Source organism: Eptesicus fuscus, chromosome 18 (assembly GCF_027574615.1).
Source record: "Eptesicus fuscus isolate TK198812 chromosome 18, DD_ASM_mEF_20220401, whole genome shotgun sequence".
In the NCBI taxonomy this organism is placed as follows: domain Eukaryota; kingdom Metazoa; phylum Chordata; class Mammalia; order Chiroptera; family Vespertilionidae; genus Eptesicus; species Eptesicus fuscus.
In genome coordinates, this window is record NC_072490.1 from 40,059,822 (window position 1) to 40,131,910 (window position 72,089).

Consider the following 72,089-nt stretch of genomic DNA (forward strand, 5'->3'; position numbering starts at 1 on the left):
TGTATGGTTTTGCAAACCAATGACACCTCAATAAATTCACAATTAAAAAAGATGTTGAAATATGTGAGTTAAAACAATAATGAATAAAATCACCAAAATTATATCAAGAGGAAAAGTGTGCAAATAAATAGGATTTTTGCTTTAAAATACTATATTTAAACTATGCTTCAGCTGTCTTTCCAGCATTTGTAATTGTCTTTACACACACACACACACACAAACACACACACACACACACACACACACACACACACACACACTATACCAAATAATTAAAAGAAGGCTTTAATTTAGGTGGGACAACTTATTCTAAATACAAAGTGATAAGGGTTCCATACATATACTCTGAGGTACAAGTGATGAAATCTCATCATTGTATTGTCATAAAACAGGCAGAATGGCTCTTTTGAGGTTAACAATGACCAGAAGATTCCTGAAGTTCATGAGTGAAAATAGCTTATTCTGCATACTTAGAACTTTATGTGTTATCTCATTTACAACTGGTAGCAAATTATCACTATTTTATAGATGGGACAGCTGAGGCTAGGAGAGGCCAGGTTACTTTTGCAAGAACACAAGCTTGATTTGTAACAGACAATACGGGATTTGAACATACATCTTTCTGGCATACTAGGTTGCCTCTGGCCACTCATTCTCCATCCACATTTACCCTCCCCTGCTTATCAGTTCTTCCTAGTTGACATAATAGAGCACAGTTTGGTTTTGCAGGTCAGTGGTAATGGTTATACACTGTTCAAACATACCACATCAGAGAGCTAACACTCAAACACCATGTCAGTTGAAATCGTTGTAGTCCCATGTATCAGAAAAATGGGCTAAAATAGGTCAAATAATGAAGGCAACTTATTGGGACACAAAATTATTATATTGATAGACTTTCAAGAAGCCTTGACTCCCAAGCCCAATGATGTCTCCAAGATATGGTTTTCTCTATCTTTCTTCTTTACCTACAATGTCCATTTCATCCCAAAGCTTGCCCTTTCAATATCCCAAGAAAGAAAATATAAACATCTATAAATACATGGTTCTTCTTTCACATTGAATAGTAAAGACAGCTGCTTCATTCCAACAATCTTTAAAAATCTCCTGAGAAGCACTTTGATTCAACAATCTTATAGCATATGCCCAATCCTGAATCAATTATTTGTCTCCAGGGGATGGAATGTGCCAACTGTTTTAGCCCACAAGCCTTGAAGTGCGGGAGAAGTCCATTTCCTGGAAACAACATGAACCCACAAGTAAAAATTAGGGGCTAATGAGGAAATAAAGAAAGGGGAATGGATTTTGCAGAAGTGTATTAGTCAGAATAGGGTAGATTTTGTTGTGATAACAAATGATCACCAAATCTTAGTAGCATGAAACAACAAATGTTTACTTCTTATGAATCTTCCATCATTGGCAGCTGGGAGGTCAACTATGTCATCATTGCTGTCACTCTCAAACCCAGGTTGACAGAACAGCCACTTAGGAAGCATTGCCCAACAGACTGGAAGAGGGAGGAGAGAACTGGAGGAAGCTTGTATGAATTTTCATAGAGTCTTCATATCACTTTTTTAAAAATATATTTTATTGATTTTTTTACAGAGAGGAAGGAAGAGGAATAGAGAGTTAGAAACACTGATGAGAGAGAAAATCGATCAGCTGCCTCCTGCACACCTCCTACTGGGATGTGCCCGCAACTAAGGTACATGCCCTTGACCAGAATTGAACCTGGGACCCTTCAGTCCGCAGGCCAATGCTCTATCCAACTGAGCCAAACCAGTTAGGGCCATATCACTTTTGATAAAAGATCAAAAGCAAGTCACACGGTCACATGTAAATCTTATTTTTTTTTAAATTTATTTATTGACATATTTGTCCTCATCCCCCCATTCCCATCCCAAACCCCTCCCCACGCATGCCCCCACCCCCCTGTTGTCCGTGACCACTGGTTAGGCTTATATGCATGCATACAAGTTCTTTGGTTGATCTCTCCCCCTTAACTCCACCCCCCCACCTTCCCTTTGAGGTTTGACAGTCTGATCGATGCTTCCCTGTCTCCGGGTCTGTTTTTGTTCATCTGTTTATGTTGTTCATTATTTCCCCTAGATGAGTGAGATCATGTGATACTAGAAATACACTTATAAGAACCGAAAATGAGACAAGCAATAATGGTTATGCTGAGAGGCAAATGAATCAGTCTGTAGTGAGTTTCCTTCTGGTCACATGTAACTTTAAAGGAGGAGAAAAACTTTTAATGTCACTGTGTTCATGGAAGGAGAGAGCTACACTTTTTTGTGAGGAGCCTTCATAAATATTTCAAAAAATTACCAACAAACAGCCATAATATCTGCCCTGAGTTAGAGAAAGAGATGTTCTGAGTTCCAACATCAGCAAATGACTTAAGAAGGATAATGTTATAAACCTGAGGACTTATAGGCCTGTCTGGATGGAGAAGAGATGAATTTCTCTCAGGTGTTCAATGAATTCTTACCTCCTTTATTAGTATTTTCATTGCATAATAATAGTTGCAACACAAAGTTTATACCAGGAGGATCAACTAGAATGAATACCAGTAGAATATATGGAGCTAGGATTAGATCATAAAATATTTTACCTTTAGTTGTATGGCTAAGCAATAAATTCAAGTACCTGACTGGCATTCCTTTAGAACTCACAAGCATTCCACTTACTCAGGAGCTAATAGGAGATATAAGATCAAAAGAAAAAAAGGATGAATTTTAAATTTAACTTGAAACCACCACTGATATTAAGATTTAAGAAGCTCATTTGGATATCAGAGTGCACTGTCATAGATCTTTTCGTCTTCTATGCTAAACAAAGGAAACCTTTTGTAGCTCTGTAATTCTGATTTAAAAATTAATCTTAAGAATATATTGAGAGAATAAATAAAAGTAAATGAGAAATAGAATGATCTAACAGAAAAGAGGAGTTCTAAGAGTTCTTTACCCTAGAAAGAAGTCTAGAGGGTAGCCTGTGATGAGATCAGTGAGAGAGGAAAAATATCAAGACTCAATCCCTTCATCCATTAGAAAATAAACAATAATGCCTATGCAAGAAAACTTTATTTTAAATATTAGTTTCTTTTAGTAAAAGGAAATTAGAATCTTAAAGACTTTGGAAAAACCCATCACTTGAGTGACATCATACAATTGAGGGAAGTGAGAAATGAAATGGTCAGAGGGTCTTCCCATATGTACATGCCACATCGAGATCTTAAGGAAGTTGATCTTCCACTCTAAGATTTCTCTTTAATGATAATGCATCCAATTAATTGTCATAGCTTCTCTTGGTCTAGGAAAAATACTTTCTCAATCTTAAGTGCTTAAAAGTGTTTATTTCTAACTTCATTTAGCAAATATGTATTACATCATGACTGGTACCATTTTAATTAGCTAGTTATTAATAATAGGAAAGGAGCAAAAGGGAGGCCAGACACTATAGGTATGGTCTTTGAGCAGCTTTACCAGGAAGCTGCAGTTTCACACTCCCCAGGGACCCGCCCCCGCCCGACCCATTCCTTGCAGAGCACTGGAGGAAGGCACTAGACAAAGGAGAAGATGGACACATGTGCAGTGCATTGATATAATGTAGGGAAGGTACTTGCCTGTAGTCAAACCTGGGAACTGAACTCTTTGACTAGAGGTGGCAGGGCCACTGCAAGCCCACAAACATTTGGGGATAGATAATCCCCAAACAAAGGAATTCTCTCTCCTGGCTCTTGGCACTCTTGTGGCTCTCGGCACTCTTGTGGCTCCCTTGCACTAGCCCATGCTCCCCCCATAGCCACATGATCCACGGCTATGTGGACCCCACACACAATGGACTGGTGGACTGCAGTGGGGAATACAAGCTAAGCTAGCCTGATGCTGTATTGGACTGTGCAAGCATGAAATGGTAACACTGGGCAATAGCTTTAATCTAGCCCAATTGAAGTCATATCTACACTTCTTCCATGGTGGGACGAAGGAAAATGGGACCTCATATTCCTGTGTGAGTCTCAGAAAATTGTTTCTCAGTACATCGCAAGTAGCCCCCTCCCACCAGCAACTGGTGGGGGCAAGGAGAACTCCTCCCCAATAACATAACCATGCAAAGTCTAGAAGCTGGGACAAAGTGGCAAACAATACAGACGGGTTCACCTCGCTAAACTCCTTCTTATGTAAGCAAGGGTCCTAGGAGTTAGACCAGGGCTTATGTCCCATCAGGTATGGCCTGGTGACAAAGTGGGCTAAGGTTAGGCTCATGGCTATGGAGTTAAGACTCATGGATATCCCCAAGTCAGCACACAATGCAAAGGGAATGTTGTGACCACAGAAAACCTTGAAGCTGAGCAAAGAAAACAATAATTTCAAAGGTCCTGGGTGGCATGATGTGCAGACAGAAGGAAGGAGACAAAAGAATAATAATAGCTAATGATTACATCAGGTTGTTTAAGGGCCTTGCTCACTTCTAACTTTAACATAGCAACTCATGTAAAAACCTCACAAGAAGGCTATGAGGGAGGCACTTTTTTTTAAACAACAGATATTTATCTTCCCCGAGTTCTGGGGGCCTGAGAAGTCATGTCTAAGGTCAAGGTGCTAGTGCATCTGATTCTAGGCGAGGGAGGGCTCTCTTGCTGACTTGTACATGGCTACCTTCTCACTGTAGTCTCACATGGCAGAGAAAGAGAGCTCTGGCCTCTCTTCTTGCTCATTTTTAATTTTTTTATTGTTGACAGTATTATAAATATCCTCCATTTTCCTCTCCTTTGCACCCCTGCACCCAGTTCTCACCCTGCCCCAGGCCTTCACCACATTATTGTCTGTGTACCTGGGCTATGCATAAATGCATATAAGTTATATTTTCTTTGGTTAGTCTCTTCCCATCCCCCCACCCTCCTTTTATAATCCCTATTTTTCAAGTGAGAAAATAGGAATATAGATGCAGAAACTAAGTGATGTACCCAGGATCATATCCATCAGCCTTGCTCCAACATCTGTGCTCTTAACCACATGATGCCACTAATAAAAGAGAAACACAGAAAACAGGTTCATTCCTCATGCCTAGAGGTTGGGCCTTATTATACACTTGGAGAGATTGCCTAATGCATTAGAACATAAGCAGGTTTTCATTTGTGGGGCATTGGTAGCAACTTGTTCACATAGGAGGTAAATCATTTATTTCTGGAAAGACATTTGATTAGTCTAGAAGTTCTGGAGATTAACAAAAGCCACAGCCACATTCAACTAGTTTTAGCAACATTAAGGAGGCAAGTTTTCTTTTAGTTGAGGCCAAGAACCATATTATCTTGATAAAGCATGAAATTGAAAAGGAATAATGATTGTAAAAGACATGACTACATTAATGAATAAATTATAAAGGACTACAGTTTAACTTTTCTTTTCAAACTTCTATTTTCTTAAGTGATTATTGATGTTCTTTGTAGGAGAATTAGAAATCTTTTTTAAAATATATTTTTATTGATTTCAGAGATGAAGGGAAAGTGAGAAAGAGATAGAAACATCAATGATGAGAGAGAATCACTGATCAGCTGCCTCCTGCACACCACCCACTGGGGATCAAGCCCGCAACCCAGGCATGTGCCCTGACTGGAAATTGAATTGTGACCTCCTGGTTCATAGGTAGATGTTCAACAACCAGCCAGACAGAATTAGGACTATTTTAATGAAGCAAAGTAAATAACAATTACACAATTTCCAAAAGAATTCGTCATGTCTTAAGAATGTGTATCAGGATATACCACATTGCTTGCTTCCTCCTACCCTCCAGGGGACGGGGGAATGATGTATTCATGCAATGGCGATTCATTGGTAGGATTCACCAATAAATCCAAGACATCTAACTGAAAATGTGTCCCTGCGCACCCTCAATTACTTTTAACACTTTTGCTCTATTTCTGGTGTTCAAGCCATGGAACCAAAACAAAACACAACAAAATAGACACACAGCTATCAAGAGAAAATTCTGGGTTTGTGGCATAGTCATTGGTGTATATTTATATAAATGCTCCCATTATCTAAGGGCACAAGGCTCTCACAGTCTCAGGCTGTATCTCAGCTAAATCTGAATTTATAAAAACAATGCATTTTTTTTAGGATGAGCATGTCCCATGCATTGTGTGTGCTTATTTTGGCATATCCAGCAAGCCTGTCCCCAAGGTCTGAGAAACAGGGCTGCATGGGGAGAATGCCACAGGACAAACACCTGTGTCTGCCTGAGGTTCTGCGGCCCTGAGTTGGTTGCCTTGCCCCACTGAACCTCAGCTTCCTTGTTTGCAAATGGAGAAGAGCTGGACCAGTTGAATTTTCATCCTCCTTTCTTCTGTACATTTCTAGATTCTAGTAGTCTCTAACAGTCTGGACTACATGAGAAAAAAGTACAATATCATTGTTTATAAATGTCCTATGAGGCAGAGAAATAAATTACAAAGTTATTATCATTTTCTCTAAGAAGAAAAGAGGAACAACAGCAAATTAGACAGACAATGAGGGCAGAAATCACTGTCTTCCAAAGAGTTTCAACCAGATGAGGTGCCCTGGGGTGTATTCCTGCTGTTCTCCTTGGAGGTTACCATTTGTTCCACCCACAAGGTTCCAAAATTAAGAACCAGCCTCTTTCCTGGGGGGAAATTATTTTAATGCATTTATAAGAAGCTCAAGTACCTATAGATGTAAAAAAAATGCTTCTAAAGATATGTTTTCATTTATGTAGGGATAGAAGGCTGAATGTGTTTTAGCACAAGAAGTTCTGAGGGTTGTTGTTGGTTTTTTTTAAAACATTTTTTCCAATTTAATTTCATAGGATAGGATACAGCTCCATGGTTGCCATTTATCTAACTTTGCAGGACTAATTTACACCCCTCACACCACTTCCCCTAAGAGTTCTGTATGAAAGATGATCCCAGTGCCTTTATTGCTCCATTGTTCTTAATTGCTCAGCCTTTCTCCATTCTGGCTTGAGGTAAATCAGAAGTGCAATAAATCACATGGGATGTATGTATAAACAGAATGCCTACAATCCTTCCTTTCCTGGGTGTTAAAATATAATTGTTCAATTTTTATATACTCTGAATACCATTTCCTTTTAGAGAGGGTTAAAAACAAAAAGCAACTTTCCATTGTAGCAAGAAAATGAGAGGAAATCTATTCAGAACAAAACCTATATGAACACAAGGATATAGGAAACACCGTGTAGGATAGGAGAGACCCTGTGAATTTTTTGGTTAGGGAAGTACATCACAAGCAAACACAGATGATGACTGGCTTACGTGGAGTCTTCCTCCAAGAACTGTATTTTCCAATGAAAAGCACCTCAGTTGAATCATGAAGGTGATTCTTTGCAACAAAAGCCCTACAACTGCTATGCCTAATCATAATGGAATAAAAATTTAGGATAGGCTTGTACATTTAGAGGACTTGAACTCCATCTAATCTTGTAGGTTGCCCTAGGTAACCTTCAACCCTGTCCATGTTTCCAAGTGAACAACAACAACAAATCCAACCAACCAAACAAACAAAAACTGATAGACACACACAACAATATGGTGGTTACCAGAGGGAAGGGTGGTGGCGGGGTAGTAAAGGGTCAGGGGTCAAATATATGGTGACAAAAGATGATTTGGATTTGGGTGGTAAACACACAATGCAATATATAGATGATGTATTATAGAAGTGTATGCTTCAAACCTTTGTAATATTACCTCCAATGTCACCCCCCAATAAATTTTAAAAAATTAATAAAACTTTTCCGGAATTAGGTAGTTTGCATGTGGTGTCACAAAGAAAGTACAGTGATATAAAATAAAACAATAAGATGTTTACCGTAAAAAGAGTAGGTAAATCAGATAAAAATAAAGGTCCATTCAAAATAACAGGAAATATTATGAAAAACTAAATAAGACACTTCACTAACTCATTAGCATGGAATTCTGTTTTGTTTTGCTTTTTGCCAAGAAAGGCTCCACTGTCAGCCACATTCCTCCATTTCAAAATTTGAAAATTACACTATGTTCCTAGGGGCCAGCAAGGCCAGTGCTCTTCTTTCCTCAGAGAAAACTGGCCTTATACAAAGACTCTGGTTTTATTAGTGAATTAAAATTATTTTATCCTTTTCATGCCACATTCACAATATCTTGGTATAAGAAAAATGAACAATGTAGATTTCCTATCAATTCCTTATAGCTGCTATAAGCCAAGGAAATAATTTAAATAAAGTCCACTGGCAAAGAAAGCATGAGTTGTGAAACACAGGAAAGCCAAATTAAGCCATGTTTCATCAGTCACCAAAATTAATCCTGAATTTCATCAACTCATGCAGACTGTATCCAAATAAATGTGTCTATAGACTAAAATAAAGGACTGAAAAAAATTGCATTTTATTTTCTAACTATATGTGCTTTCCATTGGTAACCAATGAGCATATGAAGACAGACCTCTTGCTAAAACAATGTTTGTCCAAGAACTACTAGGGAATACAGTAGTGAAGTAGGTATCCTCTAAGGCAGGAGTTTGCAAACCTTTTCCTAGAAGGGCTAGATAATAAAGAGTTCAGGCTTTGTGGGTGCTTGGTGTCTACTGCAACTACTCAATTCTGCCTTTGTCATGGGAAAGCAGTTACAAATAACAGTAAGGAATGGGTGCAGCTATGTTCTAATAAAACTTTATTAATAAAAACAGGCAGTGGGCTGGATCTGATTGAAGGTCCACAGGTTTCTATCCACTGCTTCTTTACTGTATCAGGCAACTCAGAACTGAGAGCACAGATAAAAAACAATGTGGAGTTTGTTATTCTTTCCTAATTTCTCAGTAGATATATGTTTGCATTTATTACTTCGAAGTCATTAATTTAAAATGGAACCTCCAGTGACTCTGAACAGGCAATTAGTTAAAACAAGGTAAACGTGTTAAAGCGCCTGTCAGTTAGCTATCTGATCTGCATCAGTCCACATGTGGTGAGTCAGTGAAAGAGCAGAATGTAATTTTCCAGAACACACAACCCTACTGCTCTGCATGCCTCTAATGAGGAAAAGCTAATTATTTTATTATCTTAACATAAACCTTCCTAAATTAAATATTTCCAGGGTTATAAACTGTTTGCCTCCAAGCTTCACTAAAAGCTTAAAACCAGCCATTTCACTTTGCAGACAACACTCTTGCTCTCCTCGGAGTTCAAATAAAGCCCTGAGTTCTTTCAGAGTTTTTATCTTCTCACATAAAGAATCAACCAATGAATGCATAAATGGGTAGAAGAACCTCTCTCTCTCTCTCTCTCTCTCTCTCTCTCTCTCTCTCTGTCCTCTCTCTCTCTCTCAATATCAATAAATAAAAAGAATAATGCTAATATATTGTTCAATGCCAGTATATCCTATTGCTAAAAGTGTCTAGGAAATGTGAAAAGAAAACAAAAAGCTGGAATAGCCTTCATGGCTCTCTCTTTAAATCCAGCTCTAATTTCATTTGTGCTAACTGATTTTTATTTGTATCTCCTATATATTTTCAGTTTGCCTCTTTCATAAATATTTTATACATATGTTTGTATGTATATATACATATAAACACACATACACTTGTTTATTTATTTACTTACTTTTCCCCTTATAGACAGGGATTGATTATTAACCATTTATTAGTTATTTACTCCTCCAAGATAAATTCTACCAAAATTTGTCATAACAACCCCATTTGGGTGAGACTTTTCTTCCAACTTATTGAAGTCCATGGAATTAAATTTCAGGACACACAGACAGAGAAACGAACCAAATAAACAAGTTTGGCTGCTACATTTTCTGACCTGCTCCTGAGCCCTTCAAGCCCATATTTCTTTTTCTCTTGGTTCTATGGGCAATACAAGGCACAATTCTTTTAAGCTACCAAGCACAACTAAGTCACAAGTGTGCTCCTGGACATTTGCAGTTCATTCCTTTCCTATGTTTCTACAGGAGGGTACTATCGAGCCAGTTTTTAATTTTCATTATCTGTTTCACATGTACTCATATTCAAATGCTTTCATTTCCCCAAGGTTAAAAATACCTCTCATTCATTCTCTTTTCATTTTTTTTCTCTCTCATGCATATATATATTTTAAATTTCCCTTTATTCTTCATGGTAGCCAGTGCCAAGCCATAACCAATTACTCTCCATGCTTTCTATTCCTATATTCCTATGGGAAGTCTGAAGCCTTCAATTACCTAAAATCAATGAGTTCCCTTGGAACATTTGTGGCAGAAGACAGAACAGTGATTGCTGCCAGCAATACAGTGCCTGCTAGCCTGCTATAGCCATTGGGAATGTGATCCTACCCACGTGACATTTCCACAGGGAGGAAACTGTGGCAAATGGGAATCCAGCACTAATTCCCTTATCCTATTTTAAAGAGGCTCATGGCCAAGTCATAGACTATGGAATCTTCCATATAAGCCTATATTAAGGTTCAGCATGCCTTGTCCACATCCTCAGGGTTCTTATGTGTCCTCATATGATGTTCTTAATAATCACTTGTGAAAGGAAGGAAAGAAGGAAGGAAGAAAGGAAGAAAGGAAAGAAGGAAGGAAGGAAGGAAGGAAGGAAGGAAGGAAGGAAGGAAGGAAGGAAGGAAGGAAGGAATCATTTATATGATTTATGTGATGACAGTTACCTTAGTACAAGTTATTAGTTGTATGTTTTCATATGGGTTGCTTTAAAGTTTAAAATGCAAGAGTAGCCATCTGGGATTTTTTTTTAAATTAAACTGGAAAGGAGGTCTGTGATAGTCTACTTCTCACAGTAACCTGATGAGTGAGAGTATTAGATTTATTGAAGGATATTAAGTGAATGTCATTTTATTTTTAAGATTTTTCTCAATATATCATGTTTTTTATTTCCAAACCTTTGAATTAAGTTTTCTAAGTACCAAATGCCATATCTGAGTTTTTTTGTTGTTGTTTCTATGTCTGCTTCTTTTTTATTGTCAGAAATGTTTAAGAACTCAGGAAAGGGTGGGAACCAAGGAAATGTTTAAGAACTGTAATGTGTTTATAGGTTTAAGAAGACCCGAGGTCAAGGGTTCATATCTTTTCTGAATGGGAGAAAGTCGATCTCTAATAATGCAGTCTCAATTCTCAAAATACATTTCTCAGTGTGCTCTCTATATAAGCAGGATACAGAGAAAAACTGTAGAAATCTGTGTAGTGCAGAGTGCTAAAAACTAAAGGAATGAAAAATTTTTAAGTTAATAAAAAGAAGAAAAACTAAGAGGAATTTGGTTTGCAGGTTTCTCAAATTCAAAGGCCTCATTAGCATTCATAAGACAATGTAAGTTCCCAGCCAGCAAAGCTCAAGTTCCCGAAGGCCCAGGGGGCCTCAGCTTTTGAAGCTGCTGCCTATTCCTCTTAACAAGCTCAGTCTGCATTTTAACTGGAAGAAAGAAAGGGGAGAGAGGATCATTCTTCAGATGCTCAGAAAAGTGAAGAGACATCCGCTGTATCATCATGAATCCACCCTGCCAGCTGCAGGTAGTGACATTCAGCATTTGGTCTGACAACCCCTAAAGAAGATCCTTGGAGGGTCAGGAAGACAACCTGGGAAGAAACTGAAAGTTGTCAAACTCCTAGAATGAGTGGTAGCCAGGGGCTGGAGGGAGGGGGAAATGTGGAGGGAATGGTTAAAGGATGTGAAGTTTGAGTTGTACAAGGTAAGTAAGTTCTGACGATCTACTACACAGCACAGTGTTTATAGAAATAACAATACTGCATTGTATACTTAATATTCCCTAAAAGGGTAGCTCTTACATTAAGTGTTCCGACCACTGAATGTATACAAATAATAATAATAAAGAGAACAGGAGGAAACTCTGGGAGGTGTTATATACATTTATGGCATTGATGGTGATGATGGTTTCACAGGTGTATACTTAGCCCCAAACTCATGGAGTTGTGTATATTAAATATGTACAGTGTTTTTACATTTCAATAATAACCTCAATAAAGTGGTTTACTTTTTTTTTTTTTTTTTGACTGGTCATGGAAACCATACTCAACCCTTGGTTGTACGCTGAGGCTCAAGTATGAGGGTAGTTTGTCTCCACAGCAGAGAGAGGAGAAAATGTGTTGACACTAAATTTTGTCTGGGTAATGAGAGATTAGAAGATCTAGTACTAAATAGATTTTTAGAAATTTTCTTTAATGATCAAAATAATCAAGCGAGCTCTTCATCCAGGTCAATCCCCCATTTAAGGTATATGGTTGGTGTTTAGAAATTTGAAAAAATTCTTTCCACCAAATCTGGTAAAAATGAAAATGCTGTCAAGTAGTATTTTGCATCATGGAGGAAAAAAATCAATCTTTACAGGGTAGTCCAAATTTAGAATAGGCTTTGGGGTGGGGGGGGTAAACATGAAGAAAGGGTAGAAATGTTGGGATGGTTTGAAATAATTATTAGGCGCCGTTCTTGTTCATAAAGAGTTTGCACTGAATACAGCAGAGGAAAGCAGCACACCTGCATTGGAAAATATTAGTAATAACCCCAAGGAAAGGAATAACTTTGATTGACAAACATGTATTGGGCACTGCATTGGTCACTTGATGCATATTATCACCTCTGAACCATCCTGTGGGTGGATAAAATATTTCATTTTACTAATAAGTAAAATGCCACTCAGAGATGTTTATATTTTTCAAGATGTACTAAGTGTCAACTGAGTATTACAGAACCTTTAAAAGACAAGAAATTGAATATTGAAAAATCTGTGTGTGTATTATGTATATCTGTGTGTGTGTGTATATATATACGTGTGTGTATATATACGTATATATCACAGAAATTCTTTAAATGTGCTTCTATCTGTCTGCTTAGCTACATAAGTCTTATGTGAGGTTTATGACATCTCTTTGCTATTTTTAGCTCCCATTGTGGAGGCTACAGAATAATGCTTATAATGCAAGTGAGATTTGATAGTTTCAAACTCCAGCTCTATCACTCACTAGCTATATGTCCTTGAGCAAGTTATTTAAGCTCAAGTCTCAGATTCCTCAACCATAAATGAGAGCTACCCTATAAGGTTTGTGAAGATTAACCATTTAAGCCTGAGCACAGTGACTAGTGTAAGAGCACCCAATAAAAGTTAGGTGTCAATTGTCTGTTTTCCCTACTGTCCAACATTCTGAACAGTAGCCAGCAAAAAGCATACAATCAATTAATATCTCCTGATTAATTGCATGAGTTTATTATTCTGTTGCAAAATACTTTTTCCTATAAAGGTCAAGTTCTACCTGCCAAATCTCCTCCATGCCAGACAAGTGTAAAAGGCATGGAAGGGTGAACCTCTGTCCAACTGACCTGCTTTGTGAGAAGTGCTGCTGGGCCTTCACTCTGGGGTCAGAGGATGAGAACCACACACATGTGAAGACAGGAAGAAAGTCCCTCTGTCAAATGAATACAGCAGGCTTCTCCAGCAATTGGGTTCTTTCAAAAACCCAATTCCATTAGCTTGTGGTCAACTTCTCCCATTGTACCTCTTGCATGTACCTCTTACATGTACCCCTTTCCAGACATTGACTTCCCTGACATCACAGAAATGAGCAAAACAAACAAAGGAGAATTAGAGGTGCAATTGCCCCCAGGGAGTTAACAGAACCCCAGTGCGAGATGAGACAGCTCAATGTTATTTTACTCACTTAAAGGAAGCCCATAGGCCTGGTGAAAGGAGAGAACAGGAAGAGAAAAGGCCTTGAATGTATGAACATGAAATGTGCCCAGGCTCAGGGTCAACAGTCCTCATTGTTCTTTCAGAGATACTAGCTGTCTTTTGTTTGATTTCGAGTTATATGCCATTGCAAAGAACCCCATGAAAAGGTCAAGCTCTTTACTGGAGGCATAGCTAACCTTTATGGAGCACATGACATACACTGCCACATTCTATATCACAACAGCCCTGGGAAGTGTTATGACCCCAGTTTTCAGATGAGGAGAATGAGGCGCAGACACATGGAATAAGCAGGCCAACCACCCCGCTGGCAAGCTATGCTATTGGTACGCCGAGTTAGCCTGGTCCCAGAATGCATGTATCTTAATCTTCAACTTACAGCCACACAGGGATTTTGTGGTGTGAAGTACTTCTTGAAATGAGCAAACCTCCAGACCGTGGTTCTTGCTGCATGAAATTTTTTACTTATGGTAATAATTGTGGTGAGGGGCTGTTTATCTGCATTTAATCTAAATCAAGTACATTTTATTCATCAACAAATGCTTTCTTGAGTGCCTTTTAGTTAACTGTTTAAATCTATGTTACTTTTTTAATGAATTTGTCATTAGGTGGATAAATGAAAAGTTTACTATAGACATTGCATTCATTTAAAGCAGAAGTTTACAGTTCACAAATCTGTTTTCACGTGCATTAATTCATTTAATTCTCAAAACAAATCCCTAGAGAAATAGGTTTTCTACAGAACACTCTCCAGTTGAAACCTAGAGATAGACACAGCTTCTTAACAGCACAGCCAGTGCCCAAATCCTGTGCTCTTCCAGCTCCAAGCCCAATACCTTTCCCCTTGAATCACAGCCACCTACACCACCCATGACACTGCACTTGTAATCCATCCAGTACAAACCATCTCCTCCATAAAATACGCCCTATCAACAGATTAGCATAAGCATAGCTGCTGGGTTTAGTGTAACTAAATATTCATCAAAAGTATGCACATTAACAGCCACATACAATAATTAAACCAAATTAATTCCCTCAGTTAATACATACCACAGAATTAAATTAAACCTCAGCAGAAAACAAGGCAGACTGTAACTATTAATCCTCCAGTAAACAACAATAATTATTTTTGCCAACAGTTATTTCATTTGTATATATAATGTTACATCACAAATTTTCACGTATCAGTGATGGTTCTCTCTTCTTTGCCGGATTGAGAACTCAGATAGTCTGTCTGCAGAAATTTCCACAGATCCAGTTCAGGAGCAAACCATTACCATTTGGGGCAGCCCGGTTCATTAACATTAATGCTACAATTCACAATGAATCCAATGATTGCAAATGTGTGTGTAGAGTTAACAATACACCTCATGAATGATTAAAGACTAATTGCATAACATAGAGAATGCACCTACAAGTCAGATATGAAATACTTCAAAAAATAATGTTTATCACTTTTTAATTATTATGGGGATCAATTATGAAAAATTACATGTGTAAAATTCATACTTTTTCAATAAATCCTTATCAGAGATAAGAACTGTGCTAAGTTCAGAATTATGATAAGTCCTGAGAAAACAGTGCAAAAATGGTCGCAGCTCCTTTCCTCATAAATCTTGCTTTCAGTGGGAGACAGATACAGCTAAAACTGGGAACTAAATCGCTCATGCCAAAAGTGTGCAATATGAAACAAAAAGTATTTGGGAAACTAATATAAATCTGTCACTTATCCAATTTGAAACTTTGTACAAGTCATTTAACCTCTCTAAACTTCAGTTTCCTCACCTGTAAAAATCGGTGTGAGGGTCAGATGAAAAAACAATAATGATAATTGCTACATTCAGTGCTTGCTTTCTCTATATCAAGGACTGTACTAAATACTTTAAATGTGTTTTCTCATTTTTTTACCTTAAGCAATCCTATAGGGTAAAAATTAGCATCAGTGTTGACATTTCACACAGTTAGAGTTTAACTGTGTTCACACAACTAGTATGGAATAGTGGCAGGTTTTGAATTTGGTTAAGAGGACTTCAGGAACAACTTTGCAGAGGTTGCCGGAGTTACTGAAGCAATCCGACACCATGTGTACACCAATAAATACCAACTTCTAAAAACAAACCCAACTGGGATGAATCACAAAACAACCCAAGACATGGCAACAGAAGACAAGAATCCTCCAACTCAGCAGGCTGGCCGGCGTGGGTGCTGGGGATCAGACAGTGTTTGGACGGAACAGACCCAGGGACACTCCTTCTTCCAGCCTCTGGCCACTCTCCTCCGTCTCATCCAGTCACCACCTTCACAACCACCTCCGGGACCAGCCAACACACCGCCTTTTTTTCTACCTTAACTCCTTGTTGCCGAACAACCATGAGCTCCCAAATTCGTCAGAATTATTCCACCGAGGTGGAGGCTGTGGTCAACCACCTGGCCAGCCTGCCTCTGCGGGCCTCGCACACCTACCTCTCTCTGGGCTTCTATTTCAACCATGAGATGTGGCTCTCGAGGGCATGGGCTGCTTCTTCTGCGAGTTGGCGGAGAAGAAGCTGAGGGCGCTGAGCGGCTCTTAAAGTTGCAAAACCAGCGTGGTGGCCGCATTCTCTTCCAGGACCTGCTGAGGCCTCCCCAGATGAGTGGGCAAAACTCAGGACGCCATGGAAGCCACCCTGGCCTTGGAGAGGAGCCTGAACCAGGCCCTTTTGAAGCTACAGGTCCTGTGTTCTACCCGCGCAGACCCTCATCTCTGTGACTTCCTGGAGAACCACTTCCTGGGTGAGCAGGTGAAACTCATCAAGAAGATGGGCGACCACCTGACTCACCTCCGCAGGCTGCTGGCCCCAGGCTGGGCGGGGCGAGTATCTCTCCGAGAGGCTCACACTCAAGCACAACTAGGAGCCTTTGGAGCCCAAAGGCTTTGAGGGGCCCCTCTGCATCCCCTGGTGTCTGGCTTTTACCTGAGCCTCTCCCCGGAACTACTAGCCATTCTTTTAACCACCCTGAAGCCCTCTTCCATGCATTGGACCAAATGACACAATAAAGCTTTTTGCAGAAAAAAAAAAAAAGAGGACTTCAGCAATACTTTTATTAATATTAAGTTATTTTGCCAAATGTGAATTCAGAGACTGGATTACCATACTTCTTCCTCTGTGGAAGCAGCAACCAGAGCAACCAGGATGTTAATTGAAAAAATTAACCTATCTTTTTCCTTCCCATTACTAATTGACATTTTATGATTAATTGGTGGTTCAGGTGAGACCAAAAAAAAAAATAATAATGAAACTTAATAACAAATGTCTTTAGTGGGTACAGTTCTGCAGTTTTCATTCAAGCATATGTTATTTTTGATGAGAAACATATGTGAACTCCAGCACAGAGTTGGTTATTGGCAACTGGTTAATATTGCATTGACTATGAGTTTAATCAGGACTTGAAAGATCTTAGAAATAGAAATATAACATAGAAGACTGTCACTCTCTCACTGTTCCAACTACCAAGTTTTCTAAGGCAAAATGAAAAAAAATCTGTCATTTGGGTGAGAAATAATAGCTACTAAGTAAAAAAGATCAGCTGTCTATATGAAGTCCTGCCAAATAACGTTTTTCAAAAAGTGTTTTAATCCCTACAAAACAGACCAAGAAAAAAAAGACACAGAAAGAGAATACTATAAACAAATCCTAGAGTGCTTTCATTGAGTATTTCACTGATTGTGTCATATTGCTAAGATCAAGATCCCATAAAGTGTTTTTGTATTATGTTTTCATTTCTTAAAATATTTTTATGTTTAAATTACAGTTGACATATAATATTGTATTAATTTCAGATGTACAACATAGTGATCAGACATTTATATAACTTACAAAGTAATCACCCCAAAAAGTATAGTACCCACCTGACATCATACATAGTTCTTATAATATTATTGTCTATATTCCCTAAGCTGTACTTCACATCCCTGTGACTATTTTTACAGCTTTAAATTTGTACTTCTTAATCCATTCATATTTTCCACCCAGCCCCAAACCCTCCCATCTGGCCACCATCAATTTATTCTCTGTATCTATGAATTTTCTTTCTGTTTTGTTAGTTCACTTATTTTGTTTTTTAGATTCCACATACAAGTGAAATCATATAGTATTTGATTTCTCTGCATTATTTCACTTAGCATAATGTCCTCTAAATCAGTGATTTTCAACCTTTTTCATCTCATGGCACATATAAACTATTAAAATACCATGGCACACCAAAAAATATATATTTTTTCCCATCAGACAAAAAAAATAGGTATAATTTTGATTCATCCACACCACACGGCTATTGTTGCACTGGCTGTTGTCATTTTTTAATTTGACAATCTAAAGGAAAAATGGTCAGTGCCCTTGACTAAATAGTCAGGTATTGCATGTTTTAAAGATTCTTGTGGCACAGCATTGTGCCTGCTGGTTGAAAATCTCTGTTCTAGGTCCATTCATGTTGTCCCAAGGGGCAAGATTTCATTTTTTTTTATTTTATTCCTTTTATCATATCTTTATCCATTCATCTATCAATGGACACTTGATGGGAATGTAAATTGGTGCAACTACTATGAAAAAGAGCATGAAGGCTTCTCAAAAATTAAACTACCAAATGACCCAGCAATTCCAGTTCTGGGTATTTATCTGAAGAAAACACCAATTCAAAAAGATCTAAGCACCTCTATATTTATTGAATCATTATTTACAATAGCCAAGATATGGAAACAACCTAAGTGTCCTTAAAATGTTTATATTCAATGTTCCTATGTACCCTTACACACAAGTAGAAAATGCAGCTACCATATGGCTAAGCTGGTCTGACAGACGAATTATAAATGAAATGGATTTCAGTTTTTAGCTTCCTAAATGAGAAGGAACTGGCCTTTTGGTCTTATGTATCACTTCTGCATCCCTGGCAGACCTCTCTTCTCCCTCTAGGTGTTCATTTGGCTGGCTGCCTCTCTGTCATACAAGGACTGGTCTTCCTTCTGAAGGCTCCTGATATATGTGTGGGAATCAGTGTGGTTTCAGAAAATCTCTCTCTCTCTCTGTCTCTCTCTCTCTCTCTCTCTCTGTCTCTCTCTCTCTCTCTCTCTCTCTATATATATATATATATATATATACTATATATATATATATAGTCACAGGGATGTAAAGTACAGCTTAGGGAACAGGTATGGCCTAGGAAAGATATGCTTCTTGTTTTACTAGACAGTAGTGGGCACACGATCTAACCTGTTTCAGTCACTGAGAATTTATTTTCTCTTTTAAATTCTGTTCTTATTTTTTTGTTTTGTTTTTGCTGTGTGTGTGTGTGTGTGTGTGTGTGTGTGTGTGTGTGTGTGTGTGTTCAGTTGTTTTTGTTTTGTTTTTTTGGCTGAGAGTGCTGGCACAAAGGTGTTCTCTCTTTCCTTTTTTGTGTGCAAAGGAAAGACATGGCCCTAGGAGATTCATATAGCCATCTAGGAACCCAGGAAGAGCTAGACTTTAAATGTAATCAAGACAAGGCAGGCAGAGAAAGAAGGAGGGGTGAAGAAAGGGAGGGAGGGAAAAAGGGTGGAAGAGAGATAGAGAGATAGAGATAGAGAGAGAGAGACAGAGAGAGATTAGAATGGTAGAATGCTATTGAAAGCCTATGAACCCAAATATTTCTCAACACGAAATAGATACATAAATTGTGGAATAGTCATACAATGGAATATGAGATCAAACCCTACAAATGAAGAAGAATGTATAAATGACAACTGCACCCTACAACGTGGATCAATCTCACAAACATAAAGTCAGCTCAGAAAAGTCAGACACCAAAGAGGACCAGGTATATGATGGCACTTACATACAGTTCAAGACCAGGTAAAACTAATCTGTGGTGGCAGAAGTCAGGGCAGCGTCCATCCTAGGCACGGGCACAAAGGGACCTGTGGGGGCTGGCAAGCTGCTGTTTCTTTATACCGGTCCAGGACATGGCATGGTTATTGTATGTAATGCATCAAGCTCTAAAATTATGATTATACATTTCTTGTATACATGTTAGACGTCAAAGAAACCTTTGCTTAAAAACATCTTCTCTGCAAGCCTACACACTAGCAACAAACTGAGTCTTTCTCCTGGAAGAAATATAAAAGACTCATTAGCACATTTTACGAGCTACTGCCTCAAGTCAGAGAAATGATGGAAGTAATATATACATAAAGATGAACCAAGGGAGAGTCTCTCTCTGTCTGATGACCATGTCTCCAAGGGTGAGTTGCAGACCCTCTTCTAACACAGGGCTTTGGATTGTAGCATCAATCCCCCTGTATGCAACGTGATTATTTCCTTGAGGGCAGGAACTGAGTCTTTTGTTGTTGTTGTTGTGAATCATCACCTGAGGATATTTTTCCCCACTGATTTTTAGAGTGGAAGGGGATAATAAAGGGGGAGAGAGAGAAACATCCATGTGAAAGAGACACATCAATTGTTCGCCTCCCGCATATGCCTTGACTAGGGCCAAGGATCGAACCTGCAACCCAGGTATATGCCCTTGACCAGGAATTGAACCCGCAACCCTTTGGTGAGTGGGTCGATGCTCTAACCACTGAAAAACACCAGCCAGGATCAGGAACTGAGTTTTTAACTGCAGAGCCTCAGCACCTAACAAGGTACCTAACAGGTTGAAGGTGCTCCATAATACCTGTGGAATGAGTGGATGAATTCTTCCTAGGACATGAACTTTACTGAGCTCCAGAGAAGAGAGAATAAGGTCATGTGTCTGGATAAGGAGAGGAATTATATATAAGCCCTGGCACTATCATAGTTACAAGTATGAGGAGAAATGAGGACCGGGGCACTCATAATCAGCTTGAAATCCATGTGAGGACAGCTGCTATTACTTTGGTTTAAAAGAGCCTTGGGTGGAACTCTACAGAGCCTGGTACTTTATACTATTTAATGGGCCCAAGGTGGTGCTATAGCTATAATGTCAGTAATAAAAGCAAATTTGTGAGCTGCTTGGACCTATTAAAGATAAGTTATTTCAGGTACATTGAGAATAAGTACACATGGAATGGTAGAGCCATTCCTTTTTTATTCTTGCTGGGGATGAGTAAAAGAAATAAGGATGTCTGAATTCTCCAGATAAGGCACCAAATGCCTTTCAACCAGTAGTTTAGAATATTTTGTACTAAAGGCAGAACCAATATTGTGTATACATAAGCGTGCCATATTTAGTCTGATCCAAATGTTACAAAAGGCACAATATTCTTAACAAAGTACCTGGTGTCAAGTAGACATTCAGTAAATGAAGACTCTGTTAAGCCCAACTCTTATCTGTTGGCCACTAAAAAAAGAAAAAAGAAGAGAGAAAGAGAAAGGAAGAGAAAGGAAGAACGAAATGGAAATTAGTTGATTTTTAAGACAGAGTGTGGAATGGACAGAGGAAAGAGGGCATGCAAGAAAGAAGAGAGAAAAAAATGTAGAGACAGGGAGGAAGGGAGAGGAGAGAGGAAAAGAAATGGAGGGAAAAAGAGAAGGAGAGATAATAAAAAGAGGAAGTAAAGTGGGCATCAGAAAGTCAGTAGCATGCATATTAGCATAACCAATGGACACAGACACTGGGGTGGTGGGGGCTTGCCCGGGTGGGAATGGCTGGGGGGAGAGTAGATTGGGGGAAAAGGAGACATATGTAAAACTTTAGACAACAACAACAAAAAAAGAAAGTCAGTAGATTCTAACAAATCATTTTGGAGGTATTACAAAAGGGGAAATAAAAAAAAATTAAACCAACAAAGTGAATTCTAAATGTATTCAATAATAAAAGATGGTGTTATTAAATTAAAGCTAATGATGCTAACACAGATCAAAGGAGGAAAACAAATGATGATGGCACTTAATTGTTGATTGTTCTGCACTAGGGGAATTTTTGCTTCAATGTTCAGATATCTGAAATGGCCTGTGCTAAAACAGCAAGACTCGAAGGAGGGAATAGACTGTGGAAAAATGCACCAGACTGGAAAGTCGTCACCAAGGAAGGTATACATTCAACTCCCTATTCTTCAGATTTGGGAATAAATGAAATCAGAAACAAGGTTATTCATACCAAGGGCAAGCAAGAATGCCTCTAGGTCTATATTTCATCTGAGGGATGACATGACACCTACAGTCCAGGCTATGAGAAATTATGTCACCTACCCTAACTCATAATTCTCTAAGTTCTTGTTATGTATTCATTGTAGAAAGCCTGCTGCTAACTTTTGAAAGTAATTTTCTCACTCATGTATGTGATTTTACACTATAGTTGGGTATGTAAGATAAATGCCACCAAAGTGATTAAAGAAATGGGTTATATTACTAGTTGGCCAAAATTCCCTCGTTAGTATGTTCCACCCTGAGGATGAATTCTACATATCTACTCCGTTGAACTCAAGATGTTGCATTTTGTTTACTCAAAAAAGGCTGAACTGAATTTTATCTTTTCCAAGCAGATGCTCTAGAGCAGGTGTCCTCAAACTACGGCCCGCGGGCCACATGCGGCCTGCCGAGGACATTTATCTGGCCCGCCAGGTGTTTTTGCCGTTTTGTTTTTTTACTTCAAAATAAGATATGTGCAGTGTGCATAGGAATTTGTTCATAGTTGTTTTTTTTTTTAACTATAGTACGGCCCTCCAACGGTCTGAGGGACAGTGAACTGGCCCCCTGTTTAAAAAGTTTGAGGACCCCTGCTCTAGAGCCTAGATATGAGTACCATGCTTCTTTACCTGCTGACACAACAATAAAATGTTCCCAATAAAAACTGCTCCATCAACCGAGGTCCTGGAATGAATACAACATGAAGCAGGGCCACAGCTGACCCACAAAGAACATATATGTCATTTTATTTTATTAGCCATTGACATTGTTTGGTAACACAGAAAGAATTACCCTATTCTGAATAATACAGTACCCAAATAAGTGAAACAAAAAAATGGGCCAAATACATAAATGTATTAATTTGTCCAACATTAATAGCTATTGGACACATTCTATGTGGTCTTGTGCTTGATTCTGGGGATAAAATTAGGGACAATATTTTATCTTCAAGGACAAACAGACTAAAGTTCTAGAAACTGAAAAATAAGAAAGCAACATGGACTTGAGAATCTTGGAGGGAGACCACAGACAGAGTTGCATCTTGAGCAGAACATTGCCAGATAAACATGTTTTGGAGAAAACATTCCTAGTAGAGTAGGTAGAATCTCTCAAAGAGAGGCATAACTAAAGGGAGACTTAGTGTAGGGAAATAATGGGAGAGAGGTTAAGAAATAATCAAGGTTGGGTCAAGGGAAAGAAAATCTTTATTAACAAATTGAGGCATATAGAGGCAATGGGAAATTAATGATTTTTAAGGATAATGAAGTGAGAATTTGTACGTGCTTGTGAAGAGACAAAAGGAGAAAGAAATGAACTGGGGACTGAAGTCAACTCCACTCTTTGTGTAATTTAATATGATTGTATCAGTGTTTTTGGTATCATTAATTTAAAGCCATAATGTCATTTTGTCAAAATTATATATTGAAGTCAGTAATATTTAATCTCATATTTCATAACCACTAACAACTTGTGCTTTATTAAAGAGTGTCATAGAACTCTTACTACCATGAATACACGATGTACATTTAGTGATACCTGGTAGCAAAAAAAAAAAAAAAGATCATACAGAAATTTAAACATTCCATCTAATGTATTCACAAGACCTAGAAAACCACAGATTGTTAAAAACTTGTTGTGAGCATAAAATATAAGTTTGGAATTAGAATGACAACTAAAGATGCAGCAGTTTGAAAAAGAAGGAAGATGGAGCAGAAAATGCTAAGTGTTCATCAAATCCCATTGCATTTTCCTTTCTCTGGACACAATGGAACACTTAGCTTCCCGAGCAGTTAGGTCAAGGTCATGTGATTAAGTTGTGTTTACTGGGAGTATGCCAGTGTGTATTTTTTAGTTACTTGTTTGCTTTTGTTTAATTTCAAATCCACAGAAGAATTTATTCTCTTGACCAGCAGTTCCCTAGACCTACTACCTAAGAGCATTAACTTTCACAAACTTCAGAGGTCTAGACTAGCAAGGAACACTTAGCACTTTTACAAGGACCAGATAAAGAAAAACATTCAAGGCAAATGAAAAGAAAGCATCTTTAGAGGAGCAACAATCAGATGCCAATGAAAAAAATAAGGTTATTTTAATTCTAAATATCTGAGACATGGTCCAATTCAAAATTTTTGTAATTTTAGAAGATAAGAAGCTTAAATGTAAGTGGGTATATTTCTACGTTATAATGTAGTCGTTTGATGAAAAAAAAAATGTTTGGGGATTTCTAAACTCCAGAATCATAACAAATATTTATTGAATTCTAAGGCATTCCATGATTAACCTCTTTATATTCAGAACAGCCCTAGCTGATGGGCATATATTCTTGGCATTTCCTATTTACCAAAAAAGAAATGAAATCTTAGAGAGATAAAGTAACATTCTAAGTCCCATACATGTGAAAGAGGTAGAGATAGGATTCCAGCCTAGGTCATCTGACTCTAGACACTACACTATATGGTCTATATCACCACCCTGTATTTCTCCCACAAGGGATAGCTAAGCTTGAAAATCAATTTCATGTAAACAGATAAGCCTTTATCCCTCAAATTAGTTTTATCAGCATAGATTAAATAAGTGCCCAGAATACTGTTTAACCAGCAATTACATCCTCTAATGCCCAAGGTACATTCTTTAAATATTTAGAGCTTTCTAAATCACTACTTTGGTCAAAAAGTGTACTGTATAGTGACTCATAGGCAGTAAAATATGTTGACAAAGTATTTTGATGGCCAGAAACCAGGTAAACACAGCAGTAAAAAGAACTAAAGTGTTAAACTGGAAATGAGTCTGCAAGGGAGGAACATAAAAAACAACACATGGCCCTGGCTGCTTTGGCTCAGTGGATAGAGCGTCGGCCTTCGAACTGAAGGGTCCCAGGGTAGGTTCTGGTCAGGGGCACATGCGTTGCTGGTTCGATTCCCAGTAGGGGACATGCAGGAGGCAGCCAATCAATGATTCCCTCTCATCATTGATGTTTCTATATCTCTCTCCTCTCCCTTCCTCTCTCAAATCAATAAAAATATATTAAAAACAACAGCAACACATGAACAAATAAAGTAACTTTGTAGTTGTTGTAGACCTATGATTCCCAACATCCTTATTTAGGACCCAAGAGGAATACGCAGGGACCATAAATCAGTTGCATAGCATGAATCTTCAAGACGCTGCAACCACAATGTAAGTAAAACTTTGCAAATGTTAAGTGATTTAGGCAACTTTTTCCTGAGCCAATGTTCACCAGTAAGGTTCAGAATATTACTGCCAAATTTATGGTCAACAGAGTCTCCAGTTTTCATTTCCTGGGAAGATGAGAGAAAGAGAACCCTGTTTGGGATTACCAGTCCCCACAGAAGTCCTGCAAACAACTAAGACCCAGCCAGCTGATGAAGACATAGCCCTTTAATAAAGAGATGAATCCAGGCCAGCAGGTGGAAGTTGTTTGGAAGTGCTTCACCAACACCACCATTTGAATGACATGCCCTGTGCCTTTGCCCCCTTATGTGCAAAAGTTCTACATTAAACTTTATTCAAAATGTTTTCTTAAATGTGATTGCATCCCCATTCAAATTTTACAACGTGAAACATGAACTGTAGAGCATAAGCTTTGTCTGGCTTTTTCTGAATTGGAGGCCATTTTTCTCTGAATTAAAACATGTGAATACTCAAGGAATACTTTCACTGAATCTCATAAGGTATAATCAACATTTATGCTACAAAAAAATCCTTCTAATTTTATTCATTCTCTAATAAAAATAAGTAAACCAAAACAAAACAAAAAATCCTGTTTCCTTTGACAAATTCAGCTTTGAAAACATCATAGTCAAAAGGTCTCCATTCTTGATCAATTTCCTATTTTAAAATTTAAAAGGGATATTGGTGCATTTATTAATGCCTACACAGGAGAAAAATAAATCCTTTAGGAAATTGCAATGGGCACTCCATGAAGAGACATACTGAATATTGAAAATGCGTATTTTTCTTCAGTTCGAGGGTATGGCCAAAATTGCTTGTAGGCTTGATAAAGGAGGATTTGGAGTGGAAAACCAGTTTCTATGACAAATGTGAAAATATTGAGTGATGCAATGGTAGCAAAAGTGGATGTAAGAGGACGTGAATAGACAGAATCCTATGTGCTTACACCTGACACCAAAGAAGATAGCAGCTCTTCACTCATGATTCCCTAGTATGTCCGTAAGTTATAATCAGTGGGAAATGTGCTCCAACTATTTTTATGTCAAAGTTCTGAAGTTTGTGAATTCTTTGTCATCATCTAATAAATCAGAATAAATTCAGTTATTTCTGTAGTAACACTGTCCTCACTTGAACTCAAGTAAGCTTTTTTGACTGGGAGATAAAAGAGTACATCTTGCCCGACTGGTGTTGCTCAGTGGTTGAGCATCGACCCATGAATCACGAGTCTATTCCCGGTCAGGGCACTTGCCTGGGTTGTGGCTCAATTCCCAGTAGGGGCAACCTATCAATGACTCTCTGTCATCATTGATGTTTTTATCTCTCTCCCTCTCCCTTCCTCTCTCTGAAATCAATAAAAACGTATTTTATTAAAAAGGGTACACCTCAACAAGGCTTATCCCTTTACATATATATTTAAAATAATATATATTATATATTAAAGCTATGGTTTCAGCAAGATCAATTCAGGCTTTCCAAAACTGCTGGGGAAGACAACTACCCAAACTTACTCACCTGAAGAAAGAATGCTAAAGGGTAGTCAAAGAAAAGGAGTTCTTGAGTGTGTGATTCCAAGTAGAAAATCTGGATAATGTTTTCTTCCATTGGGATAAGTGATTGTCCTTCCTTATAACAGTCACAAATTTAGAAATACTGTCATTTAAAGATTGGCTAACCCCCCGCCCCCATGGCTCCCTCATCTGACTGAATGAAGCATGTTGATAGCCAACTCTGCAGCCACAAATCTTGCCCATGTCATTAGAAGTTCAGAGATTCAGGAATTCACTTCACGCTGCACATAGATATAACAGATGCTTTTCAATTCCATTTTCAAGTATATGCTACTAGGTCTTGCTCCTATTTTTATGCATGCGTTAGTATTCCTCGGGGAAATAGAATTTGGAGGTTCTTAATTATTCATAAGACAATTCGGAAAAGCACTTCTATTTTACAGCCTGGCAAAATCATAATATGCAAAAATCCAGTGATTTCCTTCCATCACCATCACTACCTAACTATTTATACACTACTTCCAGGCAGATCTTCCTGAAGCCCATGTTCAATGGCATCAATATCTACCTTGGAAATCAATAGCTCCTCAGTATCTACAAATTAAATAGTACCATAAAATGTTAGGATGCAGTATGGGATAATGCTTAAGAGTGTGGCTTCTGAAGTCAGACTGCTTGCTTTTATGTTAATCCTCACCCAATAATCCTCCATTGATTATTAGAAAGAAAGGGAGGGGGAGCGACAGAGAGAGAGAGAAACATCGATGCCAGAGAGGCACATCAATTGGTTGCCTCCTACATGCACCCTGACCTGGGCCTGGAATGGAGCCTGCAACCGAGGGAGGTGCCCTTGACAGGAATCCAACCCGGGACTCTTCAGTCCTTGGGCTGATGTTCTGTCCACTGAGTCAAACCAGTTAGGGCAGACTGCTTGCTTTTAAATCTAGGTCCTGCCCTTTATTGCCTGTGTACACTTACGCAGGTTATTTTATTTCTCTGTTTTCAGCTTATTTGTCTATAGACAGTAGATAATTATAACAATGTTTTATATAACATATAAGCAAAAGGTATATTGTATATGTATGTATATATTATATACAGAAATGTATTATATATAAATAAGATACATATATTTAATATATATTAACAAGTAACTATATTTAAATAATAAATATATAAATACATAATGTATACTATATTTCACTTATATATATGTGCTATAATATATTTATGTATGTATATATGTGTGTATGTAAGATATATGTGTATGTGTACCTTAGAATATTACATTGCTTCGAACATTGTAAACACACAGAAATATTAGCTGCTTTGATTTTATAACCTTTGTATTTGGCATTTAATGTGACCCAACCATCCTTTTCTGGCTATATCTGTAATCCCATTCTTATATAGCCCAAATTCCAGCCAGACCGCTTAATTACTTCTCATGGGTTATCCAAACTGTCCAGCTGCCGTACATTTGTTCCTGCTGCCTGGGTGATTAAAACCACTCTACACACAACTCCCAGTTCAGATATCTCTGAAAACTCATTCATCATTCTTAGGCAAACTTTTTCTGGTGCTCAGTCTCCCCTTAGTACATCTACTAAAGAATGGCAAGTGTGTTAACTTTGATTCATTGGTAGTAGCTTCATAGAGACTCTGTTGAGAGGAAGTCAGAAATCAGATCTGACTCAGAGACAAAAAGCATCATGATCAATTAGTTATGTCTGCAATGGGTGTAGAATGGAAGACAGAATTTATCTGTCATCTCTACCCATTTTCCTCTGTTTGTATAATCACCAAGACATTTGAATTATTCAACTGCTGTTTTATGTTCAACTTTGATCTTTCTCATATCTCTTTGAACATATTTCATATTCCATGAAGGAATAGGTTCCATTTTACTCAAATCTGTATCCCTGAAGTGTCTAGCAGAGTCTGGCATAATATATATGCCAGATTTTTTAAAATTAGTTTGAGTTGCCCAATCTCACATTCTCTTCATTTAAATACACTCACTTCTTACTTCACCCTGGGACTGATGCATGTCTGAGCCAGTAAGATTTTACTCAGGAGACCTTGGCTGGGTCCATTTTACCTCCATATGCAATCCTGCTCTGCTTGGACCTGCGTCTTCCTAGGCTGAAGGTCTAATTAATTCTGAAAGACCCGTAAAACTTATAATTACTACACTTACCTTTTTGTTATGTATCTGCAACTTTGTCATCCTCCTGATTCCCTTGTAAATTAACTATAGTTTCTTATATTCTGTATTCTTGATGCTCTGCCATCTGGGGTTTCACGAACTGGGACTGTGCTTCCCAAGGCTAGCCAATTCTTTTTTTTATTTTTATTGATTTTTACAGAGAGGAAGGGAGAGGGATAGAGAGTTAGAAACATTGATGAGCGAGAAACATCAATCAGCTGCCTCCTTCACACCCCCTACTGGGGATGTGCCTGCAACCAAGGTACATGCCCTTGACCGGAATTGAACCTCGGACCCTTGAGACTGCAGGCCAATGCTCTATCCATTGAGCCAAACTGGTTAGGGCTGGGCTAGCCAATTCTTAGAAATAGCAAATAACTGTTCCATTGATCCAAGTGCTTGTTATTCTGCCAGAACCATGATACATATTTTGGTTACTAAAGCTTTGTAGTGTGATCCCTCCAGCTTTGTCATTTTTTATGAGGACTGCTTTGGGTATTCGGGGTAGAATTTTTTGTTTCTATTTCTGCAACTTTACTGTATTTGTTTATTATTCCTAATAGTATTTTTAGGGGAGTCTTCAGGAATTTCTATAGCCAATAAAATGAAAACAACCAGAGTATGGATGAAGAAAATCAGGTATATAAGCACAGTGGAATATTGTGCAGCCATAAAAAAGGTGAACTCTGCCATGTATGACAACATGGGTGGACTGTGCAAAGTGTATTACGTGAAGTAAATAAGTCAGATGGAAAAAGAGAAATATTATATGACTTTACTCATATGTGGGATATAAAAGCAAAAAACTAAAATAAAATAAATGAACAAACAAAACCAAACAAACAACAGAGGCAGACAACAGTTTGGTGGTTACCAGAGGGGTAGGAGGGTAGAGAGAAAGTGAAATGGGAAAAGGACCTCAATTGCATGGTGATGCATGGAAACTAGACTTTTGCTGGTGAACATGATGTAGTACCTACAAATATTGATTTCAATTATAAAACAATGTTACTTCAATACATTTTTTTAAAAAGAAAGAAATAGTAAACAATACACCCTGGGAGTGTGCCTTTCACATGCAAACTAAGCAAACCAGAGTCCATATTCCAAACCAACCTGTCTACCTGGCTCTTACCCTTCAGGAGGCAACATTCCTCTGCCCTAGTCATCCAGGGCCAGGTACCAGACAACTAGAGATAGACCCTATATGCCACCGCTTGCTGAAGTTTTTCCAACTAGCCAATCCTAAGCCTGCTTACCCTGTCCTTTCCAATGGAAACACAGTAACAGTTCCAGCTTATGCTCTCCACTGCTCCCTTTTCTCCTGAGTGGCCCTGGAGCATCCCCATGTGCCCTCCTGCATGGTGTGGCATGAGTCCCCTCTTGGGAACTGTGAGTAACAAATGATCTCTGCAATGGCAACTGTCTCCTGATCTGTTAGCCTGGCCATACCTGAATAATAACGAAACCTACATTTTAAATCATCTTTCCATTCTGTATCCACGGATTCCCATTTCCTCACCTAGTTTTCAATCTTGCTTTTCAGAACTCAGAAAAGAAGCATTACGTGCCTTGAATGACCAATTTTTAAACCCTTCCTCCATTACTTTGGAGATAACTATATGCATCTTCCTCTCTAAATCACCTTTCAGAAGTCTCTCAATAGGAGCCCTGCTCTGGTTTATTACCTCCTAGGATAATGCCATTAGAGATAATCACATTCTGTAGATATCATCTCCAAAGTACAATTGCCTTAAGAGCCGCTATTGAAGTATTTTTTCATTTATAACAAGATCTTATGATCGTTAAAAATAAATACAGCTGTGAACTGTGTCATGCAGATCAACATACCCGCAGATTTGGAAAACCTCCCAGCAAAAATAAAATTTCATGATTCTCTTCTTTTTCCTTCTTGTTTTTATATTTTTCAAGAGGAAATAAAAGAGTGTGTGATGCTACTAATTAATGGACCTGTACATTTTAAATAAATTTAATTTTTAATCATAGTAATATACATAGATTTTAATAGGCAGTAAGAAACACTAAACAAAAGATACACTAAAAATAAGTATTTCCATTCAACTACCTTCTATCGCCCTCCTCATCCAACCAGTTAACCATGTTTAACTCTTCTGTTATTTACTGCCACAGATCATCATCATATGTTCATATAGCTACTTCTGAATTTGTTCATTGAAAACATTATATATTGACTTTATATTATAGTACATAAAGGTTTACTTTCCTTAGGTCACTCTCCGCCCTCCCCATAAACATCTACTTATTACAAACAAATATATTTCTATCATAATTACCAATTAAATAAATCATCAGAATTTGGTTACCTACATTAATACCTTCATATTTTTCAGTGTAGTTATGCTAGTTCTTCCCACAACAAACGGCTGCCTCTCCAGATGGATTTCCACGATGTCAAACACATAATTTCCATCTCTCCCTTTTGAGAACCCTCCCCCCGCCCAGAGCCTTCTGCCCTCCTGTTCCAAAAGGTCTGGTGTTCCTCTAGGTCTGCTACAAAGCTCCTTTCCTGGGGCTTCCCATCGCTCTTAACTGGAACGTCCCCTCAAGAAAGCTGTTTCCTGAATTCCATGCTTTCTTCTTGCTTCGTGTGTTTTCCTGTTTTGACAGAGAACATACCTACAGCTTCCTGAGAAGGGTGCGACAAGCAAAAATGTCCGAGGTTTTCCTTGTCTTCAAATGTCCTTATTAAACACATTCTCTGAAGTAAGAGTTTAATATTCTCCCTCAGTACAGAGTATTTCTTTGTATTTATCTTTCAGTGTTCGCTGAACGTAACTGATACCTGATCTTTTGTACATAACCCGCTTCACTGTCTTTCTTTCCTCTCTGTCTCTTTATCTTTCCTAGTCTCAGGTCTGAGAGATTAGTTCCTTGGCACTTCCTCATTCTATTTTCTCCATCTCTTCTCCTCCAAAAGGTGGATGTTGGAGCTCCTAGATTAATGCTCACCTTTTCTCTGCTGCAATCCTATCTTATGTTTCTGACATTATCTTCTAACCGTTTTACTTTCTTAAATTTCAGTTGCTAAAATTATCACTACCAAGAGTTCTTTTTTTTTTTTCTCAAAAGGTCATCTTATTTCATGGATAGATGAACTTCTCTTATTTCTCCAAGAGCATCAGTTTAAAATGCAATCTTTTTTTACCTTTATTCTTCTTGATTTTTCTTTTTCTGTTTATTCTTGTGTGCTTTAATCTCACTCTTTCATATTAAAGGCTTACCACAGATACTTGGTTGTCTTTTGCTGTCTACCTAAATTCAACAGGAAGGCACTAAAGCTACTTAGAGCCCCGTTGCACGTAGGCCAACCTATGGACTATGTACACCAATAACCTGGCCATGTGAGTGCATCAGCTGGAGGGGGTAGGGGTATACATTGGGAGCATGGTCTGGTCATGGCATTTAGGGAAAGAGCACTAGAGAATCTTAGAACTCTGGATATGGTTCTAATTGCTCTTTTATCAGACTGGTGCCTCAGTCATGCTGTCCACTGTATCTGGTCTCCCAGAGCTTCTCTGAAAGAAAGGGCAGTCAGTTACATCAAGAAGTGAGACTGGAAACTTGGTATTTAATTTTTCTTTATACTAAATTTCTTTATACAGATTGGTGCTTCCAATGACTGAGAATTTCTGAGTTTCTGAAAATGAACTGGTCACTTTTCCTCAGGACCCTCCTATGCAAGCACTTAGTCTTCTGTTTTGTCCTGTGTTCATTCTCAGCGGGTCCATTCCTTTTTCCCTGCTCCATCATCCAATATATGTTGACAGCTCTCATCTCTACTGTCTCTTCTCCCTTTCCTGTCCTGGTAGGTCTATATTTTTTAATGGCTTTTACTTTTTTATTGTGGTGTCAGCAGTAACCAGAAGAGATACATACATATGTACTTGTGCTGTACTTAATCCAAAGACAGCCTTGTATATTTTAATGACTAAATTTTTAAAGAAATAAACTGTGATTCAACGCATAGGGAATCAATGAGGTAAATGGAGATTCAGCCATTCCAACACTTAAATCATGGAGCCCCAAAAGCAAGATTTGGACCATTACAAATATCATTTAGAAATTTTGTTAAAACAGAGGCCTGATTCCTGGAGTTTGGGATTCAGAACATCTGGGTGATGTCTAAGGACTGGTATATTTAACACATTCCTGAGTTATTTTTATGGTATGCCACTGATTTAGACAGGTTATCTTGTCATTTAAAACAAGAGCAAGTTCTCCACTGAATTTAGCAATGTAGTTTACAAAGTAAGAATTCATCTCACTAAACTTAAAAATGTTTTTTTCACTGAGCTTTATACAAAAAAGAAAATTAACTTTTATCTAGCACCTAGGCCTTCTGCTAAATAGCTCTTTTAGAACACTAGAATGGTAGAGGTTCCCCATTATAAAGGTCACTAAGTAATTATTAGAGATATTAGGTCATTTACCTAAAATAATATGACTAATTAGTAGTAAAGTTTGATTTACAATGCAAAATCAGAGATCAGGGTCATTCCTTAATGCTTCTTCATGCTTTCAATAATCAATTATAACCAGCTGATTACATGCCGCATTTAGCCAGTAAACTAACCCTGGTAAAGATCAGAAGAGAAATTCCCTTACTAGAGACTGGGAATTGAACTGAGAAACAAAACAAATATCCGTGAAATAATCAAAGAGTCTCTGTATGATCTAACGTTCCCCAACTGGGATTCTAACAATGTTAATATATATACTTAGTGAGGAAAAAGAGGGAAGTTTCAATGATCAATAAACTGGGTACTTGAATTACGTAAACAACTTTAAAGAGGTATTTTTTTATTAACAAGGCATTTCAGAATCTTTCATGTAAATGTGCATCATGAATTTCCAAATGGAAGATGGAGCATTCCCTACACATTTTTGGCCTGTTAACCACCGTTCACATCTAAGAGAAAATCCCATGGGGGGAAAAAATAGAAAAATGCTCATAGAGAATGGCAATATGTTGATAGTTGAAAGAGAAAGTTAATCTGGACAAATGAGTAGTTACCCAATCTAGCCTCTGGAGAATTTGGATAGCCTAAACTTTGCCTGGTGCCACATAGGTGGGAGTGAAGAGGCTAAGATGAGGCTGGCCTGCTTCAGATGGAAGGCTTATACTCCCACTAGAGGCCCGATGTATGAAATTCGTGCACGGAGGGGGGGTGGGGGGGGGGGGAGTTTCCTCAGCCCTGCCTGCACCCTCTCGCAATCTAGTACCCCTCAGGGGATGTTGCTCTTTACCACCCACCTGATCACTCCTAACTGCCTGCCTACTTGCTCCTTACTGCCCACCTGCTCGCTCCTTACCGCTTGGCTTGCCGCTCCTTAGCACTGCCATGCGGGTGGGAGGGGCTCCCACCACTGCTGCTGTGCTCGCCAGCCGTGAGCCCAGCTTCTGGCTGAGCTGCGCTCCCGCTGTGGGAGCACACTGACCACCACAGGGCTGCTCCTGTGTTGAGCGTCTGCCCCCTGGTAGTCAGTGTGCATCATAGTGACCGGTCATTCTAGTCGTTCTGCCGTAAAGGTCACTGTGCTTTTATATATATAGATAGTGAGAGTGAATGCTAGAACCAGTTGGAAACAGATCCAAAAGTCCTGCTTGGGTTTGGGGATGGGTGCTGGATTTGGTATAACAACTAAAATAAAATGACTATGAAACAATGAGAGTGACAGTCTGCCAGGCCATTCCTAACTGTGATATGCTGAAGATTAAAGGAAACAAAACACTAAGGATTGAAAGATGGAAAGATGGTTCTCTTCACTTATCAGGCACCCTCTAAATGTCCCTTATCATGCAGTCCTCTGTATATTTTCAAAATGCATGTGCTGGGTGTATTTATTCATATTACAGCTACATAATAAATAAATAATACAGTAAAGAGGTAAATAGTACATTGTTATTCTTGGCAATGATGCTATCTTGTTAAAATAAAAGACATAGTCATTCACTGTGGTGTAATTTCTTATTCAATCTTTACAAAATCTCTGGAGATGAACAGGGCAGTCATTGTTGCCATCTTTGACATGTCATAATTGAGGAAAGAGATGCATGTCAGAGTGCTTCCTGTTCCAAGTGACAGCATTCAACTATACACTAACTTGAGAGAATTCATTAGCTAAATTAACTCAGAAACCTATTAGATCAGTTTAAAGTAACAGAAGAAATAATATATTTGTTTGTTTCTAATCTTCTCCCCAAGAGGGTAGAGACTTTGTCTATCTTGTTCTTGTCTCACGCCTAGTACTTTGGACAGAATCTGACACATTTAAGGCACCAATTAAATATTCACTGAAGAACTAAATAACATAAATATATTCTAAGTAAAATAGCAACAATCATCTGTACAGGCACCTATACTTACCATAACCAACACATTCTTAAGTAGAAAGTATTCTTAAAATAAACTACAATAACTTTTTAGATAAAAAATATGACAGTGGAGAGGAATATGAGTTTTATAGATATACATAGTAAATCGCAACTTAGCGTAAAAAATGTGCAAAATATCTTGATAAAATTAACTGGGAAAAATCATTAAAAATTACAAAATGGAATAAATACCCATTTTATACATTTGACAATGACTGCTTACAGATTGTGAAATATCTTAAATCCAAGAATTTCCTTTTAACAGAATTTGATTTCACTAGCAAGAAGGTATTTTGGATTAAACTGTGCTCTTTCTTTTCATTAAGAAACAATTTAAAGTTAGCATTAATGAAAGAAATTATATTTTAGAGGGAAAGAAGAGCAACCAGAGGAAAAAATGAAGATAGACAAGCTTAAATTACATTTAGGTCCCCATAGCTAACTCAGTTTCAGAGAAGGATGGAGTTGCTAGACAAAATAAGTAGCAAGTTAGAGCCATACTCTGGAGGGCTTTGAATGCAAGGGTGACAAGACTCTCTTTCCTGAGATTTACATATTGCACTGGAAGAAATTCTCTCCCTGTGAAAAAGTCCCCTCTGCAATAGCGAAGAATCACAGAGGCAGGAGGAAATTCAAAATGAATTGAGTTCCCACTTCCAGTCCTTTAGGCACACATGCACACAGCTCTTCCCTCACCTGGGAGCTGTCTCAATATGATTCTTAGCTACATAAGCCAATGAATTCCTTGAGGAAAAATGTAAGTTTAATTTTTTTCACTTGAAATCAAGAGTTCCAATAATGCACAAGCTCACTGGTTCCAGTCTTCTCAATCGTGGCATGGCAGCATTGGCAATGAGCACCCCACACATCCTCCAGACTCTGGAGCCCAGAGTGGTGGAAAGGCTCAGGTAGAAATCACACTCTAAACTATTAAGCACTATAAAAATCAAAGTCCTCTACTCTGAGTATATATTTTTTTTACCACAATTACTTCAATCTTTTGTAAATGCAGTCCATTTCCTTTCTTTCAGACATGTATGCATCCGATCTAAAATGGTAAGAATGTTAATGATAATTTATAATACCAGCTTTTATGTGCATAATGTTTTACAGAGCCAGTCTAACTAATAAATAATAGAATTGGGATAAAAATTCAGAACGTTTTACTAGAGAATTCATTCTTAAAGAGACTACCCAAACCATCCTCAGATGCAAGGTTTTTAAAAGGCAAGGGCATAACTTTTTTTCTGTTAACATACATCTTGAACACAGCAGGTGGAATGAAGCTCTCTACTCAGAATCATTACTCAGCTACTTTAGATTCTACTTTTTCTTTCCATTTAATTCCATCTTAAGCCACTTGAACTAAGCACAAGAGATCAAGCTATGGAAGATTGATTCTAAGATGCAAATTAATTAATACCTAACAATGTGTAAAAGATTACATTTTGAAATACAGGGAAATCATCTTTTACACATACATTACCTAAATTTAGAGGAGACAATTTTTTTCCATTTGGTGTGTCTACAAAAAAGGTAGTGGAGAAAATAAATAACTTTTACTCTTAAGTATAAGGTTTGCTTTGAGATGTAAAATAAAGTTTTTGGTCAAACAGGTACCATTAAATAATAAAAGTACAGTTCAAATCCATTAAAAGTATATTTTTCAATTAAGCATTAAACCTTGTCTCTCTTCTGTTAATTTCATATGCTTGCACAGGCAAAGAAATTATGAAATATTATTTGAATTGCTAATACAGGCCTAAAAAAGAACTAATCCAGCCCGATGGCAATTATCCATGTGAAAAATTAGTTTTCTTAGGAGGTGGCATTGTACAATTTGGCTCTAATTGGTGTATGCCACCAATTAATGTCTAACAATGCATCTAGCAAATGAAAGAAAATTTATTGAAAATGAGTAAAATGCCATGCTTTAGTAGTACAGACTAATGTCAGTGTTTGTCTCCCACTCCTTTATTGTTTTATATTATTTCACTAGTGGCCCGGTGCACAAAATTCATGCATTGGGGGTGGGTGTCCTTCAGCCAGGCCTGCACCCTTTCCAATCTGGGACCCCTCGAGGAATGTCCGACTGCCGGTTTAGGCCCAATCCCTGTCCAGCAGTAGGACATCCCTGTCACAATCCTGGACTGCTGGCTCCTAAGCGCTCACCTGCCTGCCTGACTGATTGCCCCTAACCACTCTGCCTGCTGGCCTGCTCGCCCCCAACTGCCCCCCTGCCTGCCCTCCCCGCTGGCCTGCTTGCCCCCAACTGCCCCCCTGCTGGCCAGCTCAACCCCAACTGCCCCCCCCCGTTGGCCTGATCGCCCCCAACTGACCCCCACTAACGGCCTGCTCACCCGCAACTGACCCCCCCTGCTGGCCTCCTAACCCCAAACTGTCCCCCCCACCAGCCTGATCACCCCCATGGCCCCCCCCCCCACTGGCCTGTTCACCCACAACTGCTGTCCCATCCTGGCTTGATCACCCACAACTGCCCTCCCTCTTGGCTCCTAACTGCCTCTACCTTGGCCCCGCCACCATGGATTGATCCAGAAGAATGTCTGGAAGGTCTCCTGGAAGGTCTCCCAGTCTAATTAGCATATTACCCTTTTAATAGTATAGAAAGAGGCCTGGTGCACGGGTGGGGGCTGGCTGGTTTGCCCTGAAGGGTGTCCCGGATCAGGGTGGAGATTTCCTTGGGGGTAGGGCGGCCTGGGCAAGAGGCCTGTGGTGGGTTGCAGGCCGGCAAGGGGCTGAGGCAGTTTTCAGGCCAGCCACGCCCCCATGGGGTGAGGGTCCCCGCTGAGGGTGTGTGGCCAGCCTGGGTGAGGGGCTGAGGGCTGTTTTCAGGCTGGCCACACCCCGTTCAAATGGGGGTCCCTGCTGGGGTGCCTGGCCAGCCTGGGTGAGGGGCTGATGGCTGTTTGCAGGCTGGCCATGCCCCCCAGCGGGGACCCTCACCCCATGGGGGCATGGACAGCCTGGGAAAGGCACTGAGGGCCATTTGCATGACCCTCCCTTGGCGGCCAGCCTGGACGACAACAACCCAAGCCTCCCACGGGCCCAGGCCGGCTCCGTGGCCACCGCAGGGGGCCCAGCACCAGCTCTATCCTTTGGCGGCCGGCCCGGGTGGGCAGGAAGCTTTGCTTCCTCCATTGCCAGGGTAGACCCAAGCCTCCCATTTGCTCTGGCTGGCTCCGTGGCCACCACCATCTTTGTCCTGCTAATTTGCATACTCACTCCTGATTGGCTGGTGGGTGTCACAAAGTGATGGTCAATTTACATATTTCTCTTTTATTGGTGTAGATTATTTTTGTCTTCCTGGTTAGAACTGATTTGCATTTTCTTTTGGCCCTGTATTAGCCAGTAGCCTTTGCTGGATTTCCAACTTTGTTCAGTTAACAACTGATAGGCACTTACTCACCTTTTGCTGTGTGCCATACACTGTGGTAGGCCCCAGGGCAGCTACAAATGCAATCAAGATATATTCTTGCTATTATGTTACAAGGCCTCAGTTCTTGTGTCTCTTTTTTGCCCCCCATCATTTTTAGAGAGTGGATGGGTGGGAGAGAGACAGAGAGAGAAATATTGATGTGAGAGAGACACAATTGGTTACCTCCCACATATGCCCCCACCAGGGACAGGGATTGAGCCTGCAACAGAGGTATGTGCCCTGAACTAAAATCAAACCTGGGATCCTTCAGTCCACAGGCTGATGCTGTATCCACTGAGCCAAACCAGGTAGGTCATCTCTTTTTCCATAAGATTTCCCTGACATTCTAGAAATGGTCCAGCTTCAGTATTTCCATAGCAACTTATAGTTATTTTTATTTTGCAATTACAATGATAATGATGATGATGACTAATATTCATATAGGGTTTATTATGTGCCAAGTATCTTTTTTAACAACTTTATATACATTAACACATTTAATTCTTACAAAACTGTGAGGTAACTACTATTATTATTACACTAGAGGCCTAGTGCATGAAATTCATGCATGGGGGGGTGGGGAGCAGTCCCTCAGCCCAGCCTGCACTCTCTCCAATCAGGGACTCCTTGGGCCTAAACTGGCAGTCGGACATCCCTCTCACAATCTGGGACCGCTGGCTCCTCACCACTTGCCTTCCTGCTGGCCTGGTCGCCCCCCAACTGCCTCCTGCCAGCCTGGCTGCCCCCCCATCTGCCCCCCTATTGGCCTGGTCACCCACAAGTGCCCCCCTGCTGGCCTGCCTGGTCGCCCCCCAACTGCCCCTCTGCCAACCTGGCCAACCCCCAACTGCCCCCCTGCTGACCTGGTCACCTCCTAACTGCCCCCCTGCCAGCCTGGTCGCCCCCTAACTATCCAGAAGGAAGTCGGACATCCAGAAGATGTCCGGTCACCTGGTCTAATTAGCATATTACCCTTTTATTAGTATAGATTCTTATTTTACAGAAGAGAAAACACTGCAGTAATGAAGTTAAATAACTTTTCCAAGGTCACACAGTTAAGCGAGAGAGTTGTGTTTCAAACATAAATTATCTACAGTTTCTGTGCTCTTGGCCACTGGTCTATACTGTCTTCCTCTTAGCCAAACTCCACCTAACTCACTCATGAATAAACTGAAAAATAAATAAGTGCCAAATCCATGAGAATATAAATTAACATGAATGCTCACAACATGTTTTAAAAGTCAATAAAAGTGAGACAACTAAAAATGATGTGGAATCCCAATCAATAGACTCACACTGAAAAAATAACAAATATTTGCACATGTTTATTTTAACCTAAAGTAAAATGTTTTATATATTTGCACATCTATGCAATTTTTATTAAAGAGGGGATTAATATAAATTATATGTACATACACACATACATACATGTATATGTACACATCTGTATGTATGCATATACATGTATATATGTGTGGTGTATGTGTATATATATATATGTATATATATATAAATTATATTAATCTACTCATTAATAAAAAAATATTTAAATTACTAAGTATCCATCCTAATGGTATTAGCTACCTTTCTCAAATTTATCTGCTTACTGTGTCTATATCCCAAAAGTCTCTAAGATATTCATTTAACACCATAATTAGCAAGGTTCTTACATATATATGAGATGCTCACAAAATACTCTTTAGATGGATGGGTGGACAAATGGACAAGGTGGGAAAGGTATAATGGAGAATAGGAAGTCTGGTGAAGTTAAAGCCTAGAAGGTGAAGAGAGTTGAAAATGGTAAAAGCTTAGTCTCTCTTCTGTTATAAAGTTTGAGGACTTTCTGAAAGTATTTGGGGGCCACTCAACTTGAGGAGAGGAATAACATGATCATACATGGGTACTAAAAAGAAACTTATGGTAACAGACCAGGTGAGGAAGATATAAGACACAGCACTACTGAGTGTATGACAGCATTGTGCCTGGCATATGTCCAAGAATAGGACACCAAACTGACCAAGGGCCCCAGCTTCCTCTGAAATCCTTCCTGGCATTCATCTTGAGTCCATTTCTTCCTACTGGCTATTCACAGAGGATGACTGAGTATGGCAGGAACACCAAGTTAGTCCTGGAAGCATGAATAACTCTGAGGGTTGACTTTGGCTCAAAGAACTACCCTCAGATGCAAGGCAGACTTGGACACTTCCGGACAACCCCCAGTCTCTCTTGCTTTCCCTGGGGGTCAAATCTGCATCATAGTCTAATGATTCTCCCAGCCTCCCCTGGCTCCTTTCTCATTTTCTTTTGTGAGCATGACTCCCAAAAAATTTCTGACACATTTTATCGTGTCTTGGCATCTGCTTGGAGGAAAGACCAGTGGTGAGATTCATACAAACTCATGAGAGCCAACAATTAAATTTTCAGGAATTGTACAGGCAAGTTTTTAAACATCCCATTATCAAAAATTAAATTATATAAATTTACAATTAAATAAACCATTAAAAATAAAAGTCACAAATACTCAAAACTTATAATATTCTAATTTTTATTATTTTTCTATTACTTATGATCATTAAGTTACTTATTTCTAATGATGCAGATCCTATACAATGATGTTCTACCACACATCTCTCTGTGGGCAGCAATGTCACATTAGTGATTTGAAATTGGGCACAGTAGGGGTATATATGCCATAGAAATCAACAAATGCTACAGAAACCAACAAATCAGTATTTATTTACTTGTTTCTATCACCTCTTTACTTCAGAAAGATGGTTGTAAGCCATTTACTAACAAACCAGTTATCTGCATTCATAGTGACACAGTTTGGACTTGAGAATTTATAGAAAATATATTAAGAAATAGCATAGTTGTAGTATCAGGTTTGGTGGTAAATTCTCTGAAGGCGAGAACAATGTTTACATTTTCTTTACAAGTGTGGTTAGAGCAATACAATACTTGGGAGTTGAAATTAATAAAATATTTTTAAATGGAAGGAAAAAAATATGAAATGTTAAGAATAGAGTAAAACTTAAAAATCAATTTTACTCCATTTCAACATTGTACAAATTAAAACTGAACCCCAGATTTCCTCATGTTCACACAAATAATAGTGAAAATAGAACTTACTTAAGAAAAACAAAGCAGAACAAGAAAACACTATAATCTACAGCAAAAAAAAAAAAAAAGAGAGAGAGAGAGAGATGTATATTTACAGTTCCAAAGCCACTGTATTTTCCTAGTCTCCCTTATTTGCTCTTTAGTTTAAACTGATGCTAAAATAGAGCTTTTCAAAGGGAAAAAAATCAATATTGTTTTTTGGACACAAAATTTATTTCAATTCTATCTTCATACATCTTAACTTAAGACATCTTATGTCAAGTTAAGCAAAACTGTGTTATTTGACTGTCTGCCCAATGCCTCAGAACAAAAGTAATCTAAAAGCTTATAAATAAAAACACTTGCTCTGGAATTCAAAAGAAACCCTCCAAATTTGGAGATGTGGGGCAAACGTTTTGCATTTTATTTTAACAGGAAGCTGAGTCAGTGTCACGGTGATTCCCAGACTTTGGTTTGTAACACCTCTGTAATGTTCCATGACATTTTCAAAATAAAATTTACTTCAGTTCATCTCCACTTTTAAAAATACATCACTTTTAGAGCAAATGTGATTGGTAAAATCAATCTTATTATGTTTGAATAAAATGAGTTTGAACTAGAATGTGAATCACTTCCGTGCTGAATAACCTCCCTGAGTCCTAGCATTTATGCTAACAAGAACATTTTCTTGTCCCCTTGCTTCTGCCTGGGCATCAAATGTTTCCCTGGCTGATTGCAAGCATGGTCCTCAGACCAGCAGCATCACTTGAGAACTTGTTAAAAATGGAAACACTTGGCCCTCACCCCAGACCTATTAAGTCAGAAGTTCTGGGGAAGAGTGCTCACCTGTGTGCTGGTGTAAAGCTCATCTAAGTGATACTGATGTACACGAAAGGGTGAGCACCACTGTTCGTGGTGTTGAGGTATCTGAAGGGATCTATGAAATGAACTAGGAACTTAGGTCCTTCCAAGAATGTCCTATCACAAAGGAAAAACACATAAAATCATATTAGTTTTATTTTCTTCTTTCTTTATTTCTTTATTTATTTATTTATTTGCTAATCCTCATTTGAGGTTACTTACATTGATTTTTAGAGAGAGTGCGAGGGAGGGGGAAAGACAGAGAGAGAAACAACTTGTGAGGGAGATACATCTATTGGCTGCCTCCTGCACAAGCCCCGAACAGGGCCAAGGATCCAGCCTGCAACCAAGGTAAGTGCTTTTGACCGAGATTGAACCCAGGACTCTTCAGTCCGAGGGCCAACGCTCTATCCACTGACCCAACTGGTCAAGGCCATATTAGTTTTTCCTAAAGAACTGTGTGACCAGCTATAGGTAAAATCCTAAAATCCCTAGGCACTAGGGAATGGCTGGAGGCTATGGGTAGCTCTCATCCTTTTGCTTTCCACTGGTTGGCCTCCCTTTATTAAACACTTCAAAAAGTCCAACCTCTAATATCTCTTAACTTCCTTCCCCAATTGAATTCTCACTATACATTGGTGGTTCCCAAACTTTGTTCATCATTAAGCATCCCATCCTATCTAATAAAAGAGTAATATGCAAATTAACCATCACTCCGCTACACCCACAAGCCATGCCCACCAGCCAATCAGGAGTGATTATGCAAATTAACCTAACCAAGATGGCTGCAGCCACTGAGCGAGCAGGAGGGAGGCTTGGGTTTCCCCGGCAATAGAGGAAGCCAAGCTTTCCGCACACCCTGGCTGGCCCAGGCCTCCGCTTAAGGCTACAAAGTTTCAATTATAGAAGATAAATCCTAACAAAAATGGCGGCAGCCACGGAGTTGAAGAGAGCAGGCTAGGGTTGCCCCCGGTGACGGAGGAAGCCAAGCTTTCCACCTGCCCTAGCTGGCCTAGGCCTCCACTCAAGGCTACAAAGTTTCAATTATAGAAGGTGAATAAACCCCAACAGAAATGGCTGCCACCACAGAGCAAGCAGAAGGCTTGGCTCCACTCCAGGTTACAAAGTTTCAATTGTAGAAGATAAATATATCCCAGATACCAGGGCCTCCGCTTGGGTCGCCGGGGGGCATGGCTGGCCTGCAAACCATCACAGGCCCCTCGCCCAGGCCGCCCCACGCACCAAGGGAACCCCCACCCTGATTCGGGACACCCTTCAGGGCAAACCAGCGGGCCCTCACCCATGCACCAGGCCTCTATCCTATCTAATAAAAGAGTAATATGCAGATTGACCATCACTCCAACACACAAGATCAACATAGCTGTCCCCATGTGGTCAAAGATACTGCCCCCATGTGGACACAAGATGGCCAGCAGGGGAGGGCAGTTGGGAGGGACCAGGCCTGCAAGGGAGGGCAGTTGGGGGCGATCAAGCCTGCAGGGGAGGGCAGTTAGGGGTGACCAGGCTGACAGAGGAGGGAAGTTGGGGGCAAATAGGCTGGCAGGGGAGCACTTAGACATCAATCAGGCTGGCAGGGGAGTGGTTAGGGGGTGATCAGGCTGGCAGGCAGAAGTGATTAGGGGCAATCAGGAAGGCAGGCAGGTGAGCAGAGCAGTTGGGAGCCAGCAGTCCTGGATTGTGAGAGGGATCCCAGATTGGAGAGGGTGCAGGCTGGGCTAAGGGACACCCCTGCCCCGTGCACGAATTTCGTGCACCGGGCCTCTAGTTTAATTATGTTCTCCTATTCCCACAAATGACTCCATAAATTGCAGGATTTTGTCTAGCAAGATCTATTGAGCAATACAATTTTGTTTTCTTAGATCTGTTAAAGACATAATAAAGAGGTCCATCAAACTTCTGATTTACACTAGTTACCAACTATTCCCCCAGCATGTTTTTTTATAATTACAGTATTTTGTGGCCGTTTCATGTGTATACTTACAGTTTCTTGCAGAAACATTTTACATATTGGAAATACCTCCTTTTTTTGTTTAATACGATCTACACAATCTCAAAGAAAATAGATTTCTCTGAATTCTGCTCACAGCGTCTTGCACAGGTATACTCTCTGGGTGCAATTATTCAAAAGAGTTCTACTGCTTTGAGAAGAGATGCAAAATCCCTTATAGGATTAACAAGGATTTTCCCTCTCCATGCAGTCCCTTCACTTATCCCTATTCCTGTCCTTTCTCTAAAAATTCCAACTACCCTGGCTGTCTTTCAGTTTTTCAGACAGGTTTTCTGTTTCCCATCTAGGGTCCTTGCACATGATATTCCCTCTACCCCACATCTTCTGGCCCCTGTAACTTGATTACTCCTATTCACTGTTCAATTCTCAGTTCAAATATCTCTTCCTAGAGATAATTCCCTGAAGTCTCCTTCCTTATCACGACTCCCACCATGCCAGCTACAGGGCTAGATAAGATCTCCCAAGTATTATCTCTTTTTGCTCTGTGCGTTTCCTCTACTGCAGACTATATCAATATACTTATGTAATTATTTGATTGACTTCCTCTCTCTTCAGAATGTAAGCTTCATGGAGGCAGAAGCCATATTTAAATTGTTCTCTTTGGTATCCTCAGTACCTACCATGGTACCCAATACATAATAGGGGTCAATTAATATTAGTTGAATAAATAAATGCACAAATGTAGCAAATGCATTGGTTTTTTATTTAAACTGAGGTAAACAGTAATTCCTAACAGGGTCCTTACTGCTAGAAATAGACAATTTCTGACCCTCAAGCTGATAGGACTTCAGAGTTCCATCTGAATACCTAAAACACCATTACTGCTGGATGGATTTTGAGACTTCACATGGAGATTCTGCAATTACATGAGAAAATTCTCATGAAAAAATCCAAATGATAATGCATGGAATACATTTTATATCCACTGTGAACTCAACTTTGTAAAAATGTAAACGCATGGAAGAATAGAATTTCTGCTCTCTTTATCGCCTTATCTCATCATTGTAAATGATGGGGAGGGAGACTTTAGAACAATAATGCATTCACATTATTTTTAAAGGGAATCACATAGGGAGTAGAGGAAATAAAAATAAAATTGTTATAAAGGAAATCAATAGTAAAAGCAACAATAACAGCAACATTCTTACAATGTGCCAAGCACTATTCTATGTGCTTTACATATAATTACTTATAATAAATTTATGGAATAAGTCCTATTTTTACCTTACATATGCTCCACTCTCAAAACTGTAGGTATCTGCTGTTGCCCTCCTAGTCTAGGGGGGACATTTTAGGAAGACTTTACATGGACATAAGAGATGTAGAAAGGATGGGAAGGATCTGGAGACCTGAATATATTTTGGAGGGAAAGAAGAAAGATGGAGGGATAGAAAAGGAAATCCAATTGGGAAAGGGTCTCTGAGTACCTAATTAAAGAGACTTAATATCACTGAAAAATTTCCATAAAGGAAGGGTAAAAAAAAATATTTTTGTACCATACTTTGGGTTGTAAGACAGTTACTTGTCAGCTCCTAGGGAGATCAGGATCTTTATGGTAATACTAGAGGCCTGATGCACGAAATTCATGCAAGAGTACACCTTCCTTCCCCTGGCTGCTGGCACCAGCTTCCCTCTGGCACCCAGGACCCGGGCTTCCCTCACAGCCCCTGCTTCGTCTGGAAGGTCATCCAGAAGGTGGTCCAGTCTAATTAGCATATTACACTTTTATTATTATAGATACTGTGCCAGCATTAACTCCCAGATGTGGTGGAACATAATAACTAGGACACGGACACACACACACACACACACACACACACACACACAGATGATTAAGAACTACAAGGAACTAGGCCAACATGTTCATATTGTTTATCTCTGTTAGTGAGTTTCTAAATAACTATTATTTTCCTCTTTGTATTATTATTTTTTCCCTTTTAATCCTCACGGAGGACATGCTTAGAAAGAGGGAGGGGGCAGGAGGGAGGAAGGGAGAGAGAGAGAGAGAGAAACATCAATGGGAGAGAGAAATATGGATGGGCTACCCTCCACTTGTGCTCCAACCCAGGACCAAAGCCACAACCCAAGCATGTGCTCTGACCGGGAATCAAACTAGCAACACTTTGGTGCAGAGGACACCACTCTACCAACTGAGCCACTCCGGCCAGGCTGTATTATTATTAATGGCAATTTTTGTAAGTTAAAACACAAATTGCCAGAACATATATTGTGGTCAATTTTCCTATATACCACCATTGGGTTTACCAATATAAATCATTTGCTGCTGTAGTTGTTTGCCATGCTTGTGCCTTCATTCCTTAGTTCCAAGGATGCCTAAGGATCTGCATACTTATAGACACAGCCCAAACATAAGCAGAATGCAAAGCGACTTGTGTTGATTCATTAAATTCATGCTGGGTTTAAAGTGCAGTTTAGCTTATGCTTGAACAGGGGCAAAGTGAGAGAGAGAGAGAGAGTTGAGATATTCAAATTTATTTAATAATGCTGCACTTGAGGGAAAGACAAGGTTTTAAAGCTGATATTCTGATTTCTTTCTTTACATGCATTCATGCATTCAACAAATTTACCAAAAGCCAGAATTACTACAGGCTGCAGGGTAAAACAGAGCGGAGATGTCAGTGGACTTTGAAAAGGTATGATTTGTGTATTGGACATTTGTATTCAGGCTACCTTAAATGGTGTTTGTTGTTTTTCCTAACACAATTCAGTGGGTTTTTTAAAATTCTTTATTGTTTAAAGTATTACATAAGACTCCTTTTTTCCCCCATTGACCTCTTCCCCACCATTCCCTCCCCCAAGTACAAGCCCTCACCACCCCCTCCTCTACTGTCTGTGTCCATTGGTTTTGCTCATATGCATGCATACAAGTCCTTTGGTTGATCTCTTACCCACTCACCCCCCACCTTCCCTCATGAGTTGTACAGTCTGTTTGATGCTTCTATGTCTCTGGTTCTATTTTTGTTCATCAGTTTATGTTGTTCGTTATATTCCACAAATGAGTGAGATCATGTGATATTTATCTTTCTCTGAGTGGCTTATTTTGCTTAGCTTAATGCTCTCTAGTTCCATCTATGCAATTGCAAATGGTAAGAACTCCTTCTTTTTTACAGCAGCGTAGGATTCCATTGTGTTGATGTAATTCAGTGGTCTTTCCAAGAAATACTTCCCCTCTCCTTCCTCACTCTTACTATTGCAGAAGCCATGAGAAGGACTGAGCCTTTTTCAGGGATGAGCACATGACCTAAGCCTAGTTGATGAGAGAACACCCCCAACACATTCACAAATGAGAAATGGCAATTATTTTAGGAGGGGCATGTGACCCAAAAAAAGCCAATTAAGAGTGATTTCCAAATATATTAGACTAGAGGCCCAGTGCATGATTAAATCATGCACATGAAGGCTGTCTGTCTGCTGGTTGGGACCTGGTGTGGCCGGCAGCTCCGAAGTCCCTGGGCCCCTAGGGCAAGGCGGGGCGGGGGCATGGTCCTCCGGCAGACGGAGCCCAGGCCGGGGTCTTGCCTTCGCCTCCCGCCCAGGAAGGCTGGGGCCGCCGCCGCCTCCTCTGCCTTCCGGCTCCCTCATGAGCCCTCCCTCGGCCGGCCCGGGCTGCGTGGAAACCCGCGTCCTCTGCAGACACCGCTGCGCGCTCCTGAGGCCCAACTGCCGCCAGATTCCTCCCCCGGGAGCCACGCCGCCTCGTCAGCCGGGGCCTCCAAACGCCTGGCTCACTGCCCCAGAGGCCCCTTCTGTGCTGCAGCACAGCCATGGCGCTGGCAACGCGAGCTTAGCATCCTGCCGGCCCAATCACTACCCCGGCCACCCCGAGTCCCGCCCCCTGTGCCTCCCACTGGCCCAATCGTGGGCGTAGCAGAGTGATGGTAATTTACATATTACCTTTTTATTATGTAGGATAAGATAATGCTAAATGCTATTACAAATCGATCCAAAAATATAGAATTATGCTAACAAACTGAAGGTTATATCTTATACAAATAAAATCCAAAATGGTATTCCTGATTGGTAGGCAGTTCTTCATAAAGGAGTGATTCAGGGACTCAGGCTCTATCCATGTTCTGGAATCCAAAGTCTCACATGGGCTTCAAGGTGAAGAACATGGAGAATCACATGTGTGGAGGTTATATGGGCCAGCCTGGATTAAACATGCATCACCTCTGCTCACATTCCATTGACTAGAGTGGGCTCATAAATACATAGAGTCTTTCCTGTGGACTCAGGAAGGAGGTAAGTTGGATTTGAGGAACATCTAGCCAGTCTCTGACATGGAGACATTCTAGACATATTGGAAAAAGGATGCATCTTTTGGGAGCAGTTGCCAATCTTGGAGCCTGTATTTCCAGAGTCAATGGTATTACAGTTACCACCTGTGCAGAAGTTAACAGGCCTGATGCGGCTTATCCTCAAAACAGCCTGCTTGCAAGGCTGGACCTTGGCCTTTGGAGTACATCTAGGAACTTAGATTTCAGAAGGTCCCCACTGCCTTAATAAGGTTAACTTCTGGTGCCTCAGATGTTTGTAAGAAACAATGTGGCTTATGCTTAACAGCTGCTTTTCTCTGCGAGTCTGGAATTTAAGTATGTGTTAGGCAGAGGGTGCCTACCTGACCAGTCCCTCAAGAACCTTAGGCTCCGAGTCTATAGTGAGCTTCCCTGGTAGACAACATTTCACGTGTGCTAAGGGCAATGTGTGCATCCTGTGTGACTCCCCTAGGAGAGGATTCTGGACCTGGTTTCCTTGGGACTTGGCCCCATGCAGCTTTTCCCCTTGCTGATTTTGCTTTGTATCTTTTTACTGTAATAAGTCATAGCCATGAGGACAACTACATGATGATACCTGTGAGTCCTCAGCAAATCATTGAACCTGGGAGTGGTCTTGGGAGACCTTCAATACACCACCACATGGCTCAGAGTCTTTTTGAGATCAAAGCTAATGCAGAGGAAAAGACTCAAGAGATGCAGAGGCAGATTCCTGACTGAATTCCTGGTCACCCAGATCAAGCTGTAACTGAAGCCAAACACAATGACTGAACTTTTCAGTTATCAAGCCAATAAAATCTTTTTCATGCATAAGTCAGATTAAATGGGTTTTATTTTACCTTTAACCATAAATAGGATCAACTTATACAGCGTTATCTAAATATTTATATTAAAAAAATCTTTATTTTTTTTTAATATATTTTTATTAATTTTAGAGAGGACGGGAGAGGGAGAGAGAGATAGAAACATCAATGAAAGAGAATCACTGATTGGCTGCCTCCCATACACCCCACACTGGGAACCGCAACCCCAGCATTTGCCATGACTAGGAATTGAACCATTGACCTTCTGGTTAATAGGGTGATGCTCAACCATGCCAGCTGGGCTATTCTTTTTATAAAATATATTCCTATTAATTTCAGAGAGGAAGGGAAAAGGTGAAAGAAATAGAAACATCAACGATGAGAGAGAATCACTGATCTGCTGCCTCCTGCATGACCCCACTGGGGATTGAGGCCTTAATTTGGGCATGTACCCAGACCCGGAATCAAACTGTGACCTCCCGGTTCATAGGTTGATGCTCAACCACTGAGTTATACCCCTGGGCTAAATATCTCTTAACATTTAAAAATCTAATTAGTTGCATCACTTAGTAGATATTGGATTAAAGAAACTACAGCTCTCTGGAGCAGAAGCCTAGGATAAGCCTCAGGAAGTAAGTTCAGCCTGGGGAAGATAGAGAGAGGTCAATAGTAGCAGTTATTGAAAAATAAAGTCACTAAAAAAGAGAGAGAATAGAAACTAAGAGAACCTCAAATCAAATCATGGTAAAAACAAGTATGCAGAAGATGGCCCAAGGGTATTTGGTAGCAGAATGACATTGTCTATAATTTGTGCATAGGCTCTCTGAGTGGGTAAGTGGAATGGAATGGAATGGAATGGAATGGAATGGAATGGAATGGAATGGAATGGAGTAGAGTAGAGTAGAATAGAAAATATAAGCTCAATAAAGGTAGAAATTTGCGGTTATTTTATTACCAGTCCAAGTGTCTAAAACAGTGCCTGGCAGTAAGTACCTACTAAACACTTTTAAATGAATAACAAAGGATGCAGAATTTTAAAGACAACATAAGTCATAAGCTACTTTGAAATCAGTAAAACCTAGCTATCTTTCGCATTTGTCTTTAATTTCTTCAGTGATAAACAAGAAAGTTATATAATGTCAAAATTACAGATATGATATTGAATAAAAACTAAGTTTCTAGGAAATTAGGTTTAGTTAGGGGGGGAAAGGTAAGAAACAGAGCTCAACATAACACGGTAAGAGAAATAAAGAAACCATTCTCATCAGGCCTGCTTAGCTCACTGAAATAAAATCCTGACAAATAATTTTATCAGTAAAGGAAACCACTGAAATTATCTAAACCAGGGATTCCCAAATCCTTCTGAAAATCAGAACACTCCAGGAACATTTAAAAATATAGATTCCTGAGTCCTTCCTAGAACAAACAAATCAATATCTTGGGGTGAGAGTCCAGGAAAGAGGGAATGAGGGCAAGGGATCTATATCTTTAACTCCTCCAGGTGATTCTGTTAGTGAGCTAGTTTGGGAACCTCTGCATTTTACCTACCTCCTTAATTTCACAGATAAGAAAACAGCACCCAGTGGCAAAACTTATTTCTATAAGAGATGACATTTTACTGTCACCAGGATCATAACTCAAGTGTTCTCCCCATGATACCACACTATCAAAGTCTGGGTCAGTACCCCAAACACACAGACTACGCTTTTTATGGAATAGATAACTCACTAAGAGTTGAAAGATATGATTCCTTCATTCTCCAGAATTCAAACAGAGGGACAACAAATACGGAAGTGAGAGGCACAAGATCTCTTGGAATCCCTTCCTGAATTTCAGATTCTAAATTTCTAATAGTTTTCAAATTGGGGCTATATGCTCTGAGTGGGAAGCTGAGGCAATAAGAGTGAAGTAGGAGTCTCTGGCCACTCTATTCAGCCCCTAGACATATGCATATACTTGAAGCCAGGCCTAGGAAAGTAGGTGAAGCTGAAACACAATGACATCATGACACCCCTGTTCTGACTTTAATGCTACCAATATGAAAATGCACTCCTGTTTACAAACTTATGGACTCCCTCCATTTCCTTGTTGCTGAAGCCACTGTGTTTCACAGCATATAAAACTAGGATATAAGCGCAGTGAGATTGTTGAACTGTTAAATTTCAGGACTTAGAAGTGTGTGACTCAAACACTATGGAGCTGCCCAATCCACAGAGTTATGAATCAAGTTGTCTTACCACCTGTACATGATTCTCTTCTACCTCCCTGATTATAAAAGCTACAAAAAAAGGAGTTTTTTCTCAATTCAGGAAGCCAATTAGATGCCACATTAATTAGTGGCCTTCTGAGATTCTGCATGGAAAAATTGTAGTCTAAGTATCTTATTTAAACAAATATAAAACAAATAGATTGGTAGGGGTTTGTTTATCTAAAGATTGGGTATTCTGTTTTTCTTAAATATATTATGTCAAGTAGAGAATAGTCTTCTGAAAATTAAAATGTATCTGAGTTTTCTGAGAAATGCTATTTATTCTGAGAGGAACAAATTTGACATGAAACCACTGAATTAAGTGCTTACAAACAGCTCAATAGCAAAAACAAAAGGCAGCAGGATTGTGACTTTGTAATTGTCTTATTCTTATGAGATTAGCATTTAACATGAAAAAAGATGAGGTTTGCCATAGCTAATTCTACTGTAGATATTTAATTCACCATGTCATATCAATTATCTCATCAGAGGCTGTTCAGGTATTTCTTGTCACATTTTAACTGCTGGAATGTTCAGCTCTATCTTTTGTTCCTTGATTTATAGCCTAATTTACTTTCCATAAAAACGCATGTGCTCAGGCATTTATCCACTTCGCTAAGAGCTTTGGAACCATTTGTCTGAGCATATTCCATCTCTTCCTCGGAATTCAAAAACCCCTGAGTAAACTAAGGGACATTTTACTCCCCAGTTTTGTATTTATGAACCACATCTGAGACACTGTCATAGTCCATCCAAAGGCATTCATATCTGATGCATCTTTCTATTCCTTTCAGATTCCAATATGATTTCTGCTTCATCACTTACCATTTGCAACATGCAATCAGCATATTATCATGTGAGCCTTGATCTAATATTCTCTAATTGTTTCACCTCTGCTACGTTTTTTGTCCTAAATAAAATTTTAAACTCCTTGAGAACAAGAACCATTTCTCTGGTTCCTTTTCCAGACTTAGCCAAGGGTCTGGTACATCATACATAGTAAGTACACATCTATTGACCTATTCACTCACTGAACAATTATTTGTTGGGATTTACTAAGACCCAGAATTTATTCCAGGTCACAGGTTTTCAAACTTCATGTGAATCACCTGAGAATTTTTAAAAAATAAAGAGATTGATATAATAGGTCTGGTTTGGAGCCTGAAATGTTATATTTCAACAAGGTCCAGGTGATGCTGCTGGTCAATGAACCACATTTTGAGTAGCAGGAACCTAGACCAAAAATTGGAAAACACTTTCTATAATGAGCCACATCATTAACATTATCTCTGCCCCAACTAGTCAACTCGGCCTTTGTAGTATTAAAAAAGCCATAGAGAATAAGTAAATTAATGGGCATAGCTGTGTTCTAATAAAACTTTACTTATAAAAACGGTTGTCTAATCAGACAACCTACTAGATGTAAACTACAGCCTACTAGAAAAGAAAAAGAAAATTTTCACTTCAAAAAATAATATAAAATAAAATAAATTCTAAAGGTTTAGTGAAACAAAATATAGAGTTTACTAGGTATCAGACATCTTAATTTTGTCAGGTAATTAAAAACTGGCTGCTGGCTATTAAGTCACTTTATGTAAATTGTCTTAGCTTGGTTTCTTCTCTCAGAAACCAAGACTAGCAAAATAGAAAATTAATAGTTTTCCAGGGTACCTAATCCATGAAGCTGAATATCAGCCAATTTCAGGTAAGCATACATACTTTTGTTGTTTATTTTATCTTTTTGTTTTTAAGGGTGACATACACTTGACTCACCACACCTAGGGAGCACTTTTACATGGTTGAGAAGATTTTGACTTTTCTACTGGACCAAGAAATTATCCCAGAATGCAATTGCCTTGGTGTTCTTTATTCTTTTCCTTGCCTTTTGCATTATTTCCAATATGTTCTTTCTCCTTTTGTTCTTAGTTCTGAAAACCTGGTAAGTAAATGTCAATACCTATTCATACTTCCCTATTTTCTTATTATGATTGATTTCCTGAAAACAATCAATTATGTAGATGGCAAATTAATCAGGAGAAATAACTGCACACTATAAATAATGTTTTATTCACTGGAAGATGCTCCTGGAAATTCAGTATTGACATTTTTGACATTCATATGTTTCTCTCTTTTGCTTAACAGATAATTATTGAGCACATGTAGTATTTCAAGTCCCAGTGTACAGGCTGAGTGTATGGGTGGTTTAGGTTCTCAACTGTCAACCTTTTGAAAGTTTCTGATTTAGTGCTGATCCTCACTTCGATTTTTAACAATTATATTTAAGTCCTAAAAAATACCAAAATGTCCTTCTGAGCCTGTGTGGCACACATTCTTCACAAATTCCTTAGACTGAAACAAACCAACATTTAACTTCCAACAAATGTTTGTAATGCTAACAAGAGAGCAGACATCCTGACTGCCAGAAGGAAAATTACAGATATTCTTTAGAATTAGCACCAAATAAGCTTATTTGCACATATATAAATTCCTTCCCTTTCTCATAAAAACTCTTACCTTCACCCCATAATCAGAACACTATTTGGGTTTCTGCCTGAATCAGTGCTTGCCAAATAGCTATTCTTCATTTATGTGATCTAAAATAAATGCAGTTGCCTCTCACTTCGGCTTATTTTTTAGGTTAACACTACCATATCCTTTACTTGCTTCAGGGACCAACACTGTGATCAAAACTAAGTCAAAGAGCCCATCTAGCTAACTCCTAGCTCTTTCTTAAGTTGTAGGGAAGTGGCATTTGTCATTAGATTCAATTAAAGATGTGACGTGAAGCTCCAGTTGTCACAGCCATTTCAGCCATTCACCCTCCTATCCTTAACATGGCCTGAGATTGACCTTAGCCCTAGTTACACCATTTGAGCCTTTGGTCTAATGGTCTCTGGTGGTGATTCTATTCATGGATTTTCAGTTATATGAGCCTGCAAAATTTCTTGTTTCATTCCTCTTACTTTCAACTTCAAGAATCATAACTTATATAAGTGCCTGGCAAATAGTATTTAATAAATGGGTTTACTTTTATTATTTATAGGATCCCCTTGTGTCTTTTAGGGCCTTTACTTTCTATTAGAATAACCATAATGCAAATATGCAGAAGAAAATGTATTATTTCTGTGTGTCACAATGGGAAAAGTTCATGTCACTGATGGTTTCTTAGCTACAGACAGATACATATTGGCTGGGGAAAGGAGAAGAAGGGAAGTAAAATTAATTATCCTTTCTCTGCTAAAACGTGTTTTGGAAGAGGAATTTGTCTTCCTGTCAGGTGCAACATTACCAAAGATTTAATCAGATGACTCTACTTTCCAGAAATGTCAAACGTATAAGACTCCTCCTTGTACAATCTCTGAAAGAAAAGCAGTGCTTATTAATTGCATTAATTTGTACCTTTTCAGTTGCTGAGTCTTCTTATAGAAGAGAACCATGCATAGTTAGCTTCACGCACAATAAATGAACCAATATCCTTGATTTTACATTCCATAATAGAAATTCTCAGCATTCAAAATGAAAGTTGAGGACAAATTTCACTTTACCAGTTGATTAATTGGCTAATTCTCTGGCTCATCCTTTTTCTTGATTCTCTCACCTAGGTTCTAACTGCTTTCAGTAGTAGTTTCTCAGTATGAAACCCAGATGTTAAGGAAATTCCAGAAAAGCAAATATATAGATAGAGAAGGGGGTGCAAGAAGTTATTGTTCAGTTTACCAATCAATGTATTAATGTAATGATGCAAGGCAGTTAGAAGCTTTCCAGGTATTTAATATACACTGTGGTTCACCCCTCATATTAGAAAGCACAAGATTTCTTAGGTGACACTTTTCACCAAAGACAGTACCCTGTGTCTCGGAAGGTTGCACTTACAGTGAAATATAAACTAGCAATTTCCAACTGCAGACATGGCTGAGGAAACACTGGTACACAAGACGAGCAAAAGGTGATATTCTTAGCCTTCAGGTTTCCTGAAAGAAAATAGGAAGTATCCTATTTCATCCAACATTCAGGGTAGTGCCACCTGTGAAAAGAGATAGCAATGCTCCACCAGCCACTTATGGCCTCAGTGACAGAATCCTCTATTTACAACTGAGGAATGATTCTGGATTCCCTATAGAATGCATTTTCAAAATAAAGCCATCCTTTACAGAGACGTGTGTCTTGCTCTCAGTCATGGAACAGTATCCTATTCCCCTCGGTGCTACTCACAAGTTTCTAGAAGAGTCTAGTTTCTAACTAACTTGGAATTGCTCATTTTAAAATGGCTAAGTCAAAAGCATATTATGAAAGGGTAGGATGACATTTCCTGGGAAGTCTATAAATCTTGAGGCTAAGATCATAGCTTTGAATTATTCAATGAATTCTGGGTTTTAAAATTTAACGCCTCTTTGTCCAGTAACTTTGTGTGTGTGTGTGTTATATTGTGTTTTACAATAAGAAGTATGTATTTGGTCTTCATTGCCATTTCTGACACAGAGTTCCAATACATGGAATTTCCAAGTAAAGAGAACAAAGGTGTCTTTTGTTATATTAATGAGGTGACTTCTGAAAATCACCTAAGCAGTGGTCGGCAAACTCATTAGTCAACAGAGTGGCGAGCCGCGGTTTGCCGACCACTGACCTAAGGACAGGGGCTGGTTGCTAGTGGAACCAATGTAGTGGTGAGAGGGTTGGAAATTTCAGACCCCACCCTTGACCTCTGAGCTCTGGGGAGGAGAGAGAGGCTAAAGACTGAGTTATATCACCAGTGGCTAAAGATTTAATTACTCATGCCTATGCAATGAAGCCTCCATAAAATCCCCAAAGAGCTTTTGGGTTTGGTGAGCATGTGCAGGTGCTGGGAGAGTGGCACACCTGGAAAGGAAGCTGTGCGCCCTTTCCCCTGTACCATGTGCTCTGCATCTCTTCCATCTGGCTGCTTTTGAGTTATATCCTTTCACACAAAAATCCAGTGACATAGTCTCTTTGAGTTCTACGAGTTCTTCAAACTGAGGAAGGGATCATGGGAACCTCTAATTTGCAGCCAGTTGACAGAAGCCCATATTATAACCTGGATTTGGGATGGCATTTGAATTGGGAGATGGACTGTAAGATTGAGCCCCTTTATCTGTGGGACCTAATGCAATCTCCAGGTAGATAGTGCCAGGCTGAGTTAAATTCTTGGATATCCTGCTGGTGTCTGACAATGGCTTTGTAGTGTGTCTGTATGGCGGGCGGGGGAGAGGCAGATGGAGGGGCAGGTGTTGGAATTGGTACCAGGACCCTTTTAGTGCATCTCCAAACAATATGATTTTCTAGTCATTTATTTTAGGAAAAAAACATATAAGGCAAGTTAGTTAATATAGTAAATTTGAGAGAACTTATATCTGTGTAAAAACTTTATCAAAATAGTGGTTTTTGTGGGAGAAGCTTCTAAAAAACAAAAAATACTGGCTGCCTTTTAAACAAATAGTCAAATATTGATAATAGGCACTGAGGCTCCAATCTACACTAATAAAAGAGAAACATGCAAATTAACCATCACTCTGCTATACCCACCAGCCAATCAGAGCGAGTATGCAAATTAACCCAACAAAGATGATGGTTAATTTGCATACCCAGGCACAGAGCGAAGACTGAAGACAGTGTACAAGGAAGAGGAAGAGAAAGCACGAGGGTGGGGGTGGGGGAGGGAGACACAGTGGCGGAGGTGGCGGGAGGGAAAGCATGGGGCAGTGGCAGCAGCAGGAGGGAAGCACGCCTGGGCGGGCTTCGCTCCCTTCTCTGCTCCACTCAGGCCACACAGGAAGCCCTATTCTTGCAGGAATAGGCCCAAGGAAGCCCTATTCTTGCAGGAATAGTCCCGAGGAAGCCCTATTCTTGCAGGAATCTTCCTGCAACGGGCCTCTAGTAGAAAATAATATAAAGACAATTCATATTTAGATTGGCATTTACTTAATGTAAATAAAGTACCTAGTTACTCACAATTCTTTGAATTCTTGAGCTCAAAAAACAGAAGAAGAAGAGGAAGAAAGTGAGAGATCTTTATCAGGTATATGAAACTAATAGTGGAGTTTCTACTTAATATATAATCTACTCATAGATAATGAGGAAGCAATTTTATACATTATTTAGCACCTGAAGAGATTTTCATATAGACTCTTAAAAAATCTAATATGTACCCAGGAACAAGGCAAAATTTAAACCACACTGGACCAAAATTAGTATAATTTTTAGGGGAATGTAGAAGTATGCCATTAATTTTTTTTAATAATTGTCAGATGTTTCCAAGTCCCTTTAATTTAAAATACTGATGATTTCATCAAATAAAAAAGCAAATACTGAGCATGAATACTTATTTAAATATATAATTTAATATCCATCTGAATAGAATTTGGGTTTCTGCATTTGTAGCAAGTCAATTAGAGTTAAATACAAATAATAATCCATGTGATTTAGTCTGCTAAATACCATAGGCTATAAAATGTATAATTTTAATATACTGCTAACTTTTGACGTTTTAAAAGGTTCATTAACATTTATGTTATTCCTAAAGTAACAGACCAATTATTTATATGGAACAAAGTATTTAAAGTGATTCACATTCAAAGTGAGTGCTTTAAGATGGCACTAAACAAGACATTCTAATGCTGATGTCAATGCTTCTTTAGAAATGTTACTTCTAACATCTCAGAGCTTTACCTCCTTAGACTTTAACCTCACACAATGAATCTGGTTTTATTTCCAAGTCATCTTTCCTGGATGGTATAGAACTGTTAATTTGGGCACTGTTTATTCTTTTGTCTTTATTTTACACTATCACTTGTTTCTGAATTTAGGATCAACTAGAATTGAAGTTTCTTTGGGCAAATTGCAGTGCGTTTTTTGTTATGTTTTGTTTCCCCAGCCCACTTGATAGCAATGAGAGAAATGAACTGTCAACTTTCTAAATAGCAGAGCTTAGCCTATATGTGCATGGCTGCCAAAGCTTAGCCTTTGCAGAAGCTCGGTCAGCAAGAGTGTCCAGGGGCATCATATAAATTTGTGACAAGTACTGTGTATGGCTCCACTGGGGTTTCACTACATTCTCTCATTTTGCAGTCTGAGATCACTATCCTTCATAGTAGTTAGCTCCCAATTGTCTCTCAATTATCTGGGCTCAGACTTAGACCCAAACCAATCTGGGTTCCAAACCATTAAGAACTGTGTGTGCTTATTTTGCTCTTTAGATTCCACATGTAAGTGAAATCACTGAATGTAAACTATAATTGAAAAATAAAATAAATTTTAAAAATAACTGGATGTGTGTGCTCTTGGTGCAAGTTACTAAATATCTTAGCCTTAGTTTCATTATCTATAAAATGGGAATAAAAATGATACATTCCTCATAAGATTATTGTGAAGGTTAAATGTGACAATTCATGTAAGGCATTTAGTACCATGCCCGACATATAGTAAGCACTCAGGAAATATATATATTTATTTCAGTATTTATGCATTATTAGTGATTTCTTTCCTTTTTTTTTTTTTTTACATATCTCTTATCACAAATAATGACTGTGTTCCTTTTATTGCAAACTAGAGGCCCAGTGCACGGATTCGTGCATGGGTGGGGTCCCTCAGCCTGGCCTGCGCCCTCTCGCAATCTGCGACCCCGGGGGATGTAGCAGTGCTGAAGCAGCAGGCAGCCAGGGAGGAACCCCAGCCGGGGCCGGGCGCAGCTCTGCTGCTGCTCATCCCAGCCCCACTGCTCCTGCAGCTGCCACCGCAGCTGCGCTCACCAGCCGTGAGCCCAGATTCTGGCTGAGCAGTGCTTTGCTGTGGGAGTGCACTGATCACCAGAGAGCAGCTCCTGCATTGAGCGTCTGCCCCCTGGTGGTCAGTGAGCATCATAGCGATCAGTCAACTGGTCATTCCAGTCTTTCGGTCATAACAGTCCCTTAGGTTTTTATATACATAGATGCCTATGGTATTATGTGCTTGGTTTGAAGGTCAGCAAATACAAATTAATTGGTACAGGTTGTCAGTATTTTTGCCATCTTATAATACTCAAAAAACACATTCAAAACCAAAAGAAACTAGATGTTGTATTATCCACCCTTTTTTAATTAGTCACTGCTTCTCTCCCACTACTATGGTGAACTGAGAGTTAACAAAATTTCATACTGATATTTAGACAAATCTGAACTAGGGAAAGAGGATCCAGATTGCTGCCACAGCCCTGTCCCCATCCTGACAAGACTACACAGATTTGGAAGGGCACAGACAAACCAACAACCATGCACCCCCAGCCCAGATGAGGGAGAGAAGAGATAGAGGTCAACATTAGGGAAAGTACAGACAGTTGTAAGATGTCTTTTGGGGTGGGTGCCTAGGACACAAACACACTTCTCTGAGCTCTTGACTAACCCCAATCGCAATGGGTAGGCATAAATAGTAGCTAAATGTCCTTTATTTGCTGGCACATGCCTATACTAATAGGATTGAGGTAGACACTGTCCTGAACTGGACCAATAAAAAGATCAATCCTTTGAGAATTTTTAATTAGAGCTGACAAAGTTAAATGTCTGTCTTGGTCACTTAAATTCAAGAAATGTGTATTTTACTGTGGGTAGGACTCCAGAAAGGGAAGAATTAAGAGGAATAAAAAGGATATTATGCAGGAACCTGAAAGAAAGCCAGCCCTTGTGCCTCTGTTTCCCAGGTACCCAGTTCCATTTTTCTGTCTTCAAGGGGATCAATCGGACTTCTTGTCTTGGTTTAATAGAAAAGACCCAAGTCCTTATAATAATTTCCCCCATTTTTGCCTAAACCAATTTAACTAAGTTTCTGTTTAGTATGACCAAATTAAATAAACAAATCAATTTTTCTTGCCACTTTCCTTTTCCCCACTAATTCATAAAATTGATTGCCTCTTTAAGGGATTTCATTTATTTCAGTCCCAGTAAAAATAAATTATTCTTTATGTCCCAGAAAAATAAAAACCCACAATGGTTGTTCTTTAAAAGCAGAACAAAAAGTTTGAATATATTTGTTTGTGTCTTGTTTGTACAGGGAAGGGGTATGTTAGCCACAGTAGGAAAATAATAATAGTACAAAATGCATTTAAGTCATTTCTCTCATTTTGTAAGTTTTGGTAAAATATACAACCAAAGAAAAGAATATAGAGAAACTGAAAATCCAGAGGTTTTTTGTGTGTTTTTTTAAACAACATGCTGTCACTTATTGTAGTTGACTCTCACCATGACCCTGGGAAGGAGGCATGAGAAGGCAAGAGTGACTAGTCCACTTAAAATAACTCATTTGTCTTGGGAGGGACTCCAAGAGCTGTTTTATTTTATTTTTTGTTTCCCAAAATGTATTCCATATTATACTACTTCCATGGGATATTTCATGGTCCAATAAATTTGAGATCTGCTAAATACTCAATCCTTCTCTTGGAGATTTACTATGTTCATCCATATTATATACAGTCTGTAAAGAAATGCATTCAACTTCATTTAACCCAGTGTTTCACCAATACATTTTCCAAGGAATCATCATAAAGCATTTATTAAACTTGTGTTGCTAAAGGAGCTACTAATAAATCAAAGAGTTAATGGTTAGTTGATTAAAAATTAGAAAATGTTGAACAATATAGTTCATTGCCAATTTTCCCCAGGTATAGCTGAATTTTTAATATAATATCTCCTTATTGTTAAAAAATACTAAGATACATTAACTTTTTGCATTCAGATGTCGAGTGTGACTCGACACGGTTAGCATCGGTAGCAGGAATCGAGAAAAAAAGCAAGCGAGTGCAAAGGGTTAAAGTTTAAAGAGATAAAAATCAGCACAAATCCCATGGCCCTGGGACAACCACAATCAACACTTCATACTATCACATATCTCTATCCATATCTACATGCAATTACAAATGGTTTCGCATAAATCAAATATTATCCCTGGATGATTCATCAAGACTATCCCCAACTTTGCTCCTTTTCCTCTAACTCTATCTGCACAACACATATTCCTAAATAACCAATGTTTAAAAATTTTGGTGTGCAGCTTTTCATGATTATATAGATGAGAAGGAGGAGGCGGGAGGTGAGGGGGAGAGGAAGAAAGAGAAAGAGAGAGGTGGTTTCTTGGTATTGATTATGTTATGATAATGGGATCATAATGTGTACATTACTCTACATTTTTCTTTTCTCTGTGAAAATTCCTCCACGTTAAAATGTATAAAAAATAAAAAGGAAAAAATTTGGCTCACATCATTGAATATTCCAATGAAAACTATGCTTCAGGTATGGCTGGTTATAGAGGCTCAATCAACTTCTCTTTACCCCTCACTTCTTCTAGAATGACTCTTTTCTTAGACTTTTCCCTTAAGGAGACACAAGTAGCCTTTGGAAACCCAGGGCTACTTCCCTGCTGATTCATTTTTATCAGCCAGAAGTGGGAGGACTTTTATCCCAATATTCCCTAGACTTCCACTCTCTCACACAGATTGAACTGACTTAGGCTACCTGCTTGTCCCTCAACAAATCCCAATAGATAAGGCTATGTCAATCCCCAATGAGCTTTTGCCCTTTGAACTGGGTATTCAGCCTTTCCAAACGTGAGGGAATGAAATGAAGATGGATTCCCCAAGCTAAAATCTGAAAAGGAGTGGTACCAGTAATAAGGTAAATAAACACGGGGTTGCCCAAAGTAACCAAGATCTTATAAGCATGCAAAATGATGGAAGTCAATCTGAAAACATAAGATTCCTCTAAACAACAACAAAAATATAGCATAATTTTATATCTCATTCTTGGAGAGTTAACGTTAACATGGAATATTAGGACTATAAATAAAACTACTCACCAAATTCTATAGTGGGTATCTCCATCAGTGTGTCTGCAAGGAAGAGAAGTCATTCCAGCTGGTGTAAGTTAGAGGTGACTCTGAAAAGTCTACAGAAGAACCTTAGGGAGTCACGTGACAAGGAGTATAGCAACTATGGCTGAGTCTCATAGGAGAACTGGAATTTCTCAAGGAGCTTATTTAGGTTTTTATAGTCTCCTGTCTTTACGTCTGCATCCTCTTCTCTGCAGGTCAACTTCTTCTCTATCCCAGGAATAAGAATGTCCACTCTCTTGCTGATAAAAATGGGGTTTCCAACCTCCTTTTATTTCTAACTTTGTGTAACTTGCTACTGAAATGTTCTTTCTGTAGCTTCTGCTATCTCACCCCCAGAATGTGTGCTGTCAGTGACTGCGGAAAGACAAAGATCCTGACTCCAGCCCCATCTCCATGCGATTTTGCATTGGGAACAGATTCCTTTGTTTCTTCGTTTTGCTTGACCCTCTGTATTGGATTCTTTGCATTAGATGAAACCGCCAGTCTTGAAGGAGTAGCCTTGTGTGGGAGATGAACCTTAGCATTCAACCCTGCCCCAGCTCTGGGCTGTGATTGTCCAGGCAGCCTATGTTATCTTTAATAGCTCCAGGTAGTTGAGGGTGTGCACAGGGGAGGATCTCAGTGAGCATCTAAAACCAGGCTGATTGGAAGCCAGACCTTGAGGCAGCAGGTTTGAAGTATGTAGATACACAGAATCCTGTGGGATCCAAGTGTAAGCCGTGCTGGCCGCCGGTGCCAGCCGATCTGGGTACCTCTGTTGGGCGATGGTTGGAAAAACCGGGGCTGAGACTACAAGCTCCTCCGTGGGAGACATGGGGGTTGTGCTGGAGGGAGGCGGAGAGAGAGCAAAGATGGTGTCGCTGTCCTACGACCCCTGAGAGCAGGTCGGAGGCCCCTAGATGTGCCCCAAACCCGAAGCCTGCCCCCCAGGCGGAAGGTCCGGGCCAAGCTTTCACAGGAGGACAGGGTTGTCCTCGGTCAGGTCGGCGGCCCTGGAGGCGCAGCGTGTGGGGAACCGGGGCTCTTGGGTTGTTCCGGCCCGTGACACTCCTCCGTGGATGCGGTGCTGGGGCGGCAGAGGGAGAGCCTGGGACCGCGCCTGCCCTCCGAGCTCTCCGAGACGTGGGCAGCCCGCCTTGGCCGTGCGCTCCGGCCTCGTGCCCTCTGCCCGCAGCGGGGTAAGCTGATGGCTCCCTTCAGGGCCGGGCCGCCCGCCGCGCCCTGGAGGTGGTGGCCAGGAGGGTTCCCCGTGGGGGTCGGTTAGGGTACAGCCCGGTGGGACCAGGAGCGTGAGACCACAGGGCTGGGAGCTGCCGGGGAGCAGCCAGCCCGGCGGCCCTGAAGGCGCAGGTAGAGGCCTGGCCCTCAGGCCTCGCTCCAGAACAGGGAGGCAGCCTCTCCCACAGAGACCGCACCTCTCATCCACTGCCGCTGCACCCCGAAGCTTCCGCCCGAGCCTCCGCAGCTTCCGGTGCACCCCGAGCCTCCGCTGCACCCTGAGCCCCCGCTGCACCCCGAGCCTGCGCTGCACCCCGTGCAGCTTCCGCTGGACTCCCCCTCCCACGGCTTCCGGTGCACCCCTTGCAGCTTCCGCTGGACACCCCACAGCTTCCACTGGACCTAGCAGCTTCTTCTTGACCCCTCAGCTTCCGTTGGACCTGGACCCCCTGCAGCTTCCGCTGCGCCCCGAGCTTCCACTGGACCCAGAAGTGGGTGAGTCGGCCACAGGAGTTTTAGCTCTATTAGCATCTTAATTGTTCACAGACCCCCCCCCCCCCCAGGTGGTAGTTATTATCATTATTCCCACTTGCAGGTTGAGATAACCTCGGAGTCACATAGCTAACAGGTGATGGACCTAGGCCTCAGATTTAGGAAGTCTGCTTCACGCCCCGCAAGCTTAACCACAGCGCCTCAGAATGAAGCCTGATGACTATTCGTTTTCCAAGCCCTGAAGGGAGGCCACCTGAAGACGCCCAGCATTTCTCCCCTGGCCACCTCCTCTTCTCAGACCTCCCCAGGATAACGGAAACACTGCCCCTTCAGGCGCAGCTGACTATGCAAACCTGACCCCTGGATATCCCAATCCAGTTCTCTCTGCCAAGAACTGGAATTAAGACACAGACCCTCAGGCCATCAGATGTGCCCACCCTGGAGCTGTAAGGTCTGGTGCAGACGAGGTTTTGGGCCATGGTGGCGACATAGTGGACCCTGAACTCACTTCCTCCCATGAATGCACTGGATCTACAGCTACATACGGGACACTTTTCTCTGAAAAATTGACACAAAGTAAACATTAAATAAATATAAGTTGTTATTAGCCAAAAACCGGTTTGGCTCAGTGGATAGAGCGTCGGCCTGCGGACTCAAGGGTCCCAGGTTCGATTCCGGTCAAGGGCATGTACCTTGGTTCCCGGGCACATCCCCAGTAGGGGGTGTGCAAGAGGCAGTGGATTGATGTTTCTCTCTCATCGATGTTTCTAACTCTATCCCTCTCTCTTCCTCTCTGTAAAAAATCAATAAAAATATATTTTTAAAATAAATATGTTATTAAAAGCACACACACAAACAAAAAAACACAACACACCACTCTGTGGCCAAAGTAGCATTTTCAGACAAGGACCCAATGCACTGAATAAAATGGGAAAGATGTGCAAACAGATCATCCAGGAACTCAAGTCTTAATAATCAGGACAGTAGGTCCCTGTGTTCATGAGCCCCCTGTTGATCTGCAGCTGCTCCTCTCCGCACACGGGCGACCCGCTACAGCCTCCGACGGGCTTGTCTATTTGCAGCTCCTCAGCTATGCTGCAGAGGCTTTTCCTTGATCAACTTCATGTGGATGGGAACCTGCCCCACTGAAAAGTGGCAGGTGGGCGAAGCCCAACGTGGCGGATCCTCATTAAGGCAGAAGCAGAGGCAGGAAAGCCAATTACGGCAGCCCCGGAGCCTGCGCAGGTGCTGCCATCAGGGGCTGCTCGCCACTCTTGCCTCGGGGCACCAGATAATAACTTCGGAATGAGCGCTTAGAAGGCCAGTCAGGCTCAGCTCCTACTTCACAAAGCATGGACATGAAAGGAAATGCCTTTCCGAACAGCGGAAATGTCCTGAAAGCAGCGGGGAGACGGAGTATAATAGGTATGTTCTCCTGGTGGCCGGGTGTCAGGGAAAATGGTCTCTGGTTACTCATTAAGTGTTACCAAGTCATTGAGACTGAGATGGCGCAAGGGACTGAAGCGAAACTCAAACACTGTTTCACAGCCAGGATGACTGGGTGGGTTTATGGGAAAAAGCTCCACTAACTCATGGGAGATTCTGTATTCTGCAGTCACCACAGTTAGGAGATGAGGTTATAAAGAAAGTCAACAAGAGTTTAATACGTTACAGATATTACTCTTATTATCAGTGAGCGTTAGGGAAAGCCAGGCTGCACTTTCACTGCATCTACGGCCCTGCCTCCCCCAGGACATCGGTAATAACCTTTAATACTGACAGTGTCCTTTCCATGGCTTGTGTTCTGATATATAACTTTTCTTTTGAAAATCACCCCACATAGAAGAGATCAATACAGCCGTGAAAACTATTGAGAACAGTGCTTAGCATATTACTGAACAAAACACTGGCCATTTCTCCCTCCCCTCCCCTGCCCTCTCTTCTCTTCTTCTCCCCCCCCCCTCCCCTCCCGTCTGCAAGATGTGCACCCAATAATTAAGACACCAGCATGGCTACATTATCTTCAGATTTTGTGCTTTCTCAGTCCTGTAGTCCAGGAGAATGACAGACCTCAGAAATTCTAGCCAGTCTTGTTATAATGCATAGCTTTTGTTGGGTTATATGCCATCTCTGAACAAATTAACTAATAACCAACCACTTTGGATCTGATTCCCTTTGAATTATAGGATCGAATTAACAATATAATGCTCTACAGTTTATATCTGGAATGTAAGTGTTAGAGCAATGTAAAATGTCCATTCATGGATTTTTAATTCTACTCTGGAATGGTAAGGGCTTGGTTAGTCATTCATAGGATGCAACAACTTGAAAGGTAAAGAAGGTCCTATATGACCTGAGCAAGTCATTTACCTCAGTGGGTTATTTCCTCATTTTATATGAACCGAGACTTTGATTTATGTCACTGGAATTTCTCTATAACAAAGAGTTATGATTATGCACTTGCAGGTACAACCTTAGTATGGAAACCCAGAGCCAGCATAATAGAAGCTAAATGAGTTCAGAGTTGCAGACTTGGAGAATATTCTCACTTTCTTTGGATAGGAGTTATTTGTAAAAATGGATAGAAATTCCTAGAGATATGGATGAAAATGAAGAGAAAAAGTGGTGCCTTACATGTAGGTTCCTGCCATTAATTTATCCAACATGTTTCACTCATGGTCCAATTAACATTCTGTCCTGCTATAAGCAGCACAGTCAGGCCATTACATGAATCCTACTAAAGGACAAAGTCAATGTCTGATTCATCTTTGAACTCCCAATGTCTAGATCTAGAATGAGGCTTTGCACATACAGCTAGTGTTTCAAAGAGAACAGTTTTATCATTTATCTTAAAAGAGCCCGTCATTTGTAAGCACATTCTAAGTTGTTCCCTGGAGGTAATCCAGCCCTGCAAATGGCTATTTTTGCCTGGGTTCCTGAGATCCCTACTAGGTACCAAAAGGGCTGTTATTTAAATCAACTAAAAATACCTTCAAAAGAAGCCACAAAAATTATGTCAGTTTTGTGTTGAAAAGTATCAGGAAATGATGACAAATTTAAGTGTTTGTACCATTTGCATGAATATCAAAACCACTCTTGTCGCAGATCAAAAAAACAAGTACCAGGTAGTTTCTCCCCCTTCAGAATTAACCTTCGGTAAATAATTCTTCTGTTTGTGGCCAGTTCATTGAAGCTGGGGCCTAACTTCTCTGAGACAAATTTCAGTTTTTCTCCCTCTTGAAATGAGATATTTGAGAAGCAATATCACTTACAATTCAAATCAGCACAAGTAGAATTTTTCCAGGATTAAATGATAAATGTTTCAAACACACAGCAAAGTTGAAAGAATTCCGGTGAACATAAAAATACCTACTATCTACATTCTACCATTAATATTTTACTAAACTTGTTTTCTACATATCTGTCCAGCTATCTGTACCTCTATCCATACATCAATCCTTCTCGTGGTTAAGCATTTCAAAGTGAGTTGCAAACCTCAGTAGACTTTTTGCAAACATTTCAGCCTGCATATCATTTACTAGAAAATTGTAGGGTGCTATATTGACCATCTCGTAGATTATGTAAAGTGAGAGAGTAGTAGTTCTCCAAAGGGTGGATTGTTGTGCAAAGACATGTACCATTACCAGAACCTGAGCCATGATTTTCTGATTCCCTGTCTTCTTTGCTGACTACCACTAAGCCTTGCCATCTAGATTGGGAGTGCTTGACTAGTTGCATAGGTCACAAGTACTTCTTGTAATAATAAGGCATGGTAGTTATTTAAACAGAAAGGAAAGCTGTCATGTAAGATATGTAATCTGGCTGGTTCATGAGCCATGAGTATAATTTCATACTGACACACCTAGAACAGTGTTCTGCCCAGAGGAAATGCTTAAGTAATAAATTTTCAAATTCATTTTAATATTTTGTATGCATTCTTACCTCATTCAATATTGATCTAAGATGAGTAACCTGAATTAGTACCAATACCTTTTACCTCTCAAAGTCCTTACCCACGGCTTCTTTTTCTGATGCTCAAAGATTGTGTGTGTGTGTGTGTATATATATACATATACATATATATATATATATATGTATACACACACACACACACACACACACACACACACACAAGCCTAATATGCAAATTGTCCCCACGGGAGTTTGACCGGGAGTTCCATCGCCCGTTATGACATGCGCTGACCACTAGGGGGTGGCACAGAATGAAGGAAGGCCCCAGCCTGCAGCTGGAAGGCCCCAATTGGCCCTGATCTCTGGCCAGGCCTAGGAACTCTACCCAAGCACCAATTCTGTACACCAGGCCTCTAGTACAATATAAAATTTAAAATTAAAAATCTACTTCTTCCTTACATTAGTTATATACTTCTGTTCTCTGCTTCTCATGCTGGTGTCTTAATTATTGGGTGCACATCTTGCAGAGTATAGTTTGTGTAATCTGGAAACTTTTCCTTCCTGCCCTATTATTTTTAGGAGTTGTGGTTTTCAAGTAAAGGAAAGAGTATAAGTATTAGGATATGAGTCTAACTAGTTGCTTCAAAAATCAACATCCATGCAATATAGGTTGGATAACAAGTGTTTTGGCAGGCTTGCTGACCACCTTTTAAGTGACAATGTGGTGTGTGATCTGTAATTTTGCTTTTAGTTCTTATAGAGTAAAATCCAATAATCTGGCAAGAGATCCATCTAGAAAATACCAGGTTAACTGATTTTCTTAACTATGGAGCAATACATTGTTACTTAGTTTCATTGTTACTTAGTTACATTGTTACTAAGCAGTAAGTCTTAGTTTCTCCAACTATGTAAAAACTACATGTAAGCTCAGTGAGAGCAGGGCCTGAGACTGTCTTTGCCTATGATTGGCTACTCAGGGTCTGGTACATAGTAGACATTCTATAAATATTTTTGAATGAACATATCTTAAACTATTATTTACTCTAGCTGCAAAATCACTTTGAAATACATAAATATAATAGGATATTTTAATAGTAATATTAAGAATTAAATATAAATTTTATATTATAAACATAATAATGGCTCATAATAAGAAAACATTAAATCAAAACCTACCAGAATATACAGAATTGGTACTGTTTTAATTTCCTGGGGATGCTGTAACAAATTGCCACAAATTTGATGGCTTAAAAAGACAGTAATTTATTTTCTCACAGTTCCCAAAGTTCAGTATCTAGATGTTGGCAGGACTATTCACCCTCCAGAGTCTGTAGGGGGTGAATTTCCTGCCTTCACCTGGCTTTCTCTGTGTCTCCTCTTTGTTGACTCAAATTTCCCTTTGCTTTTCTCTTAAAAGAACAGTTGTCTTTGGATTTAAGGCCCACCCAGATAATAAGCCTCAAAATCATGATTTTTGAGCTCAACATCCTTAATGCATCTGTAAAGACCCTTTTTCTGAATAAAGTCACATTCACAGGTCGTAGGAGTTAGGACACAAATGTAACTTTTTATGGACCATCATTCAACCCACTGTTCACTCAATATTTTGTAATGCACTCACAATACTTATCATGTGGAATAATGCAAGAGTATATTGTGCAGCAAAGTTTTTAAGTTAACATACTGCAGTTAAGGAACTGTTGAGAAATATAACTGCTGTATTTTTAACTTAAACAGCAATTTTCCTTTCATAGTAGCTTAGCTCTACTGTCTATTGTATCCAGAATTCAAATTATCCCAAAATGTAGCCAATTGTTGCCATGAAGAAAATTCATTATGTACCACCAACAAAATGAAATTTAAATTACTCTAGATATTAAAGCCGCAATTCTAATTAGAGAAGTATTCTTTGAGGCATTACCTCTCTGGAGCTGGAATTCTCAGTAACTCTTCAAAAATTTTATGTCAAGTTTGTTCACAGAGCTGAAATCAGTACAGTTATCAGATATAGAAGTGAAAGTAAAAATCATGTATCTAATAGCTTTTATTTATATTTTCCCCCTATAATTGAAAGCATCAAATGAAATATATAGATTGAATGCTTCTTCGTAATTTAATGGCAGTTGAACCTGGCACATTTTTTAAAAGTTGTGTGTGATCAATAGCTTGAATTCAGGATACTTTACTTTCAGGGTTTTCTTCTCTTCTGCCATTTTCTGAGCTTAGGTTAATGGCTCTATAGAAAGCTAGCACAATTATTTGTGCGGCTGGTCAAAAAGGCCAGTGGCATGATATTAATTACATTTGATTCATCAAAAACAAAAAATCCATTGTGATTTTTGAGCTATGTAATTAGCATATATCTGTGCTTTCATTTTATATGGTGGATACTGCCTCTTAATTGGTGCCATAGGTTAGCTGATTGTCTTAGTTTTTCATGCCATTCTGAACTCTTGTCTTTCTCCTGATTCTCCCTTGGTATTTTCGTTGCCATCAAATTGAAACTGAATTTAGTAGGGCTTTGATATGTGAAGATGGGGGTAAGGTATTTTCGATGGTGTGAGACAGGACAGAGGAGCCAAGGATATCCAGGAGGGCTAGGCAGACCACAGTTGGAGGAAGACCCACTGGTTGTTCCACAGCAGGATGCAAAGGGAAGTGGATGGGACACAGGTGGGGAGGAGAAGGCGTGTATAGCTGGTGGGGGGTGCTTTGGGGGTAAAGGTGAAGAAGGTTGATGAAAACATCTACTATGAGTGCTCAGCCCTTCCACCATCAGGCACAAATGCTTGCAATAAATGTCCATCTCTCCATGCTTTATAGGGCAGTCTGCAGTGAAGAGGCTATCTGTTTGCACCCTACTGAGTCCAGCCCACTTTCATATTGATTACAAGCATGCAATTATAAATGGAGATGAGAGCTCTGAAAGAAATGAATACAGTTCCACACACAATAACAAAGGTACTTGAGCTAGATGAGATAAGAGAAGGCTTTACTGATGAATTAACTCTAGACCTGAGATGCAAAGAATGTAAAGAATTTACTAGTGAAAGGGGAGAATATGGAAGCTGGGTAAAAGAGTATAGCCATATGGTAAATTCAGCATGTGCAAAAGATTGGTGAGAAGTGGAAGTTAGTATAGTTAATGACCTGAAAATGGCCGGTGCAGCCAGGTATTAGAAGGTAAGGGGGAAGGTGGCAGGACATGAGGCTAGGGAGTAGGCAGAAGGCACTGCCTACCTCTGCCTTTAAGGCTTGAGGAGGTGCACAGTTGGATGTGTATCCCTTCAGTGAGTGGTGAGATAGGAGAAGTTGAAAGAACAGCACTAATGTGTCAAGTATACATTTTCCTTTCTTAAAACCTTTGTTATAACACATATTTCTTTTAACTTACTTCACTTGCCATCATCTGGTGTTATAGTTCCTAGTATACTTGTCTAATCTTCATTAAACCTGGCCTACCACTCTTATAATAAACTAGAGACCCAGTGCACGAAATTCATGCATGGAGGGGGGGTGTCCCTCAGCCCAGCCTGCACCCTCTCTAATCTGGGACCCCTCAGGCAGTTGGACATCCCTCTCACAATCCAGGACTGCTGGCTCCCAACTGCTCGCCTGCTTGCCTTCCTAATTGCCCCTAACCGCTTCTGCCTGCCAGCCTGATCATCCCCTAACCACT